Below are 72,089 nucleotides of genomic sequence, written 5' to 3'. Positions count from 1 at the left end.
CCATACAAGCCTTTGCGTAACCTGCATAAAATCTGGGTGTGCATCACTCTCATAACCTTGTGGCTGCATCATGTAAACTTCTTCTTGGAAATCACCATGCAAGAACGCATTCTTTACATCCATCTGATGTAAAGACCAACCCTTTTCTACAGCCATAGCAATGACAGCTCTCAAGGAGGTTTCCATTCTTGAAACTGGGGTGAATGTCTCTTCATAGTCAATGCCATAAGTCTGCACGTAGCCTTTGGCCACCAATCTTGCCTTATACCTACTCGCTCAACTATCATCATTACTTTATATACCCACTTACATCCAATTGCCTTCTTTTCCTTAGGCAAAGGCACTAACTCCCATGTTGCATTTGTATCCAATGCTACCATCTCCTCATTCATGGCATCTTTCCATTTCTTATTTCCAAGTGCTTGCTCAAAACAAGTGGGCTCCAGTCCCTGTATTGATTTAACCATGTAAGCACAATGATGGGCTATATATCCATCATATCTCAACCTGTGTGATGAACAGGATACCTAACCCTCGTAGACCTGCATACACGGATCACTACCAGGTGTCTTCAAAATAGTCCTCATTTTCCTTACACCAGGAGTAACCACAGATGGGATGCCAAGCTCCTCATCAAGGCTCTGCTCATCAGAGCTGCTAAAGTCACCATCCACATATGAGTGACCTGTTGATAGATCAAGCACAAAAGGTTGAGCTACCTTTTCCTTCCCTCTGTGTGATTCATGTGTGCCTACATCTATCCTCAACCTACCTGCTAACATTGGATCCACCGCTAGAGGACTCTCCAAGTCCACTAAGCACCTGTGATTGCTGCTCTATATGTGGTGCACCATCATACCTTCTTACATCTACATATCATGTTGCCTTCATTGTTGGTGCATACCAGCTACTCATCTCGTCAACAAAGATAACATCTCTGCTTACTCGCATCTCGCGAGTGGTAGGGTTATAACATCTATAACCTTTCTGCTCCATAGCATAACCAATAGAGATGCATTTATCTACCTTTGGATCCAACTTTTTTCTCACTTCATTTAGGAACATGTACATATGTAATACACCCAAACACTTTCAAGTGAGGACGCATCTGGTCTTATGCTTGTAAACTTCTATTTAGGTGTCATACCATGAACATGTTACCATATTATAGTAGTGATGTGTGTGAACACACTTAGGACCGCCGGGGCACTTTTTCCCTCACTAGGAGGTTTTTTCCCCCGTGCATTGTATATACGCCCATTATCTTCTAGGGCTTGTTATCTTTCATTTTGGCACTCATAATACACTACTGTGTTGTGCTCAAGCTTCCTCATCTTCTTGAAGTTGTGTGTGCATTCCTGCAACCCTAATTCCAACAATTGGTATCAGAGCAGGCTTCCTTCTCCCGGGCAGCATCACCGGCACCTGCCGCGTCATCTCCTCCGATTGCAACGAGGTTTCACGAGCGTCTGCGTCGTTTCAGAATTTTGATCTGAAGTCATTTCGCCCTCCGTTTTTGCATTCCAAGTACTGCGCAGGCAAAATCGTCCTACTGTGCAGATTTTCTGTCAAGATTAAAATCTGCAGGACAGGTGCCCATTCGTCTGTTTTGGGCTGTGCTGCATAGCACAGGTCAATTTTATACAGGTTTACCTCTTACAGACAGCATTTACATCTAGTAGTACAGTCATTGGCCATGGCTGACAACAATGATGTATTCCGCATGTTGGCTGCTGAGGATAAGTTGGATGGCACCAACTATCCATTGTGGGCATATATGATGCGACATGTATTGGTAGCAAAGGGGTTATGGAACATTGTGCAGGGTATTGATGCACGTCCTATTGTGGCTGGGAATGCTGCAAACACATCAGAAACAGGTACTGTAGATGATGGTGCAGGCACAAGTGCTGTAGCAGCTGTTCGAGAACCACCACTTTCAGCAGAGCAGATTCGTTGGGATGGTAGAGATGCGCAGGCTCATGCCTTGATTGCGCTGTCTGTCAAACGTACCATTATCCCACATATTCGCTCCTGCAGGACTTCTAAGGATGCTTGGGATGTACTTGCCACATTGTATCAGGCAAGAAATGAGGCTCGTGTTGCTTACCTCCGAAAACAGTTGGAGAATGAGCATATGAACGAAGGTGATTCTATGGATAGCTTTTTGACAAAGATCAAGGATTTCAAAGAGCAGCTCATTTCTGCAGATGAAATCCTGTCAGACAGTTCACTTGTGCAGACTGTTTTGAATGGTTTACCAGATTCTTATCAGGGTTTTGCTTCCACTCTTCGCTTGATGATGAAAGGCAATCCCAATGCCTTATCATTTGAGGAGTTAGTTTCTGTTTTGCTGCAAGAAGACCAGTCAAGGCAAAACAGGAATAATATGCGTGTCGCAGATCAAGCTTTCGTTGCTAGTCAGAGAAGCGGGAAAGGTAAAGCTGGCTTTTCTTCTAGTAAGCAGAAATCTGCAAATGCTGCGCAACCAAAGAAGGAAGACAAAGATGAGAAGAAGGGTGACAAACAGAAGACATTTTGCAAGTACTGTAAGGGAAATGATCATGTCATCAAAGCGTGTCCTAAGCTGGCTGCGAAAGAGGCTAAGAAGAAAGAGGCTGGTATGGCTGTTGCAGATGCCTCTCCTTCTAACAATGAATCTGCTAATGTTGTGCTAGATACAGAATGGGCATTCAATGCGCAGTGCAGTTATGACCCATCTTTGCATGACACATGTATGTCTGCAGTAGATTCAGATGTATGGTACTTTGACAGTGGTGCCACTAAGCATATCACCTCGCAGCGCAGTTTATTCACTTTCCTTGAGTCTGCTCCCACAGGGAATACTGTCACTTGTGCCAATAACTCCTCTTATCCCGTTGAAGGAGTTGGACAGATTGTGCTGAATGTTGCAAATGGCAACACCTTTACACTTTTTGATGCATTGTATGTGCCAGGGATCAAAAAGAATCTGCTGTCAGTCTCCGCATTTGCCAAAACAGGTTTGGTTGTAAAATTTGTGGATGACAGATGTACTGTTCATGATCTCTCTTGTGGTGACATCATTGTAGCATCTGGTTCACTATGTCGAGGGCTGTATAAGCTCAATATGGATGGCAAATGTGTAGAGGATTCAGCATGTGCTATTATGGATACGCAGGCTATTTCAAATGCAAAACTGTGGCATGCACGTTTTGGTCATCTGAATTTTGCAAGTTTGCTGCGCCTGCAGAAATCTGAAATGGTGTCTTCTTTGCCTAAGCTTGAGGCACCTGTCAAGCATGTTTGTGAGGGCTGCATATTGGGTAAAATGCAGCGTGCTTCCTTTCCCAAAGATGGATCAGTGAGAGCTGAACGCAGATTGCAGCTTGTTCACAGTGATGTTTGTGGACCCATGCAAACTCCATCATTTGGAAACTACCTTTACTTCGTGACTTTCATTGATGATTTTACCAGGCATGCATGGGTATATCCTTTGAAGGCAAAGTCCGAAGTGTTTTTGTGCTTCAAACAGTTTTTGGTTATGGCTGAAAATGTGTCAGAAAGTAAGATGGGCACCCTCCGTTCAGATCGAGGGGGGGAGTATATGTCTTCAGAATTCAATGCATTTCTGGCTGAGCGTGGGATAAAACACCAATGTACAGTGCCGTATACACCACAGCAAAATGGTGTGGCTGAGAAAAAAAACAGGTCTCTCATGGAAATGGCAAGATGTATGGTTAAGAGTCAGAGTCTACCACATGGTTTTTGGCTTGAGGCTGTCATGTGTGCCACTTATGTACTAAACAGGTGTCCCACCAAAGCATTACAGGTTGTCACTCCATATGAGGCTTGGCATGGCCGCAAGCCATCTGTTGGCCATTTACGTGTTTTTGGTTGCCTGGCATATGCATTAGTGCCTGTGCAACATCGCAGAAAATTGGATGACAAAGCTGTCAAATGTATTTTTGTTGGATATAGTGCTGAGAGCAAAGGCTATCGTTTGTATCATCCACAGACAAAGCGCATTTTGGTTAGCCGTGATGTTGTATTTGTGGAAGATGCAGTTCAGCCCTTGGTTTCATGTACTAAGGAGACAGATATCAGCTCACGTGATGTCTATGATACATTGTTGCCTCTTTTCAGTGGTGCACAGTCAAGTGCAATACCTCATGAGGCAGTTTTTCAGCCTATGCAGGTTTTAAATGATGGCACAGATCAGCCTATATCTGATGCAGATGTGCATGATGCACTTGAGGATGAGAGACAAGAGATTGAGGGCTCTAGGAATATGCCTAGATGGCTGGTGCAGACTTTGCGTGACAGCAAGTTGGATGCCCCTTTGTCTAGTCGCACTCGTTCTGGCTCTCATGGTGCCTCTTATGCGTCAGATTGTTATGCATTGGCTGTTTCTAGTATGTGCGATGAAAGTGAGCCTGTTTCATTTGATGAGGCACAAAGTTCAGAAAATTGGATGGCTGCTATGCAAGCAGAATACGATGCTATTATGAAGAATAGTACATGGTCTTTATGTGACTTGCCCCCTGGCAAGAAGGCCATTGGCACTAAGTGGGTATACAAATTGAAGCGTAAGCCTGATGGCACAGTGGATCGCCATAAGGCTAGGCTTGTTGCAAAAGGTTATGCTCAAGAGAAGGGCATTGATTTTGATGAGACTTTTGCTCCCACATGTCGTATGACCACTGTTCGTAGCATCTGTGCATTAGCAGCTCATAATGGTTGGAATGTACATCAGCTGGACATAAAGACTGCGTTCTTAAATGGAGATTTGCATGAGGAGGTGTATGTATCGCAGCCTCGTGGTTTTGTTCAAAGAGGGCAAGAAAACAAAGTGTGCAGGTTGAAAAAGGCTTTATATGGTTTAAAGCAAGCTCCACGAGCTTGGTATGAAAAGATACATGCATATTTGACTGCACATGGGTTTCAGAATAGTCCAACAGAAAGCACTTTGTATGTTAAACGTGTGGATGGTGTACATCTAATCATTGCTCTCTATGTCGATGACATGTTGCCCACAGGACCAAATGAGAGTCATATTGCTGATTTTAAGGCTGATTTGAATGCCTCTTTTGAGATGTCAGATTTGGGGCATTTGCATCATTATTTGGGGATACAATTTAAGCAGTGTGATGGAGGTATTGCTTTGTGTCAGACAAAGTATATTGAAACATTGTTGCGGAGATTTGGCCTTGAAGACTGCAAGCCTATTGCTACTCCAATGGAGACAGGTTTGAAGTTGAGTCTTCATGATGCTGGAGATCACTTTGATCTCACACTCTATCAGACAGCTGTTGGTTGCCTCATTTATGTATGCATTACGAGGCCAGACATTCAGTTTGCAGTCTCACAGGTGAGCAGATTTATGCATAGCCCAGGCATTAAGCATTGGCAGGCAGTGAAGCGTATCTTTCGCTATTTGAGTGGTACTCGGCATCTTGGGTTGTTTTATCCCAAGGGGGGATCATTGCCGCCAGATTTACATGTTTTTTCAGATTCTAACTGGGCTGGTTGTTATGACACACGCGTGTCCACGAGTGGTTTTTGCTTCATGCTTGGAAGCTCATGCATATCATGGTTGAGCAAGAAGCAGCCTACTGTGGCCACTTCTAGTTGTGAAGCTGAGTACAGGGCAGCTTTCACAGCTACGGTTGAGTGTGTGTGGCTCAGACGCCTTATGGCTGATTTGGGTGTTGGGCAGCCATCTGCCACCACCATCTTCACTGACAGTCAGAGCGCATTGGCAGTTGCGCGGAACCCAGTGTTCCATGCTCGTACGAAGCACATTGAGGTGCACTACCATTATGTCAGGGAGAGACTCTCTGCAGGAGAGATCAGTTTGGCTTATGTGCCAACACAGGATAACCTTGCAGACCTTTTCACAAAGGCTCTGCCTCGTGAGAAGTTCGAAGCTTTTCGCAAAGCTTTGGGCTTACTCCCTTTTGTGGATTCGTCCACATAGCTAGACACTTCCCTATACATGAGTGCTAGCTCTTGTTCACCGCATCACTCCAGGGGGGATTTGTTACCATATTATAGTAGTGATGTGTGTGAACACACTTAGGACCGCCGGGGCACTTTTTCCCTCACTAGGAGGTTTTTTCCCCCGTGCATTGTATATACGCCCATTATCTTCTAGGGCTTGTTATCTTTCATTTTGGCACTCATAATACACTACTGTGTTGTGCTCAAGCTTCCTCATCTTCTTGAAGTTGTGTGTGCATTCCAGCTGTAGTGGGTGTCCTATTTATAATGTACACAGTTTGGCTAGTTAAGTCCTTGACCCATTTTAGATAAGTCTCCCGTTAGATGATTTCCCTGGTGGAATTGCCCGTGCCTTTCGGGCGAGGGAAGTTTTTCCAGGTTTGGTTCTGAAGGAACCGTCGAGCTAGTCTCTTGTCTGGATGTCTGTGGGCAAGGCCCTGAGTGTGAATCCCTGCCCCATGGCGAGAGGCTGACGCTGCTTCCATGCCGGTGCCCCGGGAGGGGGAAATCGCAAAGGGGGCAGGGGTCTCACATCTGGTATCAGAGCTTTGTTGAAAGCTAAGAAGGAAAAAAGAAATTTCATCAAAAATTTAAAATAAAAAAACTCAAAAAGAGCATTTACGTATTGTGTTTTCATTCCTTAAGCTTCATTTATGAAGACTTATAATCAATGAATTTGGTTTTATAGATGGAAGTTTCATGTTTATTTGGTATTCCCGATCTCACTCAGTCTCAGGATATGACTTCTTTTGCCTTTGAGCATATCCTCTCCTCCACCTCGAACACAGACAAAGCAAGACTCGCAAATAATTTCGAGGAATTATATTTCCCAGACACCCGACTGAGAGACGGCAGCATAAGTGGCACGCATGGCAATATGTCCACGCCTCTTGCAACCCAGTGCTTAATGCTGAGGAAGAATATCTCTTTAGCCATGGTCCTGTTGAGGCTAAAGGCGGTTCGCAGTGTTATCTTGTATCACTCCACACCTCGAGATTTTAGGCTTTTTGTCATATTTATAGACTTCTTAGATGTTTTATCCCAAGTAGTAAAATAGTAGCACCTTTAGCGGTAAGGGAACAATTGTATCGCGGCATGCCAGTAACCCAGTATCGCCGTCTCATGCTTATACCACACAGAGGTTTTGATTTTATGGAGCCATGTTGCTCTATGTACATATTGCAACCTTTATATAAATAAAGAAATGTTTTGTGGAAAATTCTCAATTATATAAGTGATTTGTTTATTATATGATGAATTAAAGAAACAAGATCTGTTCCTCGGACACATGTCGTAGATCTCCAATAAGATTGATTATCTTATTTAAGCAATTATTTTCCAAACCTCTTAAGTCTTAGGATCTCGTTGACGAAATCAAATAGGAATTAAATAATGTATCATTTTTTACAGAATCATGAGGCGCGTGAACCGCGGCCGACACAGACCCTCTCACAGATGAGGAAGAGCTTGACCTCGATGTTCGCAAATCCCTTCACAAAACTCAGCGAGGTCCCTTCAAGGGTGAAGGGGAGAACTTGGGCGAGGCTGTGGAGAAGAATACTTCGATGTCACCGGATACAACAAGAGGAGAAAAATGGCTCTTGCAAGGCTGAAGATAGTGGAAACAGCTAGGGTAGCATGGAGAAACCATTGTGAGACTAACCATCTGGATAGGAACATCCAGTCATGGAATGATCTCAAGACTTACTTAAGGAAGAGATTTTGTCCCCCTGGATTTTTGGAAACCAAGATGAATGAATTCTTAGAGTTAATCTAGGAGGGGAGCAAAACTATTGAAGAGTATCATCATGCGTTTGCTCTTCTCCTCAACAAGTACTCACCCATCGCTAGACGAAAAGCAACTCATGGCCACGTTCATTGGAGAAATGAACGAACCTTTGGACACTCTGGTCAAGAATGCTAAGCTAGTTTCAATGGCTGAAGCAGTAAGGATGGCAAAGGACTTTGCCAAAGCCTTTATTGTTAAAGTCCCATGGCAAAGGACTTCGCCAAAGCCTTTATTGTTAAAGTCCCAGCTCCCTCATCCTTCAAGAGGTTCCAAACACCGGGAAGTCACCAAGGTCCCAACCAGAATCAAGAGACACGAAGTTTCAGAAATGAAGGAAGACCTTTTCCTCGAAGCTCTTTTTCAGGAACTCCGGCTCTTTCAAGAATGCAGAGAGAAGAGCTTCGAAGTGAAAACAGGTGTTTCAGTTGTCAAGGGTTTGGGCACCAGCTCAAAGATTACCCATCTCCTTCTTTGAGTTGAGATTCAAGCTCGATGTCAGCTTGTACCAGCTGCACTATGTGCTGGCATGTTGGGTAGCAGCATGTGTGAGACATAAATGACCGCGTCCAGCTGGTCATAGAGTGTGGACATTAGCTAGGGTTAGTAGTGTGTGGACACAACACATAGTGTGTGTTGTGTATTATGGATTGCATTGTGTGAGTTGGGAGATGGCTTCTCTCTATGGTTAGGGTTTTCTCCTGTGTGTGTGTCTCCTCTCCCTCTACCTGTTTTTCATCATGGTATCAGAGCCTGGTGCTCTCTATTAGGGTTTATGAGTGAGTGAGAGAAGAGGGAGAAGAAGCTGTGAAGCTTGCCATTGATGCTGTGAAGCTTGGAGCACACCGATTTCTATCAAATTTGAGAGCTTGGCCTACAAGGTAAGGACTACTAAACACCCTTGAGCAAATTGCAAGTGATTCAAGCACAAACAAGGCAAATTAGGGTTGCCCAAAGCAAAAGAAAATTCTGGTTTTTGGCAAGCTTTCCATTGGAGCTTGAAAGCGGTGATGTATTGTGAAAATAGATTCAATCTGGCAAAGGAACATGTATGTGACAAGGATTAATCTATTGACAACTCATGTGCAAGCCCTAAATTGAATTTGGAGCCAAGATTGGTGCATTTATGTGAGAGGAAAATCACTCGTTTGAACCCTTCACAAAAACAGAGAAATGATGCTCATTGTGGATGCAATTAAAGTGTGGTTTTTGCAAAAATCACTACATTGATGGATTGGGCATCTAAATGTACCATCAATTATCATTATAATCTTCTCAAATCAACCCTACAGCAGGCGACGCAGCCAGATATGCAGAAACAGAGCAGCTTTTCACTTTTTTACTAGGTGGAGGCCAAAAATCAAGTCTTGTGGGGTTGACAAATTCCAAAATTCTCTTAGTAAACAGAGAAGGGGATCTGACAAATTTGGTATGTACGCACCTTGGTTGGTGTTGATATGCAACATTGAGCTTGTTTAGGTGTCAATGCAAGTTATCCACACTTGATTGAACCACTACATTTCAATTTGAAGCCTTGAAAAGCGCACCAAAATAGGGTACCTTGGACTGCATATGCCAGTTCATTTTGGATGCAATCAGTTTGATTTTCTATATCAAAAGTGAAGTTTGTTGAGTACTTTGGAGTATCTGGAACACTTATTAGAGTGTAGTTGAGCTGTGGAAGGCTTGTTTATAGATTTGGACGTGTGCAAAAGGTGCATTTGCATTGAGCAAATATGTCAGACAACCCAGTACAAATTGTGGGTGAAAAGTTGGATAGGAAGAACTTCCAGCATGGAAGTACAAGATCAAAAGCTTTTTGAAGGGAAAAGGTTTTTGGAACCTTGTTATTACAGGTGCGAAGCCAGAGCCGGAACTACCCCGACAACCTACACAGCAACAGGTTGTAGCTCATATAAGCAATGGTCAGAAAGAGCATACAAAGTTTTGCATTATCTGTCTATATGTATCTCAGATGCTATACTCATACATATACATGATGCTGAGAATCCCAAGGATGCATGGGATACATTGGTAAAGCAGTTTGATACAGACACTAGTGCTCGCAAGTCTCAGTTGTGCGACAATAGATTCATAATGTGAAACGAAAAGGAAGGAGCATCCATGATTATGTACAAGAGATAAAGAAGTATGCAGATGCATTGGCAACAATCAATGCCCCCATGCCTGATGATGATTTGGTAGACATTACCTTGCGTGGTCTTGGCAAGGAGTATAAGTCTTTTGATACATCCATCTCGGTTCAGAGTACAGGTTTACCGGATTTTGATGAGTTGGTTTCACTCTTGCTTGTTGAGGAAATCAAACTCAGTGACTCTTTTCATGATGCATCTACTAGCCATGATGATAATGGCAGAAATTAGGCTTCCTATTCACAAAGGGGATTTAGAGACAGGGGGAGATTTGCATCACGTGGCTGTGGTAATGGTCGTAAATGGCAGCACAGTGTGTATTATGGATTAATGGCTTTATGCATTGTGTGAGTTGGGAGATGGCTTCTCTCTATGGTTAGGGTTTGTAATATACATTAGGGTTTGCTCCTGTGTGTGTGTCTCCTCTCCCTCTCCTATTTTTAATCACTTTGGGCCAAGGAAGCCAGGGTCCCAGAGTTCAGAGGCAGACTCCTTCGTATTAGTCCAATCATGGTCCCTCGTGTGTCAAAATTAGGGCAACCCCAGAAGAGTGTCAGCTCAGCTTGTAGTCTCTATGGCAAAGTAGTCTGCGAACTCCCTCCTTGAATTGGGGAAACCAAAGAGAAAGAGTTCCACCTCAGACTGCATCAGTTAGAGCCGTCACTATAGCTGAGGAAGTGGAGGAAGAAAAAGGACAGATCTATGCCGTCATTGAGCATTAGGGGCGGGATCATCAATTCTCAGTCCTGTAGACTCTAGCAAAGTACCAAGGTACGCAATTCAAGCTTTTGATTGATTCAGGAAGTACTCATTCTTTTATTTCCCCAGGATGTCTGCGTAGGCTAGTCCTAAATCAAAAATCAAGGAAACCTATGCAAGTGGAATTGGCCAGTGGAAAGATTCTTCACACACCTTGAGACAGACCCTATTCAGTTTAATCTAGATGGGAACGTAACAAATTTCCAGTTCAGAGTCCTACCCTTGGGAATCTATGATGGAATCCTTGGAATGGATTGGTTCCATAAGAATTAGGTTGACATTCACTGTCATAATGGAACCATCTCTTTCCTTGAACTTCACGGGAATAAAGTTCAAGGAACTAGAATTTCTGGATTCCTAGTGTGACAATTAGTCAAAGCTTCTAAATTGTTAAAGGGACTCAGGAAGAGGCAAGCTGTTTATGTCGTTAATTAAGATGAATCCAGTAGACATAAAATGCAAGGCTAAAGAACCAGAGTGGTTAAGTAAGTATGCCGATGTGTTCCCAGAAGAGCTGACTAAGATGCCTCTGACTCGCGAAGTAGATCATGAGATCGAGTTAGCCAGTAGCCCAGCGTGCTTACAAAATACCAGTTCCAGAAGCCATAGAACTTAAGGAGCAATTAAGATAACTGCTAGAGCAAGGATTCGTCAGACCAATGTTTCACCTTGGGGTGTGCTTGTTCTCTTTTAAAAGAAGAAAAATGGAACGTTAAGACTCAGTATTGATTATAGAGGATTAAATCAATTAACAATTAAGAATAAGTATCCTATCCCTAGGATTGATGAACTTTTGGATCGATTAAATGGAACCCAAATGTTCACATGAAGATAGATCTCAAATCCGGGTACTACTAGATCAGAATCAAGGAACAAGACATCCCGAAGATAGCATTCAATACTCACTATGGGCATTATGAGTTCACAGTCATGCCATTTGGATTGACTAATGCCCCGGCGATGTTTAATCGTCTCATGAAGATATTCTCAGAACATACTTGGATGATTTTGTTCTTGTCTTCTTTGATGACATCTTGGTATACTCGAAGAATGCAGCTGATCATAAAGATCATGTGTGCAAGGTCCTGGAAATTCTAAGGAAGCACCAACTCTTTGCAAAAAAGAGCAAGTTTTCTTTCTCTGTTGACCAGGTGGAATACTTGGGATTCATAGTGTTTAAAGATGGGATTTCTCATGACCCCGCAATAATCCAAGCAGTCGTAGATTGGTCAGAGCCCAAGACAATGAAAGAAGTTAGAGGATTCTTGGGATTAACCGGATGGTATAGAATCTTTATACCCAGGTATGCTCAGATAGCATCCCCTTTAACTAACCTTCTCAAGAAGAGTACCCTATTTTAGTGGACTGCTATGTGTAAGAGTGCCTTTGATAAGCTGAAGACAGCCCTAGTAACCAACCTTGTCCTTAAGTTGCTAGATTTTTCTAAACCTTTTGAGGTAGTTACTGATGCCAGTGGTTTTTCCTTAGGCATTTTCCTTAGGCAGTGCTCTTGTGCAGGAAAGTCATGCAGTAGCCTATAAATCCAGAAACCTCAGAACACATGAGAGAAATTATGATGTCCATGACTTGGAGTTACTCTCAGTAGTTTATGCTCTGAAGTTGTGGAGACATTATCTTTTGGGACAGAGATTCACCTTGATGAGACAGATCATCAAAGTCTAAAGTTAATCTTCACCCAAAGGGATCTCAACATGCGTCAAAGAAGATGGATGCAGACCCTGCCGGAATTCGATTTTGAAATTAAGTATCGACTAAGGAAAGAAAATGTGATAGCTGATGCGCTCAGTAGAAAAGCCTCCTTGCTTGTAATAATAACATTGGTGTCAAATCCATTAATCAGTGAAGCAAGGGAGAGAATCATGCAGGACAAATCTTTTGCCCCTATTGCTACCCTTCTGATGTAGGAAAGTAAGACTCCTCAAGAAATGAGTCGAGTTCTTGGGTATAAATTGGATGAAGAATGCATGTATTATAATAATCGGCTATGCATTCCCAATGATGAGGGACTAAAGGGTAAGATTCTGAGAGAAGCCCATGATAGCCTGATAGCTAGACATCCAGGGTTCATAAAAACCTACATGTCTATGAAGAAAAGCTTCTTCTATAGCTAGGACTCAAAAAGGATGTACTTGATCATGTGCAGCAATGCTTAATGTGTCAGAGAGTCAAGGCAGAGAGAGTCAAGATGCCAAGAAAGCTACAGCCCCTAGACATTCCACAGATGAAGTGGGAATGTATCAGTATGGATTTTGTCACTGGACTACCTTCAGTGCAATCAGGTTACAACTCTATTTTTGTGGTAGTTGACAGACTAACCAAAGTTACCTATCTAATTCCAATGAAAGAAACCTATACTATAGTGGATGTTACCAGAGTTTTCCTCAAGGAGATCTTCAAATTACATGGCTTACCCACAGGAGGATAGTAAGTGACAGAGACCCTAAGTTCACATCAAGATTCTGGACTGCATTCTTTGAAGCAGTAGGAACTTTCTTGGATCTTAGTACAGCCTATTACCCCGAGACATATGGCCAGACTAAAAGAGTGAATCAGGTAATAGAAGATATCCCTCGGTCATGCTGTGGTGGCAGGGAACCCAAGAAGTGGTTAAGCCATTTGCACCTGGTTGAGTTTGCTTACAATGCTTCTTATCATCGAAGCATCGAGATGAGCCCTTTCAAAGCTCTGTATAGACAAGATTGCCTTACACCATTGACTTGGTCCAACCCATTGATCAAGGTCGAGATGTCCGAACAGATGCTTGATGACATGGATCACCAAATGCAATCAATCCGTAAAGATATTAAGGCTGCCCAGGATAGGTAAAAGGAGTATGCTGATAAAAAGAGATCAGAGAGAGTATTTAAAGAATCAGATATGGTCTTCATTATTCGAGTATGACCCAAAAGAAGTTCCTTATCTTTAGGGAAGTACAAGAAGCTCTCTCCCAGATATTGTGGACCGTATGCTGTTATAAAGAAAGTAGGAGATTTAGCTTATAAACTTCTTTTGCCTCCCCATCTCAAGGTACATAATGTATTCCATGTCAATTTACTTAAAAAGTATGTACCCAGCCCGAGTCACGTGCTTGATGATGAGCAATTGTTTTGTGCCTCCCCATCTCAAGGTACATAATGTATTCCATGTCAATTTACTTAAGAAGTATGTACCCAGCCCGAGTCACGTGCTTGATGATGAACAATTGATTTCTCCAACTCAAGGCCAGATGGTACTCCAACCTGAAGAAATCCTTGACGTTCGGGAGAAGGTTCTCAGGAGCAGAGTTCTCAGAGAATTTTTGGTCAAGTGGAAGTTCTTCCCTTTAGAAGATGCCACTTGGGAGAAAGAAGAAGAGTTGGAAAAAGATTACCCCCACTTTGTGAGATGAGGACATCTCGCGTTTTTCAAGTGGGAGAGGATGTAAGATTCCTCCTCAGCCTGAATAATGAATAAGCTTTTACCTCAATCCCCTGTTTCAGAATGCAAGAAAATATTGTTTTCCCTTGTTTTGGCCTAGAGAGAAGAAATATTCTAGAGAGAGATAATTCAATATTGAGATATTTTTGGATATAAAAATTCTCCTAATATCTAAGATATATTTTCCTGAAATAGAAGTTCAAAATAAATTCTCCAATGTGCATTAGGAATTAATTTAATATGTGTATTAAAGGCCTTAGCCTAAGGGTCCACATTTCAAAAAATTTTGGATTATGGTCTAATTAAGGTTCTAATGGGCCAATAGGATTAATCCAAGTGTTGGGATGAGATAAATCCAAAGAATAAAAGAAAATACCAAAAAATGAGTAAATGCTCACATAAGATGAAGAGTTGATTGAGTACAAGGTTTATTAGTTAAAAATTAAGGTATATTAGTAAAAAAATGAGATATTTAGGAGAAATGATGAATTTTTTACACCTCGGTAAGGAGGGGGAGCCCCATCAAGTAGGCACCTTTTTCTTCATCATTGCTTGGGTTTTTTAATTAAAAAAATGTGATATTTTAATCTCTCCTCTCTCATAGAGCAAACTGGATCAAAAAGGGAGTCAAACTGGTCCAAATCTTGTCCAAATTGAGTCAAATTGAAGCTGGAAAGCTCTAGAACCAAGTTCGACTTGGTTAGTGGCCTCCCTCACCTATAAATAGACCCTCATTCCTTTGTATTTTCATCTTTGAGCTATACCATACGAGTATTACCCTAAAAATTAGCATATTTCTATAATCCCTTAATTTGCCTCTTCTTCTCTTGGGAGCTTGGAGCTTCTCTCTTCTCCAACAACTCTTGAATATTGCTCTTCTCCTCTTGGTGGGCAAAGCATTGCTTTGGGGCTTCACTTCAAAGTAAAGAATCAAGCCAATTTTAGAGGTAATCTTAATTTTTATGGTTTTTTTTTCAATTATCTCAATGACTTTCTTCTTCTCAAGCCCTCTAAAACTTGAGAAGCTTTAAAGGTAATGATTCTTTCTTCAAATCAAGCTTTCCAAGGATTCATAATGTTTAATAGAATTATGTTAATCTTTTTGCTTAATTATAATGTTTTCTTTAAGAAAATCTCCCTCTTAATAAGATTAATCATCTTTATGGCTAGATCCTTAGTTAAAGGATGTTTTTCAATGATAATCTCTTGTTTCAATCTAAACTCTAGGCTTAATGAGCTAGAGAATGAGAATTGATATTTTCATGATTTTAAATTAGTAAAAATAATTTTTAAATCTTTTTAAACTGATTATGAGTAGAAAAATTTATTTTAACTCATTCTAAATGGGAAGAGGATTATACCAACAATTTTGGAAATGAGGAATGTTTAATTTAGTAAATAATCAAGGAGAATAATCATAATTATGCTTATAATTATGGTTATAATTATGATAAGTATACATAGTTTAATTTTAAGCTTAAAAGAAGAGTTTCTATCATATTTTCATTTTCAATTTTCTATTCATATTTTCATTTTCAATTTTCTATTTTATGATAAGTATACATAGTTTAATTTTAAGCTTAAAAGAAGAGTTTCTATCATATTTTCATTTTCAATTTTATATTCATATTTTCATTTTCAATTATGATAAGTATACATAGTTTAATTTTAAGCTTAAAAGAAGAGTTTCTATCATATTTTCATTTTTAATTTTCTATCATATTTTCATTTTCAATTTTCTATCATAGAAAATTGATAGAAAATTAAAAATGAAAATATGATAGAAAATTAGAGTTTCTATCATATTTTCATTTTTAATTTTCTATCATATTTTCATTTTCAATTTTCTATATCATATTTTCATTTTTAATTTTCTATCATATTTTCATTTTCAATTTTCTATCATATAGAAAATTGAAAATGAAAATATGATAGAAAATTAAAAATGAAAATATGATAGAAACTCTTCTTTTAAGCTTAAAATTAAACTATGTATACTTATCATAATTATAGCCATAATTATAAACATAATTATGATTATTTCTCTTAATTAAACTAAATTAAACATTCTTCATTTCCAAAATTGTTGGTATAATCTGGCTTTATGTGTTGAGATATCGAGCTCATCTAGTGAGGCAATGGACAGTGATGACCCGCTTGAGGGATAGGCCCCACACTTACACCACTGGCATGGTTGGTGAGATCATGGGTGATATGCGGCCAGTAAGATGACAGGCTGTGTGAACCATTCTAGAGACTGGCATAGTTATAGCGCCAGCTCATTTAGTTGGGTTCACACTATAGAGAACCCTAGTATGTATTTGGTTGAGTACCTTTTCATTAAGTGTACTCTTATCTTTGTATATGGTGTGTTGTGAGTGTTGAGTGAAGGTGAAGAAGATTTTCAGCCTCTCACCTTGTGTGTTCTCTTTTAGGGTTTTGTGAGTGTGTGTGTGTGCTTGCAAGAGCTCAAGCTCTCTTCTCCCCTGTATCTTTTCATGGTATCAGAGCCTGGTTCATGCTAAGGGCTGATCTGCAAGCAAGAGAAGCACAGGAAGCGGTACGAGGGTAAGAGCTTCATCTACTCTTCCCTATTTGTGTTGGTGACTACACCCTTGTCAGGAGCTCTACGGGAGACACTGGCAAATGATCTCTGATTGAGGAGCTTTCTTCATGGGGTAAAGCTATAGGGCAACTATATGGTCCTATCGGACAAAAAATTTCGGACTGAAAACACGTTTCGGGCGCGTTAGAACCTCCGTTTTTCAGAAAGCAGGTGATTTCAAGCACTGCAGGTAAGTCATCGATTATGTGCAGAACTCTGTTATAAGAACTGCAGGAAGACAGATTGGTTGTGCAAACATTGTGTGCGCTATAAGGAGGTCAACAGTTGCCATTGGGTGTATGTATGCACATTGAGGTCACTGGTTGTGACATTTGAGTGTAGTACAGTACCGCTGCAGAAAATACAACAGTTTGAGTGTAGTATCGCTCTACAGAAAATACAGCAGTTTGTGTAGGACAAACCAGAGTGCTATTTGTGGTAAATTTGTGTGTCTGACAAGATGTCAAATGATGGCATAAACCAGATTGTTGCTGAGAAGCTTGATAAGAACAACTTCCATGCTTGGAGCTTCAGGTTGACAAATTTCCTTATGGGAAAGGGTTACTGGGACTATATAGAAGGTGAGCATGAAGAGGCACCGGAGATACCGGAGATCAATCCGACTGCTGCAGATGTGAAAGAGTTCAAGGATTGGAACCAAGGAGCCAGAAAAGTTATGTATTGGCTCTCTATCAGTATACAGGACACCATGATTGGGCACATACAGGATGTCAAGTCTCCCAAGGAGGTGTGGGACACCTTGGTAAAACTCTATGAAATGAATACCAAGGTGCGAAACATACAGTTGAAGAATGAACTTCATACTATGGAGAAAAAGAGTATGTCTGTGAATGACTATGCATTAAAGATCAAGGGTATTGTGGAATCCCTTGCATCTATTGGCATTTCAGTAGATGATGATGATAAGGTGGAAGTCTGTCTACGTGGTCTCGGGCCACAATACAAGGCGTTCAAGACGTCTATTCAGACTCGGGAAAACATTCCCAATTTCACAGATTTGGTGTCTATGCTGATTATAGAAGAGAAGAGCTTGGGTGAAGACCAATAGCCTTCGCAAAACAAAAACAAAACAAAAACAGTTCAGAGCAACAGGCCTTCTACACAAGTTCAGGAAGAGGACGAGGTAGAGGAGGCCGTGGACGCGGCCAAGGAAGTGGTGGAACATGTAATCAGAATTATGGATAGCAACAACAACAACAACATTCCCAGAATTCACAACAACAACAACAACACGCATGTGGAAGAGGCCAATTCAGAGGCAGGGGGAGTCAAAGAGGTCGTGGAAATCAAAAAAGGCAGTTAATGATACACGTGGATGCTTTTATTGTGGTAAGCTTGGACATATGCAAGTAGATTGTTATAAGAAGCAAGCTGACATGCAAAATGGAAAATTGCAGCAAAACAACTATGCATCCTCGAGCAGAAACAATGAGGATAATGAAAGGTTGTTTGTTATGCAGCATGTCGTTAATGCCATGTCTGAAAATGTTGAAGCAGCACATAAAGATGATGTATGGTACATTGATTCAGGTGCTTCGAACCACATGACAAGTCATGGAGAGTGGTTCAAGGAGATGAAAAACCTTGAAAGACCAGGTTTTGTGGAAACAGGGGATGACACTGCTCATCCAATTGCTCATGTTGGAGATGTGCCATTGTCTATGCAGGATGGCAAAGTGAAGGACCTTGCAGATGTACTTCATGTTCCAAACATAACAAAGAATCTGGTTTTAGTTGGCCAGATGATTGAGCAGGGTTTTGCAGGTTCGGTTTAACCCTGATGGTTGTTATGTTGAAGACTTTAAAGACAAGTGCAGGTTGGTTGCAAAAGGCAACAGAGTGGGCAGAATGTTTACAAATTGAATGTAAACAAGCCTGAAGTGAGTGCTGCGATATTTGCGAATGATTCAGGAATTGTTGCAGACACAGACATTTAGCATAAAAGAATTGGACATATGAATGTGCAAAGAATGAATTCTATGCAGACTAAAGGAATTGTGACAGGGCTGCCAAAGTTTAAAGTTGAAGGTATGCGGAAAATATGTGAAGCATGCCAATTTGGAAAGCAAACAAAGCATGTATTTCCACATAACAGAAATGTGAGCAGAAATACACTAGATGTTGTGCATTCAGAGACCATGTATAGGAGAGGCTGCACATGACATTTATTGATGACCACACAAGGCAAGTGTGGGTATACTTCATGAGAAGGAGAAGAGTGAGGTATTCACTCATTTTCAGAATTTCAGAGTTATGGTTGAAAAGCAAACAGGGAAATATGTAAAAGTGCCTAAGGTCAGATGGAGGGGGAGAGTACTTCTCCAATGAGTTCTCTGAATTTTTGAAGAAGAATGGTATTCGGAGACAGTTTACATGCAGATACACTCCGTAGCAAAATGGAGTTGCTCAGCAGAAAAACAGGCACATTGCTGAGATTGCACGAGCATTGATGGGAGAGAAGAATATGCCGCATAGCTATTGGGCTGAGGCTGTTTCTACAGCAGCTTACATCATGAACAGGACTCCAACTACAGCCATACATGATGTAACTCCAGAGGAGAAGTTTATTGGCAAAAAACCTGATTCGTCTCATCTGAAAGTCTTTGGATACATTGCATATGTGCATGTGCCAGATGAACTGAGAACTAAGTGATAGAATTCGTGGTGCTTATGCTAGATCAAAAAGATGTGGAGGAGAGAGACTCAAAATACAAGAAAAGATCTTGCTTATTAAGTTGCTCAAAATACAACTAAGCTTGATGCTCATACAAATGCCTTTGGCATGTGCCTTTAAACAGGCTTGCTAGTGGCGCCTAAGGTTAGGTGGCTCCCTTACCATTCACACCCACACACTTTCTACACCCTTGTTCACTAAGGCTCCAAGGCCTATATCTTAATACCCCCCCTCAATACCAGCCATAAAAAAATGAGCTTGGAATGGGTGGTATTGAACATATGAAAGAAAAAAAACTTGCCTTATAACATTAGGCTCATAAGAATGTTCATGGTGGTGTGGTTATCTAGGACGTACAACTATGTTCCTAGAGCCTTAGAGGCTAATACAATGATGCCATCTAAGTCTTTATTTGATGTCGATGAAGATGTACACTTTAATGATGGGGCACCCCACTCTTTGTGCTTGCTTGACCTCTTGTAGTTGACATTCTTTGGACATACATGACATTGCTTCCACATGCTTTCCACGACTATTCTCACACAATGATCAACACAAGGTTGCCACCCTTGCTTAAGTGGTTTGCATATAGGTGTTCCTTCAACATGCGTGATGCTTCTCTGCATACCATACCTCCTCCATGGGCAATGAGGGAATTCCTTAGAGTAATGGTTATGAGGTAGATTTATATGGGAAAGGGAAAGGGAGGGTCTTACCACTTGCCTTATAGATTGGTCAAGGGCAGTGTCTACTCCATGATTACAACAAGAGCTTTTGTGCATGTTGGGGTTACATGATACCCATTCGGGTTTGAAAGTATAAGCTTAATGAAAGTGAGTAAGTGGTTGAGGTAAATGCTCAAACCACAATAAGGCACACCATTCTTGGCTCAAGAAGGTGAGGGCATGGCTCATAATGTTGCCTATGCCTCTTACAAATACAATGCCAAGAAATGTTTATCAAAAACATGACCATCAACAAGGTAGAGCACTTAGGGATGCGATGCTCAACCTTAAAACTCATCTTAGAAGATGAAAATGTTGAGTATGCAGCGGAATAACATGCCTTGGGCTTGGGAAATGAGAGCATATGGCTTATGACATGCCTATGCCTCTTACAAACAAGAGCCTCAAGGAGGGTGATACACAAAAACATTAAAGATCAGCACTTAGTGTACATGTGCCCAACTTTAAACCACTCAAGGCACTGAGTTTGATGATAAAAAACCTGAAAACTTCAACCTCTTTGGCTTATGGGATGAAGACAATGGCTTATGGTTGCACCATTTCTCCTTGAAAGTTTGCCAAGGTAAGCATAGAAGCAGGTTGATGATGAAGACTTATAATGTGGCGCTTATGGTGTGTATTGGATTACTGCAGAGACAGTATAGCTTGGACATGTTGTCCAAGTATGGTATGATAGGTTGTAAGCCTATCTCAGTGCCATTGGATCATAATGGCAAGTTGAGTGCAGATTCAGGAGAGATTTTGGAGGATCCTACTATGTATAGGCCCATAGTAGGAAGCTTGATCTACATGATGATCACCAGGCCAGATTTGAGCTATGCTCTTGGGTTGGTGAGTCAGTTTATGCAGGTTCCTCTCAGAAACCGCATTTGGATGCATTGAGATGCATACTGAGGTATGTGTGAGGTCTACTTTGCATTGTGGACTATTTTATGAAACTGGGACAGAGATATGTCTACATGGGTACACATATGCTGATTGGGCTAGTAGTACCTCAGATAGAAGATCTACTAGTGGCTTCATGTTTTCTTTGGGGAGTGCTGCTGTGACTTGGAGCAGCAAGAAGCAGCCTACGGTTTCTCTATTCCAGTACAGAGGCCGAGTATAGAGGTGCTGCTATGGTAGCATGCGAGGTAGCTTGGTTGAGAAAGCTACTTGCAGATTTGGGTCTAGACAAGTTGTCATTTTTTGTGACAACATTAGCAGTATACAGTTGGCCAGGAACTCAATTTTTCATACTCGCGCAAAGCATATAGATGTCCACTACCATTTTGTCACAGAGAGGGTTTTTGGCAGGAGACGTTGACCTTGTTTATGTCAGCACACAGGATCAGGTCGCTTATATCTTCACCAAAGCATTGGGTACAGAGAAGCTCTGCAGATTCAGGGCTTTGCTTGTTGGTGTACATGAGATGGAGTTGAGCTCGAGGGGGAGTGTTGAGATATTGAGCTCATCTAGTGAGGCGGTGGACACTGATGACCCGCCTGGGGGATAGGCCCCACACTTACACCACTAGCATGGTTCGTGAGATCATGGGTGATATGCAGCCAGTGGGATGACAGGCTGTGTGATATCCATTCTAGAGACTGGCATAGTTATAGCGTCAGCTCATTTAGTTGGATTCACACTATAGAGAATCCTAGTATGTATTTGGTTGAGTATCTTTTCATTGTATGTACTCTTATCTTTGTATATGGTGTGTTGAGTGTTGAGTGAAGGTGAAGAAGATTTTCAGCCTCTCACCTTGTGTGTTCTCTTTTAGGGTTTTGTGAGTATGTGTGTGCTTGCAAGAGCTCAAGCTCTCTTCTCCCCTGCATCTTTTCATTATGCTTGTAAACATCTGTTGAGGCATTATATCATGAATAGCTCCAGTAAGGATCTTGTTTATAATGTACATAGCAGTTGCTACTGCTTTTGTCCCAAAATAATGTGGCATATTCTTTTCATACATCAAGGCACACACCACTTATGTGTCTATTTTTTCTTTCTGCAACACTATTCTCTTGTTGTTGCAAAGTATACTTGTATGTAAAGTATCTCTTGATTCCTCACTTTCTCAAGAAATCCCTGAAGTCATTGGAGAAATACTTGCCCCCATCATCTGATCTCAGGTATTTTATTTGTATAGTATTTTCCTTCTCAACCAAGACTTTAAATCTTTGAAATTGAGTAAACATCTCACTTTTCTCCTTCATGAAATTGACCCACAATTTTCTAGTATGATCATCAATGAATTTAACATAATACATACAACTTACAATTGATGTAGTCTTGGTAAGTCTCCATACAATTGAATGTATAATATCTAATGGCCTTGCATTGACATGCTGTTTATGTGGGAAATTATGTTTGGCCTACTTACCAAGTTGGTATGCTTCATGTACTTTATGCATGCTATCAACCTTAAACTTTGGCAAACCTACAACAATATTTTGGACCTACACTACTATATATTCACATGACCAATGTGCTTGTGCCATATGTCAATATCTACAACAATGACACATATTCCATGCACAAACATGGCTACCTTTACCTCAGGCATGTTCACATCTAAAGTAAATATCCTGCCATTTATATTACCCTTTGCAACTAAGAGACATTGTTTTTTGAAGGATTAAACCTCACTTTGCAGACCTTGCTCAACCATCTATCCACCAACAGTTCTTTGTAATATTTGGAACATGAAGTACATTTACCAAGCAATTTATTTTTCAATCTTACATAGATAATGGCACTTTACCATACATAATGCGATATGTAGTATCATCACATGTTTCTCCATAATCTCGTTTTTTTATTTTGTACATGTGCGCTAGAATCCATATACCATATATCTTTAGATTCTATTACATCTCCTATTGTGGAATTGAGTATATGTTGCATCACAAATAGTTGCTCACTTCTGTTATCACCACCTTATTTATTAGATGATGCATAGTTACCTTGCTGAAACTTTCCACTTTTAATGTCATTATACTTTTTAAAGAAATCTTTTGCCATGTGCCCTAGTTTGCCATAATAATAGCACTCTATGCTTTGTGCATTCTGATTTCTTTGTTAAATCTTCCACTTGTATATGATTGTTGTTGTTGCTGCTGCTATCTAACGAATGATTAGACTATTGTTCTCCATAATTCTAGTTTCCATGTCGGCCACCATCTTGGCCTAAACCACAACCTTTACCTCTGCCTCTACCTAAATTGGAGTAGAAGGCCTATTCTAATGTGTTATTTCTTTGTGAAGAAGAGTCGTCACCCAGAGACTTTCGTTCTATGATCAACATAGACACTAAGTCCTAAAAGTTAGAAACATTCTCTCTGACTATTACAATGGAGGTCTTCAATAGCTTGTACTCTTTGCCAAGCCCATTTAGATAGACGTTCCCTAATCATCATCTTACACAGATATATTGATAGACCCAAGGGATTCAATAGTGCCCTTGATCTTTAAGGCATACTCATTTATAGTAGACATGCTTTTCTTCTCCGTAGTATGCAACTCTTGTTTTAGCTACAGTTTTCTTGCCTTTGGGTCTTGAACATCTGCACTAGGTAGGGAAGCCCTCTTCGGAGAACTTCTAAATCTAAGTGTGAGTGTCCTCCTTTGCCATTGGGGTCCGGGGATGGAGAAAGTCTTACTAATTACTAAGAGCAATGGCAGTGTCTAGTCTCCTTTACAAGAGAATGTGCCAAAAAAACTACTTAGATAGGAGAGGTTTAACAAGGCCTAATGAGGATGAGTGAGTAATAGGCTGATTTGAAAAAATCAGCAACTCAACCTTCTTGGCTCAAGAGATGGAGACAATGGCTTATAGATATGCCAAAGCCCCTTAAAAGCACGCCAATGTCTAGCATAGAGAGAGTTAATGGTGATGAGGCTCAAGAACAGGATTACTGGCTCGTAGCACACCTTCAATGCGGATGGAAGACTCGCCTTAGTGTCAAAAGACAGTCTCTCTCTGATGTTGATGGGAGGGCTGCAATAGGCACCACCTAGCCACCATCGAGGGCTGCCTCCTACTACTGTTGATGACTGATGTCGAGGCTACTACTGCTGTCGAGGGCTGTCGCTTACAGATCTTTGAGTAGAACATTCACCACCTCAACCAAGGGCTCCTCACCGTTCCAATTTGCTTACCTTGATATACCGGCCTTCAATGTTGCAGGTCACCGCTTACGCTTGCTTGATATACTGGTCAATGTTGTAGGTCACTGCTTTCGCTTCGAGCTTGTGCCAGGAAGGAAGCTCAGAGGTTCAGGCAGAACAGAAGTTCTCCACCGCTTGGCTTCACTTGCACACCTGCTTCAGTTTGCGTTTAGATCCTATTTTTTTAGATCCATGTATTAATGCCTAATCTCAACCAATGATTAGCGCTTAGGGTTAAGATTGCGCCCATCTCTTAGATCTGCTCCTCTTAATCATGACAGTTGGCTGCACACACGTAGCGCAGGAAAGCAGAAGATAGCAACCAAAAGACAATCACCTGGCTTTGATACCATGCTAGGAAACTCACTAAAATGAGATCGTGCTCAAGGTCGAGTGGCGGATAAGAACATAGGGTGATGAAGGCTCACAACCCCACAAGGCACTAGGAGACAAGCTCAAATATACAAGAAAAGATAGCTTGTTTATTAGTTGCTCAAGAATACAACTATGCCCTTAGGTAGGCATGTCACCTAGGGTTAGGGTTTGCATCCCTAGGGTGACTTCACACACACACACACTACCTACACCCTTGTTCACATGCCAAGTTTATTTTCTAACACAATATATAGTACTATATAGTGGTATAGTGTAGCTCTACATTGTTATACATAGTAGTACATAGTGGTATAGTGTTACTATATAGTGCTATATATTGTGATAAAGTGCTGCTACTTAGTGCTATTGTGGTATGGTGTTGTTATACACGGTGTTGTCAGTCTGAATGCTAGTTACATCTAAAGCATTGCTATAGTACTAAATCGTAGTAGTAAGTGGCTATCCATTACAAGGAATAACTCAGTTTGATATGTGGTAGCCAATGGCTTATGGTTGGCATATAGCATCAATAACTCAATCCCTGATATGTGGCAGCCAATGTCTTATTGTTGGCATATAGCATGAATATACTACAAAAGCTAAGGCCTATATAGCATCTAATGGCATATACTAAGTACAAAAAAGAGAACACTGCATTACCTGCAGTTTATCAAGATAATGCATGGGGTTTACTATGTGTTTCTTTACTCCAATTCATTGACAATAAACATCCTTCTTGTTGGGTGACACACATCTCTGCTCTATCTAGAATCTGCAATCGTATCCCTCATATTAGTTGATCACTAGAACTATGCTCGACATCCTGCATCCTAAAATCTGCAACCAGATCCCTCATATCAATGGTCAAAATGTCATTATGTTGCTGATGTTTGCACATATCCAAAGCTAGATCACTAGAACTATGCTCGCCATCATGCATCATACTCTTATCTACATATAGATTTCTCTTATGTATGTTTAATATTTCAGAAACCTTATGTATATTGAGGCCTTCCATTTCCTCCATTGCATTTACCACCATGTTTAAACTACTTCGTTTGATAAAGACTTCATTGTTTGATATTAGATTCTTCACTATTTGAGGACTGAAACTATAGAGAACTGTGAATCATGATCCCCAATATATGGTGCAATATGAGGATTGTTGAAAACATGGGACAATACTCCATTCATACTCTCTCTATCAAAACATGTTGTCTTTGTGAAAATTATTTTTACAATATTGCTTGTAGCCTTCTTAATCTTTACATCATCAACATAGGAATCCTCAGTTCTCATCTAAAGTTCCTACTCTCTTCTTCTCTTCCTATGTTCCTACTTTCATCTTCTCTCATAGTCCCTTATGATCTCCAATTAGGGGATGTGGAGGCATCTGGAGGTATCCCCAGGTTATGCATCACTCTCTAAATGTCTATCTAGTATCCACCAATAACAACAGGGAAGCCTTCCATTATAGTAAGGAATACAAAAAATAGTAGAGGGAAAGTCTAGAGACCAAAACAACAAGGCACCAAACAAAGAAACAAAGACCAAGATGTCGAGTAAACCATTCAAAGTGAAGACACTACGTGCACATGTTTTGTAGAAGTAACTGAATTGAATTCTTTAATGTTAAAGAATTTAACTTATTAGCATTTCTACAAATTGATAAGTGGCATTGAAGTTGCTATATATCACAACTATCCAAGATAGTGCTTTTTGGTCCACCTTATCATGCTTGAAGCTCCACCCCCTTGGGGGTTTCCCTCAAAAATAGGTGAATTTATCACATGAGTTTACTATATTTTTTGAATCGCTTTTTTGGGATAAATTTAATGAAAAGCTTACATAAGGGGATTTTAAATACTTTTTTTAAAAAAAGTTATAACTTTGTATAAAAAAGGGATATCGTTTTAAATGCCCAAATTTGCATGTAAGGGATTTTCAATATACCCCTTGATTGCACATGACATAAAAGTTTTATGTGATGCTTCCACTCAATAATCACAATACAATTCAAGAAAATAGATTTTTTCACAAATTTTTGAGGCAGAAAGAGAACAATTCTGTACGTAATCAAGAAATCTTATAATAATCTGATATGAAGCACTCTTGGAGGAAAGAGCTCCCAACCACCCCCAAGCTATCTCACTTGCATTCTCACTCTCATGAAAATCTCGCACACGCACTCTCACTTGCACCGTCAATCTCTTCTTCGATTTTTTGTGTATTCCTCTTCTTTTCATCAAAAGCCAAAAGTAGCCCTTCTGGAGCTTTATCAATCCACATGCCATATTTTTGGCAATGTTGCCCTTTTTTGTAAAAAGCGTGTTCGGGAAGCTTTCTTCATACGCGGTCATTATTCCCATGAGATTACGTTTTTTTAACACTCGAAAAACAACCCTTTTCCATGGTGTGCCATTTGTGCCTCGGTGATCCAATGAGGATGCTCAATAGCTCATCTCGAACATTCCATCCTCCTCTTCGACTTTGTATCTCTTTGTCCGGGACTAAATCTTTATTCTTGACCTCCGTTTATTAGGACCTACAATGTCTCGACAAGAAAATCTAGGCACATTTTTAGCCACTCAAAGACCACTTTGGAGTCACCAAACAGATGTGAAATAATGTGAATCACCATGTATGTGTTGGCTATGATTTTGTTCAATTTTAGCTTTTTAATGATATATCACTTATGTGATTATGAGAAAAAATCAAGTTGAAACTTTGGCCATCAAATTAAAAATTATGAGAAAAAATCAAGTTAAAACTTTGCCCACTCCATTGTATAAAGTTAAAAATTATGCTCTTTTATACAATGGAGTGGGCAAATGTTAAGGCTTTCATTCTATTTTCCAGAATGCTAGTTTATAAAGTTTATAAACTAAGTCATGGGAAGGTTTTTCAATTGCTTAAGAAGAAGTCTTGAGCTAGTTTGTTCGATATATTTATGGCATTTGTTCATACAAAAGAACTTCTTGGAGGGAGACAAGGAGTGATTGTATTGCACAAGTCTGCTTTTCTCTTTGAATTCATGCTATTATCACGCAATTGTATTATCAGAGTGTGGGTTCTCCTTTTGAAGTACCACTTTTAAATTTTTGTTGTCTCTTGGATTTATCCTAGTGATAGCAAAAGGGAGGTACAAAGGTTTAAATCTACCCATTCCCATAGTGGAAAGTGATGGCATGTAATTTTAGTACCATGAAAGAAAGGGACTTCTAGATTAGCCTAATTAGCTTGGATTAGAAAAATCTTGAGAGATTATCACTAAGGAGTATGCAAAGTAAAGTGTAATGAGTATCAAAAAGATGTCAAAAAGGTGTCAAAAGGTATAATACTCCTAGAGCACATGCCTTTATAGTCCCAAGGTAATCCCACATGTAAATGACCCTGAGCCCTTGTGCCTAGGCCCACATGTGTATCCTAAGAACACTATTACAAACCATTTCCTCCTAACATGATTTCGTCCTCGAAATCGAAGGGTGGTTATGCAAAAAACAAATACAAAGGCTATATACAATGAACCAAATACATGACCAAGTGTCACCATCGCAGAGCACCAATACCAACACATGAATCTCATGACTTCTAGGATCAAATGGAAAAGATAAAAGACTCCTTTCGATGATGAGGCTAGTCAAGTTTAGGGTTAAATGGAAAAGATACGAATGTCGCCTCGAAGATGAAGTAATCCATACAATCACATCCGCCTAGATAAAAGAGAAACCCAAGCCATGTAGACTCCAAAGGAATGGCCCTTGAACCACCTAGATCGAATGGAAAATGTGAAGAGCCAATGTCAACAATGACATGGTTGGTCAACCCTCTTGGGTCAAATGGATAGATATGGTGCACATCCTGTGCACATCACAGACCTCCGATGTCGATATAGTAGCTCTTGGGTCATAAGGAAAACTCGTAAGTCTATCCTCATGACCATAATGTAAATATGACATCCATGGAATCCACCGAATGTAACCATCACACATGGTCAGAATGAAAAATGGTCCTAGCACAAAAGAATCATTGTGTAGGCCAAGACATAAAGAGAATGTGGGGGAGAGAGAGAGAGCTTGAGTTCCTTCAAGCAAACACACACACACAAAAGAGAGTGCAAGACACGAGAGAGATGGATGGCTGAATTTTCTTCTATCTTCTTCTCTTCTCTACAACCATATAACTAAAAGATAAGAGTACATACATAAAGGGAAAATACCATTAGGAAAAATTTGGACTCAAATTGGGCCCTTTAAGGTTTTTTACGCATTCTCTCTCTACAAAAATGGGCTCATGGTGAAATTGTGGCAAATCAACTCAGAAGTGAGTTGAGTTTGGACATTGGAATCTACTCTTTGAAACCTTTCCAATGATATATAGCACGATGGGAAATTTTGCATATTCAAGAAGTCCCCAAATTTGGTGATGACATGGCATGTTACAGTCCCCAAATTTGGTGATGACATGGCATGTAACATGCCATGTCATCACCAAATTTGGGGACTTCTTGAATATGCAAAATTTCCCATCGTGCTATATGTCTCGAAGAGTAGATTCAAAATGTCCAAACTCCACTCACTTTTGAGTTGATTTGAAAAACTTTCACCATGAGCCCATTTTTATAGAGAGAGAATGTGTACAAATCCTTAAAGGGACCAATTTGAGTCCAAATTTTTCCTAATTTCTCCTACAACAACATACAAACTGGTCGGTCCATAGTGTGAACCTGACTATATGAGCACACATACTTTTAGTTTCAAAAAACTTGTCATTTTGTTTGTGAAGATGCTTGTTTCTATTTGTAGTTCAAATTGTTTGCTGAAGTTTGGCATTTTTTAAATTTTAATTGGCATGTGATGGAGTTTTATTCATGGGTTATAAATTCATCAAGCTTCTTTGGAGATTGCATATGCATGTAGGCCTAGTATCTTGATATCTCTTAAAGTTTTTTGGTGTATTCATTGAATGCCTAGCTATAGAAGCAGCATCAAAACCATGAAAGTTGTTTTGCTAGAGTCACAAATTTGGTTAAGGTTGAAAAGGCTCATTTTTTTGCTAAGTTTTGGAAACAGAGCTTTGTAGGTGGTGTCTATGTTATCTTTTTATTAGAAAAATAGTTAGTTTGTTGAGACAGAGAAACCATCAAGTAATGCTATAAAATTTTACTTCAACAAATTAGCCTTTTTTAAAACAAAATTACAACTCTTTGTTACAAATAGGTTCACATGTTCGAAAAAGTGACCATTTTCTAAGTTATTGTGAAATTTTGGATGAGCCCTTGCAAATGACAACTCATGACTCATGCTAATTTTTTATGACTCGGTATTTATCATTGAGCTAGCAAAAGAGAGTGCTCATGCTCATATTCCCAAGGAAGCAAGAAGAGTTATTGACATCATTTTTGTGGGGGTTGAATTACAAAGAGGAATGCGATCGGAACATGAACATGGCCATCCAAAGATAGATCCTCACAAAAAAATCTCAAGGGATACTTAGAGCTGGCATCTACCACGAGAACTGAGCCTCCTGAGAAGATAATGGAAATGACATAAAGCTAATTAGAGATATAATACCAAAGATTCTCAAAACAGACCCTACTCCACCAAGGAAATGAGAGACAAAAATGGAGAAAATAAACTAGACCAAAACGTACATCTGATGATTGTGGTGTTTCTCATAGTATCACATGTAACACTTAGTCCAACCCCACTCTTGCACATGCCATATGTACGAAAATAACAGAATCACTCATGAGCCATACACATGACACAATGACTTCTTCAACATCCCCAATGGTCATGAAGGGTAGTGCGCTAACAACACACACACAAACACATGTGTGTGTGTGTGTGTGTGTATGTGTGTATACATGCATACATACACACACACACACACACTCATGCATGCATGCATGTATGCATACATACATACATACATGTTGTGCTCTTGTCCATTAGATTATAAGGAAAAAAAGAAGAAGAAGAGAAAATGACACCTTTGAGATAGGTAACTCGACGTGAGACATGCAACTCAAGTTGTGCGACAATTGAGTAAGAGATAAGCAATTCTTACCATTCTTTATTTTTCTTTGTTGTTATTTTCTATTCTGTTGTTCTTTTTTATTACACAATGATAAGTTAAACATAACCACTTATTTTTCAAGAGGAATTAAATGCACTTCATGCACAAAAAGGAGCTATTCCAGTGTCATTTTTTTAAATTATACCCTAACCTACACAAAGTCCAAGGCCTAATAATGAATATTCATCATCATAGGGAATTCTTCTCTAACTACTTTCTTCCATTGTTTCTATGGCACTTAATGATTTACTTGACTTTTTGATTATAAGACTTAGTCATAATATTAGCACACAAGATTATAAGATTTAGTCGTAATGTTAGCATCATAGGGAATTTAACCTGTTTAGGCAAACCAATACAAACCTACATCAAGGCTCTGATAATGCTAAACAAAGTGTTTGCAGCCACATCATTAGGTGTCCATTTTCCCAAAATCCAGTCTCCCAATATCCCTGAATCCCTAGGCAATGTTCAATCCACTTGTTGGTTTTATAACTAAAATATATGAAAAATGATTCCTTAAAATAATGGCTACTTAAAATCTCAGCCAATTTTTCTTAATTCTGGTTGATAAAAATACACTAGAAATGCCTTTTTTTAAGCACTACTCCACAATTGTGTCGGTGACAAACTGGTAAAAGAGCCAGACTCTTGAACAAGGGACTCAAGTTCGATTCCCAATTCTTGCATAGGGACACCTTTCTGCTTCGTGTAGGTTGGGACCCTCCGTGTTGCCCTTGCCCTAGTAGAGCATGGAGGGGACAATAGGATCTCTATCCAAAAACCTTATAAAACGATGCACAATACAACTCGAATGTCTCAAATTTTATCCCATCAAATGTTAATCACATTAGTTAACACAATTAATAGGCCAAATTAATCCCAAAATGACAACACTTGACATAGGTGTACAAACACTACCAAGCACTAGCAAAATACATTACTTGAAAAGATGCAGGGGAGAAGAGAGCTTGAGCTCTTACAAGCACACACACACTCACACAAAACCCTAGAAGAGAACACACATAATAGAGTATATACAAGCGGTCCATAATGTGAACACACTAAGAGGAGTGGGTAGGTGTGACTAGTCGGCGTAGTCCAGCTGTAGAATCTCTGGCGAAGATATGTCGGTGCCAGCTACCAAACCGGCCAGTGATGTAAATGTCGAACGGTCAAGCAGGCGCCTCATGAGTGTTAGCTCATGTTCAGCTTGACATCTCAACACTCCCCTTCAAATTCAACTCTAGCTCATGAACTCCACGCATATCTCGAAATATGTGAAGATGTTAGCGACCTGATACTCTATGCTGACGTAGGCCAAGTCAATGTCGCCTGCCAAGACTCTGTCCCTGATGAAGTGGTAATGTACCTCAATGTGTTTTGTCTACGCATGGAAAAATGGATTCCTAGCCAATTGTAATACTGCTAAGATTGTCACAGTATATGACAACCTTTCTCTCCACATGCTTGCGTAACCAAGCTATCTCACACGCTACCACCACAGCTCCTCTATACACTCGACAAGGCAACTGTGGGTGGCTTCTTGCTACTCCATGTCACAGCAGCACTCCCAAATGAAAACATAAATCCGCTAGTAGATCTCCTGTCTGAGATGCTACCTGCCCAACCTGCATCTGTGTACCCATATAGCTCCAATGGTACACCTGCCGCATAAAACAATACATAATTCCCCTCAATTCACGTGTAGCAGGATTATAGCATCTGTATCCCTTCTTTTGCTCAAGGGAATACCCAATAAACACACATTTTTTTGCCTTTGGATCCAGCTTAGTACGCAAACTCATCTAGCACATGCACATATGCAATACATCCAAAAACTTTCAAGTGAGACAAATCAGGTTTCCTGCTAGTAAACTTCTCCTCTGGCGTTACATCATATATGGCTACAATAGGAGTCCTATTCATAATATAAACTGTTGTAGACACAGCTTCAACCCAATAGCTATGCGGCATATTCTTCTCTGCCATCAATGCCCATGCTATCTCTGCAATGTGCCTTGTTTTCCACTCAGCAACTCCATTTTGTTGTGGAGTGTATTTACATGTAAATTATCTCTTAATGCCATTCTTTCACAAGAATTCAGAGAACTCATTGGAGAAGTATTCTCCCCCTCCACTTGACCTTAAGCACTTCACATGCTTTCCTGTCTGTTTTTCAGCCATCCCTCTAAAATTCTGAAAATGAGTGAACACTTCACTCTTCTCCTTCGTGAAATACACCCACACTTTCCTCGTGTGGTCATCAATGAATGTTACATAGTACTTGCAGCCACCCATAGACATAGTCTTCATAGGACCTCATACATCTGAATGCACAGCATCTAATACATTCCTGCTCACATTTCTGTCATGTGGAAATACATGCTTTGTTTGCTTTCCAATTTGACATGCTTCATATACTTTCTTCATACCTTCAACTTTAAACTTAGGCAGCCCTGTCACAATTTCTTTAGTCTGCATAGACTTCATTCTTTGCACATTTATATGCCTAATTCTCTTATGCCAAATGTCTATATCTGCAACAACTCCTGAACCATTTGTAAACATTGCAGCACTCACTTTAGGCATATTTATATTCAATGTAAACATTCTGCCCACTCTGTTGCCTTTTGCAACCAACTTGCACTTATCTTTCAAGTCTTCTACATAACAGCCATTAGGGTTAAATCAGACCTACAAACCTTGCTCAATCATCTGGCCAACAGAAACCATATTCTTTGTAATGTTTGGAACATGAAGTACATCTACAAGGTACTTCACCTTACCATCCTGTATAGACAATGGCACATCTCCAACATGGGCAATTGGATGAGCAGTGTCATCCCCTGTTTCAACAAAACCTGGTCTTTCAAAACTCTTCATTTCCTTAAACCACTCACCACCCATGACTTGTCATATGGTTCGAAGCACCTGAATCAACATAATATACATCATCCTTACATGCTGCTGTATCATTTCCAGACACAACATTAACCGCATGTTGCATAACAAACAACCTATCATTATCCTCATTATTTCTACTAGAGGATGCATAGTTGTTTTGCTGTACTTTTCCATTTCGCATGTCACTCTATTTCTTATAGCAATTTGCCTGCACATGTCTAGGATTACAACAATAAAAACAACCTCATGTATCATTATGTTGCCTTTGCCAATTACAACGACCTCTTTGACTCCCCTTGCCTCTAAACTAGCCTCTTCCACCTATGTGTTGACTCCCCTAGCCTCTTCCACCTACCTATGTGTTGTTGCGAATCCTGGGACTGTTAAGCTGTTGTGCTGACCATAATTCTGATTACCTATTCGGCCACCACCTTGGCCACGTCCACGCCCTCTACCTCGTACTCTACCTGCACTTATGTAGAAGGCCTACTGCTTTAAACTCTTTTTGTCACCCAAACTGTCACAACCAGTGATCTCAATTTGCATACATACACCCAATGACAACTTCAAGACCTCTTTGCAATACACACAGTGTTTGCATAACCAATCGCCTTTCCTGTAGTTCCAAAACAGAGTTCTGTAGAGAATCAAAACTTACTTGCATTGCCCCGTGAATGCCTGTGAACTGAAAAACGAAGGTCTAGACGCACCTAAAACGCGTTTTCGGCCCGAAAAATATCATCCAACAAACAGTATAGTTACTTTGTAGCTTTGTTCCCGTGAAGAAAGCTCCTCAATCGGAGTTCGTTTGTCGGTGTCTCCCGAAGAGGTCCCGACAAGGGTGTAGTAGCCAACACAAAGGAGGAAGAGTAGATGAAGCTCTTACTCTCGCACCGCTTCTTGTGCTTCTCTTGCTTGCCACTCAGCCCTTAGCATGAACCAAGCTTTGATACCATGAAAAGATATTATGTGCTAACATTATGATTGATCTTATAATCTTGTGTGCTAACATTATAACTAACATTGTGTGCTATGTGCTAACATTATGATTAATCTTATAATCTTGTGTGCTAACATTACGATTGAATTTTCCAATCTTGTGTGATAACATTACGACTAAATCTTACAATCTTGTGTGCTAATATGACTAAGTCTTATAGTCAAAAAGTCAAGTAAATCATTAAGCGCCATAGAGACAAAGGAAGAAAGTAGTTAGAGAATCTAAAACTAGAAGATGATATCTCAAGGAGAAGCAAGTGGGCCACACTTTTGCAGCATTTATAGAGAACCTTGTTGGGACAAGGCTTACAATTAAAATATGGTCCAAGAAGGGTGATGTGCTAGAAAAGTAAACTCCTAGAGGATATACTACTGAAGCCATGATGGAAGCCTGCATTCAGCTGGGATACCATACTTCTTGGGGGCAGTCTAGGTGTGTAATGGAGGAAGACAGATGGAACTTGCTATGTAAACTTTTGAATGAAGACAAGTAAGGTGTATGATTAGGTAGTAGAGCACTCAGGTAGGTCTTTTATGTTATCTAGATTTGGATGTAAAAAATTGATTTGAAGTAATATATATATACTATTGGTCCTAAAAAAAATGACATATAGTAGAGATTTTGGAAACAAAAATTAGATAGATTTAAGAGTTGTCCTTATTTGGATTGGCTAATTTTTTATTTTTTTTTGAGCTTGAGTCGTGGTCTTGTGTAGTGATTTTTTTTTTCCCGGTGTGAAAGTGGAGATGCCACTTTAAGGCAGTATTGTGTAGTGACCGGACATGGGGTGCCGATGTCGGAAACGGGTCGCGTGCAATGCATCGTTTAAATGTTCAAATCACTCGGGCAATGTTGATTTCCAAATCATTTTGACGCCCTGAAACAGCACGTCCCTGGTTCCAGGTTCTGCTGCAGCAAGGCATCACAAACCCTAACTTACTGTTATACCTGCGAACTCCTACCCTCCCCTGTACCCTACCTGCAGAACCAACCTGTAAACCCTCACTTTCTTCCGTACCTGTGAAACCCTGCCTGTCTCTGCTGAAGCTCAACAGTCTGCACAGCAGAGATCTATGGATGCAGCGTACACAGAAAATGCATCAGCAGCGGGAGAAGGAGCGCCGAGCCCTTTCTTGCAATGGCGAATTGAGTTCTCGCGCAAGTTCCAGCATTACTTGGACAAGTCGACTCCGCATGCGCCTGCGCGATGGCTAGGGTCATGCGTTGCGGCCATCATCTACTGCCTTCGGGTCTACTATCTGCAGGGCTTCTACATCGTCACATACGGGCTCGGGATCTACCTTCTCAACCTGCTCATCGGATTCCTCTCCCCGCAAGTAGATCCGGAGAGCGAAGGGCCTACCCTGCCCTCCAAAGGCTCCGACGAATACAAGCCTTTCATTCGTCGCCTTCCCGAATTCAAGTTTTGGTAAGTCTTGCTCTCCTACTCTCATGCTCTTTTAATCTTCTCTACGATGTAGGAATAGGGTGTGCAGGTTAAGTCACTATTATGTTTCTGTGTAGGCTAGGTCTTCATTGTCTTTCTGTGTTGGTTTGGTTAGAATTTTCCTTCTCTGTAGGCTATCATTTTTCTGTCTGGTTTGTCTTGTTTCTTTTAGGTTTGGTCACCACTATTTTTCTGTCCTAGTTGGCTTTTCGCTGTTTGTATTAGGTTACGATTTTGTGTTGTTTATGTCATGTTTTGCTGTGTGTTTATGTCACCATTTTTCACTATGTAGGTTTCAGATGTGCTTAAGTCATTTTCAGTTTTCGTCTAACTGTGTAGGCCAGACCAGCGTTTATGTTGTAAGTGTTGAGCAATGTAGACGCTACTCTATTCAGGTCTAGAAAACTACTACTATTTAGCATTTATTTTTTCTTTGTTGATACTGTTGCTTTCCATGTCTTTTGCTTTGGTGGACATTCACTCAGAATTTGCAGGCATTGCAGGCTTCATGCCAGTGGACTCCTTAGTTTCTGGCAGCATACAGCCGGAATTCTTCTTTATTGCTGTCATATAGAGCATGTTTGTGAGATCCCTCCAAGATTCAACCTAATACATAGGCACAAACAAGGTTAGAGAAACCAAATAAAAGGGCTGCAGGCAAGCTAACCACCCAACTGCTGGTTCACATCTGCAAACCACCCCTGAGCCAGGGGCCAAGGTTCCACTCCCACAGGCCAAGCGAGTCAACCCTGGGGTCCCATACCACTAGAGCTTGTCCCAAGGGACATTTGGAATGACCGCCTGTGATCTGCCACGTCCATGGCAGGAGTAAGCCTCTTGGTCCAGGCCTTGCTAACAAAACCCAAAAAAACACCTACTTCTTGTAGATTCAAGACGCAGATATGGTGATCGAGAGATACTTGGCTTAGGCAACCTTGATAAAACACGACGACACGCAAATCTTGCTTTTTCTCGCCTCCGTGATTAGGCTAGTTCTGATACCAACTGTGAGATCCCTCCAAGATTCAACCTAATACATAGTTAGAGAAACCAAATAAAAGGGGTGCAAGCAAGCTCACCACCCAACTGTAGGTTCGTGTGTGCAAACCAACACCGAGCTAAGGGCCAAGGTTCCACACAGGCCAAGCTAGGTTTACTATTGTGACCCAATAGCTTTTGCCAATGTTAAACACTCTTTCACTGTCTATCTTCACATGTTTTCAGAAGATCTCTTGCTATGTTACTTTGGCTATGGGCAATCCTCTCGAACTTACATTACATGCTTTCACATTGTGCTGACCCTAGAGCATGTAGCTTTGGATACTCTCTCTTTGTCTTTCTCTGTTTTGCCCTAGCAGGGGGGGCGCTACATATTCTACAATCAAAACTCCCATTGGCTTCAGCTGTGCAGAGTTTTTTTGGCAATCAAGGAATACCAGTTTTGGGTTCCTTCTTCTCTTGCCTTGCTACTTGAACGCTGGCATTGAATGTCTGACATTTGCTTTGGTCTATCGGAATCTAGAGTGATCACACTAAATGCAACATACCAAACATGACGTATTATGTGGAAAATTGGTCATAGTAACGTGGGGCTACAACTTGCAAAACATTTCTTGTAACAACTGATAGTACACAAGCATACTTAGTCTACAAAGATGTTAGCTTCTAATGCTCAACTCATTACTAGTTGAGAGGTTTATCTCGGCTCGTATATATAGAACACTTGTGCTTATGTGCATAAGAGATAAGAGAAGAGCAAAGAGGAATCACACATAAGAGCAAAGGCACCTGCCCCCGAGTCCCAGACAAGGGAAGGACTCCAAAGCTTTGACATGCTAGGTGTTTAACACCGGGAAGCCTTCAAGTATGTAGATCCTCTTGCTAGGAGATAGCAGGTACCATGTACCCACACTAGGGCATTCCAAATGAGAACCAAGAATCCCCAAATCATTGTCAATGTGATGATTCAACCTGTCAGGATGGATCTCAGCCTGTGACCAGCACATTGTTCGTACAACAAGGTGATGTGTCACGTGGTAGATGGCTGCATAGAGGTACAACAGAAGGGTACAGAGCTAGCCGAACAGCAAGTGTGGTGCCGGAGAGGGGTGTGGCTACTGGCTCCAAGGCGCCTAGGCTGAGAGTATATCTTGATACAGAGTTCTACACCCACTATTGGGCACTGATGACGTTAGTGGGGATGTCGTAGTGCCTAGTCCATACTATGCATAATGGAGTTGATAGTTATATAGTCTTGTGGGTTGACTACCATGAGTATATAACATGCACGTTCCTAAAAGGTGAATTTGGGCATGTTCTTGGATTCATCTAGGTATATAATTCAACCGTTTTAGTGGACATGCAGATTTCACATTGTGAATTTTTCGTTGGAGTTGCGGCCAGTTGATATTGTGCTTATTCTTTCTATCTTTAGTGGTGCATTTGTCCTATCAACTACTTATTTGTTGTACTAATTCTTTCTATTTGCCACTTCCCTTAGTGTTAGGCTTCATTATCGTTGAGTCTGCCTTGCATCTCCGGAGGTTTGACAGAAACTCAGCACGAAGGCCTTTGTGTGAATATATGCTCTTTTTTTTTTGTGTGTGTGTGTGTGTGTGTGTGGAATGCGTGTGTGAGAGCATATCTTGATACAGAGTTCTACACCCACTATTGGGCATCGATGACGTTAGTGGGGATGGCATATCTGGTCCATACTATGCACAATGGAGTTGATAGTCATATAGTCTTGTGGTTTGACTACCACGAGTATATAACATGCACGTTCCTAAAAGGTGAATTTGGGCATGTTCTTGGATTTATCTATGTATATAATTCAGCCGTATTAGCAGACATACAGATTTCACATTGTGAATTTTTCGTCCAAGTTGTGGCCAATTGATATTGTGCTCATTCTTTCTATCTTTAGTGGTGCATTTGCCCTATCAACCATAGTAACATGGGACGGGGACGGCATATGGAATATGCAATTTATTGACTACAAAGCACACTAAATAAAATAACATTTATGTTTTTACACTTTGAACATTCAAGGCATCACTTTAAATGTGCAATACGTGGTGCAAACACCGAACAGGCACTAATAAGACTTAAGTACACCGACAAAGTTCAAACCCGAGGTGTCCCCAGCCCTCGCAGGAACGAATCGCCGACTCGGGACGGCGTTTCCCCGTCCCGACCCTCCGTCCCCTCCGTCCCCTGTTACTATGCTATCAACTACTTATTTGCTGTACTAATTCTTTCTATTTGCTACTTCCCTTAGTGCTAGGCTTCATTATGGCCGAGCCTACCCTACATCTCCGGAGGTTTGACATAAACTCAGTACGAAGGCCTTTGTGTGAATATATGCTCCTATGTGTGTGTGTGTGTGTGTGTGTGTGTGTGTGTGGAGTGCGTGTGAGAGCATATCTTGATACAGAGTTCTACACCCACTATTGGACACTGATGATGTTAGTGGGGATATCTTGATTCTTAGTATATAGCCGATACTATGCATAATGGAGTTGATAGTTATATAGCCTTGTGGGTTGACTACCATGAGTATATAACATGCACGTTCCTAAAAGGTGAATTTGGACATGTTCTTGGATTCATCTAGGTATATAAGTCGGCCGTATTAGCGGACATGCAGATTTCACATTGTGAATTTTTCGTCTGAGTTGCGGCCAGTTGATATTGTGCTTATTCTTTCTATCTTTAGCGGTGCATTTGCCCTATCAATTACTTATTTGTTGTACTAATTCTTTCTATTTGCTACTTCCCTTAGTGCTAGGCTTCATTTTGGCTGAGTCTGCCCTTCATCTCCGGAGGTTTGACAGAAACTCAGTACGAAGGTCTTTGTGTGAATATATGCTCTTATGTGTGTGTGTGTGTGTGTGTGTGGAGTGCGTGTGTGAGAGCATATACACCCACTATTGGGCACTGATGACGTTAGTGGGAATGTCGTAATATCTAGTTCATACCATGCATAATGGAGTTGATAGTTATATAGTCTTGTGGGTTGACTACTACGAGTATATAACATGCACGTTCCTAAAAGGTGAATTTGGGCATGTTCTTGGATTTATCTAGGTATATAATTCAGCCGTATTAGCGGACATGCAAATTTCACATTGTGAATTTTTCGTTCGAGTTGCGGCCAGTTGATATTGTGCTTATTCTTTCTATGTTTAGCGGTGCATTTGCTCTATCAACTACTTATTTGTTATACTAATTCTTTCTATTTGCTACTTCCCTTAGTGCTATGCTTCATTATGGCCGAGTCTGCCCTGCATCTCCGGAGGTTTGACAGAAACTCAATATGAAGGTCTTTGTGTGAATATATGCTCTTATGTGTGTGTGTGTGGAGTGCGTGTGTGAGAGCATATCTTGATACAGAGTTTTACACCCACTATTGGGCACTGATGACGTTAGTGGGGATGTCGTAGTATCTAGTCTATACTATGCATAATGGAGTTGATAGTTATATAGTCTTGTGGGTGTCATGACCACCACGAGTATATAACATGCACGTTCCTAAAAGGTGAATTTTGGCATGTTCTTGGATTCATCTAGGTATATAATTCAGCTGTATTAGCAGACATGCAGATTTCACATTGTGAATTATTCGTCCGAGTTGCGGCCAATTGGGATTATGCTTATTCTTTCTATCTTTAGCGGTGCATTTGCCCTATCAACTACTTATTTGCTGTACTAATTCTTTCTATTTGCTACTTCCCTTAGTGCTAGGCTTCATTATGGCGGAGTTTGCCTTGCATCTTCGGAGGTTTGATAGAAACACAGTACGAAGGCCTTCGTGTGAATATATGCTCGTGTGTGTGCGCCCGCGCGCGCGCGCGTGTGTGTGTGGAGTGCATGTGAGAGCATATCTTGATACAGAGTTCTACACACATTATTGGGCACTGATGACGTTAGTGGGGATGTTGTAGTATATAGCCCATACTATGCATAATGGAGTTGATAGTTATATAGTCTTGTGGGTTGACTACCACGAGTATATAACATGCACGTTCCTAAAAGGTGAATTTGGGTATGTTCCTGGATTCATCTAGCTATATAATTCAGCCGCTATTAGCAGACAATTAGTGGACATGCAGATTTCACATTGTGAATTTTTCGTCCGAGTTGTGGCCAGTTGATGTTGTGCTTATTCTTTCTATCTTTAGCGGTGCATTTGTCCTATCAACTACTTATTTGCTGTACTAATTCTTCTTATTTGCTACTTCCCTTAGTGCTAGGCTTCATTATGGTTGAGTTTGTCCTCTAGCTCCGGAGGTTTGACAGAAACTCAGTACGAAGGTCTTTGTGTGAATATATGCTCTTATGTGTGTGTGTGTGTTTGTGTGTGTGTGTGAGAGAGCATATCTTGATACAGAGTTCTACATCCGCTATTGGGCACTGATGACGTTAGTGGGGATGTCGTGGTATCTAGTCCATACTATTGTGGGTTGACTACCATGAGTATATAACATGCACGTTCCTAAAAGGTGAATTTGGGCATGTTCTTGGATTCATCTAGGTATATAATTCAGCCATATTAGTGGACATGCAGATTTCACATTGTGAATTTTTCGTTCGAGTTGCGGCCAGTTGATATTGTGCTTATTCTTTCTATGTTTAGCGGTGCATTTGCCCTATTAACTACTTATTTGCTGTACTAATTCTTTCTATTTGCTACTTCCCTTAGTGCTAGGCTTCATTATGGCTGAGTTTGTCCTGCATCTCCGGAGGTTTGATAGAAACTTAGTACGAAGGCCTTTGTGTGAATATATGCTCTTATGTGTGTGTGTGGAGTGCGTGTGTGAGAGCATATCTTGATACAAGAGTTCTACACCCACTATTGGGCACTGATGACGTTAGTGGGGATGTAGTATCTAGATTCTAGTCCATACTATGCATAATGGAGTTGATAGTTATATAGTCTTGTGAGAATTTTGGCATGTTTTGTATTCATCTAGGTATATAATTCAGCCGTATTAGTGGACATGTAGATTTCACATTGTGAATTTTTCTTCCGAGTTGCGGCCAGTTGATATTGTGCTTATTTTTTCTATCTTTAGCGGTGCATTTACCCTATCAACTATTTATTTGTTGAACTAATTCTTTCTATTTGCTACTTCCCTTAGTGCTAGGCTTCATTATGGCCGAGTCTGCCCTGCATCTCCGGAGGTTTGACAGAAACTCAGTATGAATGCCTTTGTGTGAATATATGCTCTTATGTGTGTGTGTGTGTGTGTGTGTGGAGTGCGTGTGAGTGCATATCTTGATACAGAGTTATACACCCACTATTGGGCACTGATGACGTTAGTGGGGATGTCATAGTATATAGCCCATACTATGCATAATGGAGTTGATAGTTGTATAGTCTTGTGGGTTGACTACCATGAGTATATAACATGCACGTTCCTAAAAGGTGAATTTGGACATGTTCTTGGATTCATCTAGGTATATAATTCAGCCGTATTAGGGAACATGCAGATTTCACATTGTGAATTTTTCGTCTGAGTTGCGGCTAGTTGATATTGTGCTTATTCTTTCTATCTTTAGTGGTGCATTTACCCTATCAACTACTTATTTGTTGTACTAATTTTTTCTATTTGCTACTTCCCTTAGTGCTAGTCTGAGTCTGCCTTGCATCTCCGGAGGTTTGACAGAACCTCAGTACGAAGGCCTTTGTGTGAATATATGCTCTTATGTGTGTGTGTGTGTATGGAGTGCTTGTGTGAGAGCGTATCTTGATATAGAGTTCTACACCCACTATTGGGCATTGATGACGTTAGTGGGGATGTCGTAGTATCTATTCCATATCTTGGATTCATCTAGGTATATATAGGATAGGCTTAGAAGTGGGTGGACAGATCATACTTAGTGCAACAAGGCTTCCATGCATGCAACATCGGTAACTTTGTAGTTGGAGTAGGTGGCCATGCATGGTAGGTGGGAGCCACATGGTAGAAGATGCCCACCACCATCACACTTTGGTATAAATGCCTAAAACTCTTCACACTTCGTCAAAAGAGGGCGCCCACCTGTTAGGAGTGCCCAAGTGCCCATAATGCTTCTTTGGCCGATGCCCAACCTTATGAAGTGTCCACACTAGATTAAGTGTGTGAACACATTGTGGTTATAACTTCATTTCTTGAGATTTTGGCTGTCCCAAAGAGTTTTTGGGCATTATATTTGAACTTGCAAAACACCACCATTTGGCAACAGACAAAGGGCGCTCTCATGTGCCGGGCACCCCCATCATTGCTGGGCTTTACATCATCACACAAAAACATCTCAGCAGGCAACACACAAAAACAAGTCAAACCTCGAGCAAAATCCACTACTCAAGCATGCGAACATGAGTAGTGTTTTAAGTCTTAATCTTATTATTGGTTAAGTGATTCCCTAGGAAATATAAACTTGTTATGATACCTATGTATTAGCATCGTACTTCACCATTCCTTCTTCAATTCAACGTGATCAGCTTTTAGTCAAGGTTAAAACTTCATAGATAATTTTACGAATCATAAAATTGCTATAAAAACTTTCTTTTTGGACGGTGGTTTCAGTTTACTTGTCTTCACCTTAAATTTGGTTGTAACAAACGATGGTGATAGCCTCTAAAGAGGTTTGTAATTTTGCAGCTGTTGACACGATGAGCCCCACACCTCCTGCATGAAAACCTCAACAAAGTAGCTACTGCTTTTCTAACTCGCTCAGGGTTAACTGTGTTGGAGGAGAATGACTCAAACACAAGAGCCTTAGCCAAGGAAGTGCAGAGGAGATAGAGAAGAGTGAGAGTGAGAGAGAGAGAGAGAACTCACACAATGCTCAAGAATATCTTGAATGTCTTATTGAGGCTCAAGGGAGACCTCGTATTTATAGTAATACAAGGGTATGGGCGGGCGCCCAACTTATGGGGTGCCCGGCGGACCAAATACAAAGAATGCCTTTACAAGGCCCAAATGAGGGCCAAATGTACAAGTAAATATATGGCCGCGAAGCTCTCGACAAGAGCTACGCGATGATCAAGGTCTGGAGGCGAAACTGGGACTTTATACCCAACAACCTCCCACTTAAAGGGCCAGTGAAGCTCCTCTAAGCTATGTAACTCCCACCCGCTGTAGACACATATCAAGCTGTGCTTTTGGCAAACTTTTGGTGAGAGCATCTGCAGGGTTCTCATGAGTGCCAATCTTGACCAAACTGATCAAGCCATCATCTAGCACCTGTCTGATGAAGTGATACCGTACATCAATGTGTTTGGTACGAGCATGAAACATGGCATTCTTAGCCAGGTATATGGCACTCTGGCTATCACAACCAAGGACCGGAGCCCTCTCTGGCAATCCAAACTCTGTGACAAGGCGTGCTAACCAAATGGCCTCCTTAGAAGCCTCTGTGACGGAGATGTACTCGGCCTCAGTAGTAGAAAGTGCTACTATCCTCTGGAGTCTAGAGCACCAAGAAACAGCACCACCTGCAAGAGTATAGATGTACCCATTAGTAGACTTGCGGGTATCAGAATCACCTGCCATGTCTGAATCACAATAACCCTGCACCTCAAGTGGACCTTTACCATACATAAGGCATTTCTTCTGTGTCCCCTTCAAGTACCTCAAAATAGACTTTATAGCATCCCAATGTGCTTTGCCCGGGTTGGACATAAAACGACTGACTACTCCCACTGAATGAGCAATGTCTGGCCGTGTAGCAACCATAGCATACATAAGAGATCCACAAGCAGAAGCATAAGGGATCCCACGCATAGTATTGGCTGCATCATCATCTTTGGCTGCATCATCATCTTTTGGGCAATCATCCTTGGATAGTTTAACATAGGGCTGCAATGGAGCACCCAAAGGCTTAGAATCAGCCATGTTAAATCTATCAAGGACTTTCTGGATATACTTCTCCTGTGAGAGGAAAAGCAACTTCTGTGCTCTGTCCCGTCTAATCCGAAGACCCAAAATATGTTCAGCTGAACCCAAGTCCTTCATAGCAAAAGCTGACTTCAGCTGGTCCTTAAGAGCTTCCAAAATGCTCTTATTCTTCCCTGCAAGAAGCATGTCATCAACATACAGCACAAGTATCACTGGGCTGCCATCTGCATCAGTTTTAGTATACAAGCAATGATCTGCATGGCTACGATTAAACTTTTGGTTAAGCATGAAAGCATCAAACTTTTTGTACCACTGCCTCGGGGCTTGTTTCAGCCCATAGAGACTGCGCTTCAGCTTACAAACCAGATGTTCTTTGCCAGGAATGACAAAGCCTTCAGGCTGCTTCATATACAGCTCTTCATCTAAATCACCATGTAAGAAAGCTGTCTTTACATCCATCTGATACAGTTCTAAATCCAAAACAGCAGTGAGAGCAAACAAAACACGAAGGGTGGTCATTTTGACCACAGGAGAGAAGACCTCCTGAAAATCAATCCCTTCCTTCTGAGCATAGCCCTTAGCAACAAGGCGGGCTTTATACTTAGGCTGGCCGTCAACTGTCTTGACTTTGTACACCCACTTGTTAGGAATAGCCTTCCTTCCTTTGGGCAACTCAACCAAGTCCCAAGTGTCATTTGCATGTAGAGACTTAATCTCCTCCTGCATAGCATGCTCCCACTTGTTTCGGAGTTCACAAGACTTAGCCTCTTTGAAAGTAAGAGGCTCACCCTCATCTGTAAGCAAAACATGTTGCAAAGAGGGATCAAAACGCTGAGGTTCCCTCCGAAAGCGAGTAGACCTCCGTACCCAATGATCATTGGCTGGTTGGGGGTCAATATCGGGAGGAATCATAATTTCAGCATCAAAAGACTGCGGGTTTTCACGAACAGCCTGATTTTCAGCATATAGGGGTTGCTGCCCTACACCTCCAGGAGCATGAAGCGGCTGTCCAACCTCTTCTGGCTCAAATATCACGGACTCATTATCTTCAGCCCTTTGTGAAGCATCCTGGGGCTCATTTTCAGCATCAATGGGTGGCTGCCCTTGCTGAAATTTGACCTTTTTCTGATCACCATGAGAGGCACAAACATTACGGAGCAGCTTTGCCTCATAAAATACAACATCCCGGCTGCGAACCACTTTGTTGGTTGATGGCAACCACACACGGTAGCCCATCTCACCTTCATCACCGTAGCCAACGAAGGTGCCCTTCTCGGACTTAGCATCAAGCTTGTTCCGGTCTTCCTTGCGGATATGCACATATGCATCACAACCAAAGATGCGTAAGTGGGCATATGAGGACGGTTTGCCAGACCAAACCTCCTCAGGGATTCCACCTTTCAAAGCTGTGTGTGGAGATCGATTGCAAACATGAACTGCAGTTTTCAAGGCTTCTCCCCAAAAATCCTGAGAGAGATTAGCTGTGGACAGCATGCATCGAATTCTTTCACACAGTGTACGATTATACCTTTCAGCCACACCATTTGAAGAGGGGCTATAGGGGGGTGTAAGTTCCCTCTTAATGCCATTATCATCACAAAATTTCTGAAATTTAGTACTAAAAAACTCACCCCCATTGTCAGTGCGTAAGCATTTAATCTTCACTCCTGTTTGAGTATGAACAAATGCATAAAACTTTTGAAATGCAGCAAAAGCATCATCCTTAGATTTCAACAAAGTGATCCATACTTTTCGTGAGTGATCATCCACAAAAGACACAAAGTACTTTGAACCACCTTTAGATTTAATGGGCATGCTGCACACATCAGAGTGGACCAAGTCCAACTTTTCAGCCTTGCGAGAGGCACGAGAGGAGTAAGAACTCCTATTCTGTTTCCCATACAAGCAATCATTACAAAAATCAAGCTTGCTTCCTTTTGCATCAAATTTGTTCAAAGAGGACAAAATGGAGAGACCCTTTTGGCTCATGTGGCCAAGTCTCTTATGCCAAAGCTCCATGTGGGAGCGTACCTCTGCAAAAGCAATAAACTTACCAGACAAAGCCTGACCATGAAGGCTATATAATGTTCCTTTCTTGCATCCTTTTGAAATCAGCCTTGTGCCTTTGGTCAATTTCCATGTGCCATTTCCAAATATGGCCGTGTATCCCAAGGCATCAAGCTGGCCCACAGACAGGAGACTGGTTTTCAAACCAGGCACATACCTCACATTTGGCAGCACAAACTCACTACCATCCTGCAAAGTCAAATTCACGGTGCCCATACCTTCAATATTGCAAGCATGATCATTCCCCAAGAACACCTTTCCTCGGGAGCCTGCAGTGAAAGTTGCAAAACACTCCTTGATAGGAGTTACATGAAAAGAGGCACCCGTGTCAATAATCCAAGTCTGTGAAAGCATATCAGATTCATACATCAAGGCATGAATAGCATCTGGTTCTGTGACATGCAAGTTATGAACATCAAGTGCATTAGCAGAAAAAACACATAGCACATCATCTGAGTCAGACAGTTCCTCTATGACAACACCAGAGGCCACATTGGCCTTGCTCTTGTCCTTTTCGAACTCTTCTGCTTTGCTGGAATTACTCTCTTTTTCCTTCTTTTTGTCATTTGAATGACTGGATTTCTTCTTCCGGTCTTGCTCCATCTTGTAAAACTTGCAATCTGGCTTCTTGTGGCCTTTACGACCACACTGGTAGCATGTAACATCAGATTGCTGGCCCTTGCTCTTGCTTCTACCCTTTGAATTGGTAGTAGTATTTCCCCGCTTGGTCGTCCTCCCTCGTGAGACATTTGCAGAACCGCTAGTCTCTGAGGTCTTCCTCCGGATATCTTCATTGAGAATAGCACCCCTGACTCCATCAAAAGTTAGGTTGGGATTTGTCCCAAGTGACACCACAAGTGTTTCCCAAGAGTCAGGCAAAGTAGTGAGCAAAAAGATAGCTTTCAACTTATCATCAAAAGCAGGCAATCCAGAATCCTGCATCTGATTAAGCACCCCTGTGAAAGTAGTAATATGCTCTACTGCATTCTTAGAATCATCAAGTTGCATATTCATGAGTTTCCTGATGAGATGTACCTGGTTCACTGGCGTGGTGATCTCATAGGTGCTTCTCAGCTTCTCCCAAACGGCATAGGCTGTTGTCAGCCCTTTGAGGTCTACAAGAACCTCATCAGCAACAGCCATCTGGAGATAGGCAACGGCCTTTCTGTTCAGGATTCCCCATTCATCATCTGTCATAGCAGCGGGTTTGAACTGCTCAAGTGCAGTATCACATTCCCGCAGATAGAGGATATTCTGAATCCTCACCTTCCAAAGATCAAACCCAGTGCCTGCAAACTTCTTAATCTCTAGTAGACCCTTAAGATCACTTGTAGACGCCATGACTTATCAAACTGACACTTCAGAAAGTAAGTAATAGCAAGATGTTATGTACCAGATATGGGTTGACTTGTAGGATGCTCGTAGATTGATGAAACAACTTCAAGTGAAGGTGACGTCGGAAGAGAATCACCAGATGTCGATGTAAACTCGCCGAGGGGCAGAAAGTTGCTGTCTTTGGTGTTGCTCGAAGATCCCGTCTGCTGGAGGGCCGTGAGGCAAAGACGGCTGCTGCTAGTGGCCGTGGGACTGCTGGCTGCAGCCCGGACTGCTGCTGGTGGTCGTGGGGCTGCTGGCTGCAGCCCTAGCTGCTGCTGGTAGTCGTGGGGCTGCTGGCAGCAGCGTTGGCTGCTGCTGGTAGTCGTGGGGCTGCTGGCTGCAGCCCTAGCTGCTGCTGATGGCAACCGTACAGCAGGCACAGAACAAGACCACAGAAAACGCTGCTGTTTACAGCAGCGCAGCACCAAAAACGCAGCACAGAAACGCAGCAATGGAGTGCAAAAAAAACGCAGCACAAGGGGCAGCAAGGGATAGAAGAAACGCAGCACAAGGGGGCAGCAGAGGGAGAGAAAAAACGCAGCACAAGGGGGCAGCAGAGGGAGAGAATAAAAAAAAAACGCAGCACTCTAGAAAGAAAAACGCACCATCTTGATGATAAAAAGGGAGGTGTTTGACGATCCCGTAGTCAAGTGGTGGAAGACACCTCTAACTCCATAGCTTCTGCATACAGCTTCCCTCCATAGCTCTGATACCAGTTGTTGGAGGAGAATGACTCAAACACAAGAGCCTTAGCCAAGGAAGTGCAGAGGAGATAGAGAAGAGTGAGAGTGAGAGAGAGAGAGAGAACTCACACAATGCTCAAGAATATCTTGAATGTCTTATTGAGGCTCAAGGGAGACCTCGTATTTATAGTAATACAAGGGTATGGGCGGGCGCCCAACTTATGGGGCGCCCGGCGGACCAAATACAAAGAATGCCTTTACAAGGCCCAAATGAGGGCCAAATGTACAAGTAAATATATGGCCGCGAAGCTCTCGACAAGAGCTACGCGATGATCAAGGTCTGGAGGCGAAACTGGGACTTTATACCCAACAAACTGAAGGGAAAGCAATTCTTTTGTTGGCTTGTGTTTCAGGTATGCCTTGACAAAAGCTTTTTGCGTGGCGTTTGTGATGACATTCTTTTCAATATTTGATGTGCCGGTCTTCTGGCCTATTCTGCTGCTCTACTGGATAGTGCTTTTTGTTCTCACCATGAAACGGCAGATACGGCACATGATCAAGTTTAAATACGTGCCTTTCAATATTGGCAAACAGGTGAGAGCATGTTTAAAAGTCTATGCTCTCCTCTACTTAAGCTATGTGGGAAGGCTGCAGGTGTGGATTTCATCTCCTTAATTATTTATTTCTACTATTTACAATTCTGTGTGTTTTTAAATGGGCCTCTGCAGCGCTACACTGGGAAGAAGTCTGCATCCAACAAGGCAAGCACTTCGAGGGATTGAATGGTGAAGCTCTCATGATAACTTCAAAAGCTGAAGAACAGTCTTCCAGTATTTTGAACTCCAATGGTTAGTGGCCACTTATTGGGTGAGGCCCTGCCAATTGTTTTTGTCCTATACATCTGGGCATTTGGAAGTTCTAAAGCTGATTTAAAGAACAACTTACTGCAAGAAATTTATTTTTTTAAACCAACAGTTCAAAGAAGTAGATAGGTTAAATTATCGCCACCATTTTTTTGAGAAGGGGTCAAAGCCTCATTGGAGAATGTTCTGCTGCTTCTGTGTAATCTGGTATAAAACACACGGGTTAGCTGTACTCTCTCTATGTTCTCCACTGTAGTATGAGGTGATAATTTCAAACCTGTCTGTGTGTGAGTGTGGGCATGGGCTGTGTCAGTTTATGCTTTAAGTAATTGTCATGTAAGAGATCAGCTACTATAGTTATGCATAAGCTAGCACTAGATCCATGCTTTAACTTTGACAGCTTTTCTTTCAGAGATTGATATGCAATCTTTGTAAACCTCACATTTGTACTACAGGGGGGGTTTGTTAGATATTTAGTTGTAATAAATTGTGAGGCCATGTATTTATGCCATGGGAACTTTTGTTCCATAGGGTTTTTCTCCATGGCCATCTAGGTGTGAACAGGCACCTTAGGGTTAGCTAGACCTCATTCACAGTTTAGGGTTGTTGCTTATTTCTACTTTCTCTTTGTACTTGTAAAGAGCTTCATGTCTCTCTTCTTTGAGCTTGCCAATCTCTCTTATACACTACACCCCTGTGTTTTTATCTTTTGAGCATAGTGTGTGTGTGTGTCTAGCTTCATATTCTATGTGAGCCAACATCGTTTAATTTTAATGGACTTTTTAGTAGCCTTTGCTAGACAACTCAATGATGTTGAATGCAATTATGAGAGAGAGGTGTTTAGCCATGGTGTACGCTATAGACATATAGACATTATGAGTGAGATGGGTTAGCCATGGTGTACGCTATAGAGACATATAAACATTATCTTTTGGACTCGTAAGTTTATTTTCAAGCATTGCTTTATTTGGTGAATAAGCCTTGCACCACGGGGAGGAATATCACCAAATTGTTGCTCATTCTTCTAGAATTTACTTTCACCATCACCGTGTAAAAAGGATCTATGCATATCTATGCGGATCATTTTTCTAAAATTTGAAATAGATAATCCCTAGAAGTGGAAGATGATTTTACTAATGTCTATTGGTTGCTCTTTCTTCTAGAATTTAATTTCATCGTCATGCAAAGAGGATTTGTGCATGTTTATGTAGATCACCTTTCTAAAATTCCAAGTAGATAACTCCATAGGAGTGGAAGATAATTTTCCTAACATCCATTGTTCTACATTAACCATGTACAAGAATGGAGTGAAGACATTCCCTAGTTCTTGGCCTACGGATTTTCAATTGATTGTCCCATCAGAAGATGATTTTATCGCCGTCCTTGAGCAAGCCTATTCTGGCATAGACAGAGGACATTTTGCTAGGGACACACAAGGTTTCTCCAAGCGGAGTGAAGATGTTCCACTTCTTGGCCCAATTGATTTCCAATGGATTGACCCATCATATAGGAAGGTGGCCCCATCTTAATTTTCATAGCGAGAATGCTTTTACAAGAAGGGTCAAGACAACATCATGAGGAAATGTGTTCATGAAGATGATTTTATTGATGTCCTTGAGGAAGCATAGGTGGAAGATACTTTGCCCAGGGACCCATAAGGTTTCTCTAAGCATTGGACTATGGTGGCCTACTCTTTAGAAATGCAACGAAATTTGCCAAAAGCATTTAAATGAATGCCAAAGGTTCACTGTGGTCCAAGAGAAGGACTGTTTTCCTCTAACCATTTGAAAAATAACCAGTTGAAAAATAGGGCTTAGACTTTGTAAGTCCCATTAGCCCAGCCACTAAGGGAACCTAGGCACACGTTTGCTATCTCTGAAATACTGCAATAGTATAGTTCTTTATCTTAGTATAGGAAATACTATCCTCCATTAGGATTCCAAACATCATTGGAGAAAAGTTGTCTCTTTGATTCACATTCTAACTGCCTATTTGTGCCTCTATGCACTAAGCGCTTATGATGTATTATCTTTTGTAACTAGATATGCGATTTGATGATAGATGGAATTATAGTATATCAAGACATGATCTTTATTTTTGTTCTGCTCTGTTTGTTTATTTTTAATTTATGAATGCTTCATAATATGTTTTGTTGGTGAATCCGCTCACATTTGGGAATCTTGCTCTACAAATCGAGTGTTCAATCATGTCTTCGGTTTTTTTAAATTTCTATAAAATTATGTGGTCCGCCTGCATGGATTTCGCGTGGGTAAATCTCCTTCCTCAATCCATTTGGCACGACATTCTTTCAACGAGTATTAACTCTTGTTGCTCCATTCTGGATTATTCTATTTTGTCATGCTGTGGTTCTCATCTATTTTTTGTTGTTCCTCATGTTGCCATGTTTTGGGTCTCCTTGTGATTGGCTAGCATTCTCCTCTTTCCATTCATTTCTTCCTTTGTTGTATGGGTTTCCCATTACACTTCTCTTTTCATTCATTTCTTCCTTTGTTGTGTGGGTTTCCAATTACACTTTCTTCTTTTTCCCAGACAAAGGCATCAAATCTTCTTCTTTTTGAACGAGTATGGCAACGATTGTTTTTAAGTTCCCTCTACCAAATGACGGACCAAGAACAACATTATGAGGCTCGGCAAGAACACCATCACCTTATTGAACTGCAGACACACCTTGGTGATGCCTCTTACCTGACATATCGAGAACCACGTTATGAGGCTCATCTATTTTGGGGCTCATTGATCGGGCATCCACATGACTAATTTCAAAAATATATGGTTGGCCGATGGCATGCCACCAAATGTCCATGCTGCTCAAAAGCATGATGCTTTTTTTGGGACCTTGGATGGGAAGGCAACAAACTAGCATGCACCATATGGGCCCACCAACCACTTCCCCACTTATGTGCTCCCCTGCGATGCTTTCCTCCATTGCTTCTGGAAGGATAAAATGTTTTCTCAATTGCTAGAAAGTCCCTAGAGCTTGAAGCAAAAAGATTTATGGTGGAAGATTATATGCATTAAAATTTTGGACTCTTTGGGTCTGGGTGGACCATGCGGATTGACCCATAAGAGACTATGATGGGATGTTAGGAGAATGATTTGTTAGAGGTCTTTGGAAGAGTTTAAAATCGGCAGTCGCCTGAATGGATATAGCAATTAGTGGTTTTGATGGGTTGCTTGAAGGTCATAATAAAGTTTGACAGTGAATTAGTCTAAGAAACATAAGAAAAAGAAAGACACCAACTCCTCCGATTCAGACCAAGAGGATGATAGTTCAGACAAAGACTCGGATTGGATGAGGACCAGGTGTTCTGACCGGGTGTCTAGTGTATGAAGTGTTCCACTCAAGGTTATGCAAAGGAAGAGTGTAAGTTTTCATTATATTGTGCTATCTGCCAAACAACCACTCATGCAACAAAGGTCTATTGATATAGTACACGTAATAACTAGGCCCACGAGCTCTGAAGCTTTCTCCACCAGTGGTATTAGTTCAGCAAGTGGTGCCCATACCAGCTCTGCATCGCGGATTACAACCTTGACACCCTTTTGGGCATGGTAGGGGTGTGCAAGGAGACCCATTTCTATGTTATAGATCAATGGGGCATCACAAATAGAATATCTGGTATGGCAATGCCATCAACAAGAGCTCTAATAAACTGCAAGAGAGGGGCCTCTTTTTCCCAAGAGTCAACATGGTACATATTGAGTCACTTCAGGTGGAAGAGTAACCACCACATGCTATTCTTATAGTCACCCAGTCAAAAGGACTCGTTAGGGGAATTGGGAGGTCACTTTTGGGCGGCGTAAGAAAGTCCAAAAGTCGTATAAATTTAGATATATTCTTTGTATCAATCACTATAAGACAATCATTCTCTAAAGTACAATTTTTTGTACCAATTATCTACTTTGTATTTTTTACATAATATCTAAGTCTCATTTCAAAAAGTCAAAAGGACTCATTAGCGAAACTGGGAGGTCACTTTTGGACCGTGTAAGAAAGTCCAAAAGTCGTATAAATTTAGATATATTCTTCGTATCAATCACTATAAGACAATTATTCTCTAAAGTATAATTTTTTGTGCCAATTATCTACTTTGTATTTTCTACATAATATCTAAGTCTCATTTCAAAAAGTAGAAACGTAAAAGCTACGGTGAGCAAAGCACAAATTTTTGTGCCAATCATCTTCTTTGTATTTTCTACATAGTATCTAAGTCTCATTAAAAAAAATAGAAACATAGAAACTTTGGTGAGGAATAGAAGAAATTTATATAATTATCATATAAAGATTGATATAAAGATTGATAGAGAATACGAGCCACTTGAGAAATGAAACAAGGTAAGTACTTTGAGTCCATTAGAGGCAAACCAATATAAGAATGCAAGGAAAGAACATGGACCTCAAGATAGATGGAAGGATTTATCCAAAGGATCCTATTACAAATTCTACACCTCCATTCTCAAATTTCACAAGTCTTCTTTGATTTACAAGTGATGGAATAAATAGTCTCCATGGATATATGTTGCATCTTCATGCAAAAAATGAAGTCCTAAAGTTTGAGAAACATCTCAAAATATCAGAATTCCACAGATTAATGGTAGAGAATGAGAAGCTTATACAAAACCTGAGGTCAAACACAAAAACAATTACCACTTTAGAAAAGAACCCTATTGAAGAAAGGAGAAAGAATATTGTACTTGGTGTTCCTTTAAGAAAGAAGAAACTCAATAATACTCAATTAGTGGTGGAAGCCTTAATGGTAGAGAATGAGAAGCTTATACAAAACCTGAGGTCAAACACAAAAACAATTACCACATTAGAAAAGAACCCTATTGAAGAAAGGAGAAAGAATACTGTACTTGGTGTTTCTTTAAGAAAGAAGAAACTCAATAATACTCAATTAGTGGTGGAAGCCTTAAAGAAAGAATTTAAGCAGTCAGGTATTCTTCGGTACTTGCTATTTGATATTTTTTCTTTAGATTTATTTGCAGTCTCTTTAAATAAACTATAATCTTTATTATAGGGGAATACTTCATCTAGATAAAGAAAACATTGATCCATGCACAACTATTGATGGACATAGTAAGCTTATTGATGCTTCGATTATGTAGAATGTGTGTGAGAAAAAAACAATACAAAAAACTTAAGAACAAATTCATCGAAGAGTTTTACAAAGAAATACTATAGACACAATATGTAATTCAAGCAACACTTAATACTTAATAATGTGGGTATAAGCTGTGAATAATATTCTTAAGTTTACATAATTACAAGGCAAGCTAAGAGACAACAATATCAAAGCAAATATTCTACCTAAACCTACATTTGTAAGACAAGAACATCATACAATAAACAGTGAACTGATGCAATATCTTGGAGAGCCATATCATATAGAGGATATCTACCATGGAAAGAAGAAAGAACTTATTTTCAATAAATCCAATAATATATTCTTCGATATTGTGGCAATTCAGACTTTAATGGTTAAATATTTTGATATTAGATCAAACAAATGGTAAAAAACTTCATATAGATGGGATAGGAGAATTCAGTGTGGAGTGGCACATGGCAGGAGATTCGAAGATGCCCAAATTCATTTACCATGTATCTAAAGGAGGTAATGCAAAATATCTATGCTTACATTGTATAGAATCTTCTAAAGTCATGGACATGAATTATTGGAATAAGGCTCTTGTTAGACACCTCAAGATCTTGACTTTAAGCAAGTGCTTAACATTCCTCTTCAAAGGGTCCACATGTTCATCCCACATGAATTATTGGAATAAGGCTCTTGTTAGACACCTCAAGGATCCTGACTTTAAGCAAGTGCTTAACATTCCTCTTCAAAGGGTCCACATGTTCATCCTACATGCTCTATGTAGAATCATAGAGAAGCTTGTGTTTCTCTATATAGGATTTGCATGGAAGTTGAAACCAATGAGAGAAGGGGTGAAAGCTATCAAAATGATAGAGAAAATACTATCTGATATGGGACTTCATGGTGGAAATGTGTATATAGAGACATACACAAAAAAGTCTACCAATGGAAAAGATGTTCCAATCAAACCGTCAATTGCTGGAGTAAAAGCCAAAAGGTTCCTATTATTTTATGGTGAGGAACAAAAGAGAAAAGCAAAGAGGCCATCGAACAGACCAAAACCCAAGTCGACAATCATATATGAATTATGGAAGAATCTTCATAATGTAGTGAAGGATGAGGAAAAGCTAGAAATAATAAAGCAAATATTTAGAAAGAATTAGACAAGATATTTGGATATTGTGACAAAAAGAAATGGAATAAGCAAGACTTTCAAGAATTTAAAAACTATTTAGAATCTTTCAAGTCATCTATGGACATCAACATTGGCACTCATTACATGCTAATATCATTTCTATTATACTTTATTTCTTCCTTGTAAATCACATTTTTCTATAACTCTTCTTTTTGTGTTTTCCTAGCATATCATAGACAACCATCTTCCTTGCTTTCTCGATGAGTATGGAAGTCCATCCATTTGGTCCACACAAGCTAGGGAGAAGTCTCATTGCATTTTTTAGACATGCAAGCCATGGAGGAGGAAGGAATAGACCAAATAGTTTACTTGAAGTTTTCCAATGGTTCTATAGAAGAATTTTCTTTAACTTGAAAAAAAGATAGCAATACAAGTCATCACATGTAACAAGAACATTTTTCTTCTTCAAAAATAGAGGAGACAAGAATTACCAAGTTCCAATGTGAGCTGCAAAACCTATCTTTCATTAGACAACAGTGTGATCTCTTGACTTATGACAACGAGTATATGAAGAAATTTAACTTACCTTTCATTATAAATTTATGACAACGAGTATATGAAGAAATTTAACTTACCTTTCATTATAAGCCAAGAGAAAAAATACTGTTATATCAAAGTCCACTCTTGAAAACCAATTTAGGATGTCCAGGAAGATCTTATCCTTATGGTACAAAAAATTGGAGATGATAGGGTCAAGAATAATTTTAATTTAAAGATCTTTTGTTACATATCTTTTGGAAGGCCACTCACGATCATATTGAACACCATATACATATATAAGTCACAAGGAAATACAAAGAATATTAATATACATATAACATAACAATAAAGTAAGAACTTACCTAAGAAGAGTAATCATAATCGTGTTATTCATTTCTCTCCTTGGGTTCTGGAAGATGTCAATTTCTTCTTCATGTAGACTAAATTTCTGTAGTTCACTATGCAAACTACCCTCATAGTAAATTTAGGTCTAAGTTGTAGTAGCAAGAGAAGCATTGTTTGCATGACCTACTTTCTCACAAAACATTTACTTTCGATCGCTCTGCTATTTTTGTTATGCCTTTTTTTTTGTTTGCCATGGTCTGTATTTTCTTCCCCTTCTTTGCCTCACCCAATCGAGTTTATCTTTCATCAATTTCTTCTTCTATCTTAACTTTGCCTTTAGGATTTCGAGCAGGGGGACTTCTAAGATTTCATGCATTTTCCAATTTTTAATGTATACAGGTTCTAGTGTTGGATCTCTATGATATCTAATGTATATAGGATCTAGTGTTGGATCTTTGCGATATCTAATGTGGCACAAAGAATGCGTATCCTTGTCCATCATAGTAACTCTATGTCATGGGCTCCAAAGATAAAGTTTTCTTGAAAAAAATTAATGAGCGAGTCTTCCACAACTTCATGCAAGCACAACAAGGCCAATGATCACCACTTCATTCCTATGTTGTATTGCTTGCAAATTTGCTATGTAAAGGAAGCTTCAACATAGCCATATTTGTGCATTTCTAGGCTCTTCTGATTTCCCTGAATGTATAAGTATGTTGCTTGAATCTTCAATTCCTTCTTGAATTAAGGCTATCCATTGATTTCTCCTTTCCTAAAGACTTTCCTTTCCTAGGTGTCTTCGGTACCTTGCTTGTGGATGCCATCTTCTGATAGGTCCCCATTAATTTTTCTTGTAGTGCTCTTGGTACGTGCCATCTCTAGACAACTAACACATGAAATAGAATCAAATGTAATATAATGCGATAAATTGGATAGACATAAGATGCATCAACCATATCACGTTGTAATGAAACAACACATGGAAAATAATCACCAACCCTACATATGAATTATGGGATAATATGAAAGAAATGAAACTATTTAACATCACATTGGATTATTTAAGATCAATTATAGGAGGCAACAATTATTGGAGAATTTTGTTTCTCCTAAAAAGCTAGTGGAAGTCGGTTTGCAGACAATGACTACCTGTGGGTCTATTGAGCTGATGCTATTACAATTGTCCAAAGGTTATAGTGAAGATTAAACCACATAGTGCTAGGGGCATTATTGGATGGAAGTTAAGGAGTAAATACTTTGTTTGAAGCAATGGCCAAAACCCTTTAGAGTATAGGTATTTAGCCTGCACAATTTGCAGTAAAAATGGCAGATTAGTGTCGTGCGAAGCTTGTAAGGAAAACAAATAAATGTGGTAGGAAGTGACTTTTTGGTGGTATTCATAGTGCTTAAAATGGAATAGATTGCTAGATCATATCCCATGTTACTGGGTAGACCATGGCTTTGACCATCAAGATTAAATAGAATTAGGAAATATATCAAATCACAATCTAGAAGGGAAAGAAGAAAATCAAAGTGTTTGTAGTTGCCAAGAGTAATTTGGATCCATCTACCTATCATTTGTATGCTAAAGGTCTTGACTAGTTAGACGGCATGGAGAAAGACAAAGAAGAGAACATACTCAAAGACAATCTGCATTTGATGTCCCTGATTAATATAGATGTGAGTTGCCTCATCTCCCAGTATGAATTAGTAGTACTATTGATAGTCTAGCTAGAAGATCCGGATGAAACTAACTGAATTTGAGGAAAATAAAGCTTTGCCATGGATCTAGTAATATGGGGCATAGACCATAAGATGGACACATTTAGCTAATATGGTGAGAGAGTCGTGTTTGGATCAAGAAAATATATATGCACTCAACTTAGCCATTAAATTGGTTGGTTGGTTAACATTGGGGAGATGTAAGTACCCATGTTGTTGTCATGGTTATTAATATAGTTACCTAAGGACATTACCTCAACATCCTTAAGAAAATAGTGCCTCGTGATAATACCAGTGGTGTCAATGCTTCTCTCTAGGCGAAGAAGGCTAGAGGTATTTTCAAAGGTGGTGCACTTAGGGTGCTTTTGGCGGCCATCATCCAGCTCCAGTTTGGCGGCTCTGCTGATATGGTGACAAAGTATCTACACCCACAACTAATGTGCAAACAAGGGACATAATTGCCAAGATAAAGGAACAACATATCAAAGAAATTAAACTCGTCAGGCTACATACAAAGTATCTACACCCACAACTGATGTGCAAACAAGGGCAAGGCTATTTTAGAAGCAAGCACTGAAGACATAATTGCCAAGATGAAGGAACAACATATCAAAGAAATTAAACTCATCAGGATATGGGCAACTATGTACTCCCAAAGAGTACAAAAATTAAAAGATGAGAATCTAGATTTAAAAGTCTCCAAGATGAAGGACCAACATATCTACACCCCCACAATCAATGTGAAAACAAGGGCAAGGCTATTTTAGAAGCAAGCACTGAAGACATAATTGCCAAGATGAAGGAAAAACATATCAAAGAAATTAAACTCATCAGGCAATTGTGTACTCCCAAAAAGTATAAAATTAAAAGATGAGAATCTAGATTTAAAAGTCTCCAACCAATAGTTGGAGAAAAGCTAGGTAGAAATGATGAAGCAATAAGACTTAGATGGTCAAAAAATTGACCAACTCACCAAGAAGAAAGTGGGATCCTAATCCTCAACATAGTTGTATAAGCTAGACGAGTATAAAGAAGAGATTAATTGAATGCCTGAGGAGCATAAAGAGAATGCTTATTTGCTCTCAACATGGTTAGAGGCTACATATCAAACTGATTGAGAAGCATAAAAGCAAGATCAAAGCGCGAGATGGAGAGATGCACTTTATTTATTTAATATGCCAAGGATATTTTGATAGAGCATCAACTTCACTCTCCACCCAACTCGCGATAGGTGTAGCCGGTTGTTTCCTTGCACAATGCTTTGGTTCCACCACAATCTCCTCACTGTGCACCAGAGCTTATGGTTGTGGTGCCATTACTTGATTATATCTTGACTCTATCGCCAAGGAACCAATAATATCTGGTAGCCTAAAGTATATTTTGATACCCCTGAGTCGGAATTTTGTTTCCCATCAATTTATTTATATTTTCTTTTTCTGATAATTACTACCATAGTATATTTCTTTACCTTAGTATAGGAATATTATTCTCTGTTAGGATTTCAAACATTATCGGAGCAGTAGTGTCTCTTTGATTCACATTCTAAATGCCTATTTGTACCTCTATGCCTAAGCACTTATGATGGATTGTCTTTTGTAAAATTGGATATGGAATCTAATGATAGATGGAATTACACTACCAAGGTATATGATGTTCTTTCTTTTTGTTATGTTTATATGTTTGTTTGTTAACTTATGAATGCTTCATAATGTATTGATAAATCTACCAATAACTTTACCTTAGTCGCCAACCAATTAAAGAATTTCTTGTGGTACATAGAAAGTTAACACCTTACAACCTACAACAAGTGAATGGCCAAGATGAGAGCACAAACAATACTTTGTACACCATTTTCACCAAGATGGTAGAGGCATCACACCTTTCTTTTGTATGAACAAGGCTCACAGAATTTATTTTTATGAAATAGGCCTAACTTTGGCATAACATTTTATGAAATAGGCCTATGACAAGGTTGGTGTGCAATTAATGAGAAATAATTACACTTTAATATCCAATAACTAGATAATTCTATAATAATTATACTTTAATACCCAATAATTATAAAGGATAAGGATTTTTCTTGTTATAGTAGTTGGTATAGATTGTATGACAGGAAAATCCTTAAAGGACATGAGTAGGTATGCCTTTACAAGTCTTCAAGGCAGTAATAAACAATTCAACTAGGAAATTTGTCAATAACATTATGAAAGATATAGAAGTACAAAGTTTTTGACATACTAGTAAAAAGTATTAGGGAGAAAATAGAACCATGTGTTTAATTATAGGAAATTTAGGCATTACCATGAAGATATGTCACGATAGGGTTAAACTCATGTGAAAGACAAAGGGAAAAAAACGAGCCCATGAAACCATGACAAAACAAGAATCGGGTAGAGAATACACTAGTGTGAAAAGGGAAAATACATTCCAATGGCTAGACCATTGTTAAAATCTAATTTTGTTGTATCATTAATGTCGACTTGTGGTGGTGATGCTTAAAGAGTAGATGAAAAATGACTTCTTTAGATTATTAACAACCTAATAGATCAAACCAACATTCGACCTATAGTAGGAAAAGAAATTTTTACAAGCAAAGAACTCAAGAGTAGCTTTCACATTATATAAATAGAGGTTGAGAAACCTCATGCTTAATAATCGACATGACTGAAAAGAATGTTTGGCACTTTCCATTATTGTAAAGTGAGGAGAAGGAGGGAAATCTTGCTTTTGAAATTTGGATTTTCCATTGATGTGGAGTGAGGAGGAGGGAAGTAGCTTTTGAATGCTCAGATTGAAGTTAGACATGACAAAATACGGCATAAAGGAATTCATATTCTCACGAGTGTATTAAGCGATAGCTTGCACCATGACACTGAAACAAATTACAAATTACAAATTACCAAAATAAGTACTCATTATAGCATTATAGTATTGTTAAACGCTTTATAGCATTACAATATTGTCAAAATAAGTACATATAATAGTATTATAGTATTGTGGCTAGTGTAACCTTTGGGGCTTGCATCTCTCAAGCTCTTTAACTTCTTGCTTTAAGATGGAAGATTGAGCTTTCTACTTATTGGGATAGCCTTGAATGTTCCCTTGGATGTTGCCCTTATCATCTTGATTTAGAGCCTTGTGATGGCATAAAGGCGGACTTTATGAGTAATACCTCCTTGCTCTCCTTGTATACTCAACATGTTAAGGCTCATTGAAGTGGTCACTGCTGATGCTTCTAGCATTGGGCCAATGTCACTCTATTGGGATAATCATTATAAGCATGGTCAAATCCACACTTGACACTTCACAATATGGTGTGCAATTTTGCATCGAAAGCATTACATCAATGGCCTATGTACCATATTGTTTAGGTCTCATCATTAAGGTCTCTCGCTATTTCTTGCACCATGGCTTTAAAGAGAGAGGCATGATCTATGGCGGCAGGAGTATGTTTGTCAATATGGATCACACTGCTCTACTGTTGAAATGGGTCTTGCTACTTATAAGACTCATAGCTCTGTTGTCATTGAGTTTTTATCTCTATAGGTAGTTTCATCGCTCGTGTACTATTGTACTAGTGCGGTTCTTGGAGGAACCGATTGTTGAGGTGGTAATATGGCAACTATGGCAGTGTGCCAAAGTCCACTTTACAGGCTTAGGCTCTTGGTACCAATAATAAGTTGTATTGTGGTGAGCTGGTTGAGGAGTAATTTGGTGGGGCTAGTAGGGCTAATGACTTCCTTGGGTGTGGAGAGCATATGTCATGGCGTTGGAGTCCACTCTACTAGGTTTCCTCTTGGTACCAATAATAAGTTATATTGTGGTTCTTGTGGGCAATGAGTAAAAAGGTATTGATGTCTAGGCCTTAACAATCCATGCTTATATGTTTTCGAGCGTATGTTTCTGAGCGACAAATTGTGCACACCAAACTATGTCTCTCCATATGAAAACGTGGGTGTCAGCATTGAGGAACTATGTCTATGGGGCTTACTCTTGGGACTGACCTATTTGGAAACAAGTGTGGGTGTTCAACTTGAGGAACTGTGGCTATGGGGCTTGCCCTTGTTGGGGTTGGCCTATTTGGTTGAGTAGATTTTTTGCTAACTCATCCATGCTTATGTCCCCTTGACTAGGACTCTTGATGGTCCTGGTTGGTGGGCACGTACTTGAGGTTTTGGATGCTGCATTCCTTGTCTCTTGGTTCTAGTGGATAACTTCTACATTCCATCTTGAAGATTATATACTAGGTTTACCACCTCACATAACACTCATCAAAGCTGTAGTGTCTATACACCTGCTAACTAATGTAGTGTCTATACACCTGCTACTACTGGTAGAGATAGTCGTGAAGCGTCTTGCTTTTAAAATAATTATAAATCAGTCAATAAGCTAAGCAATGAATCATCCAATATTTTATGGGGATTAATCTCATATGGATTGGTTCAAGCAATGTAGTCTTGCATTATAGATCTATGTAATGGGGCTCCACTCGGTGAGAATTGCACAACAAAGATGTGTCCCAAAACCTCATAGCTAGCCTTTTTAAGTTGTTTTAGTGCCCTAAACTAGTGTTTTACTTTGCCTCTTCAAGGTAAAATTTGAATGAAAAAAACTTAGGGGGACCCACAATCCTACCATGGCTTTCTAAAGTTGATAAAAAATTTCCAAGTATTGAATGGGAACTTTTCTAGGTATTGTGAATGGGATCTCCAATTCCATCGAATTTGGTTAGCATCCTTGAGATGTGGATCGTTATTGTTTTACCCAAATTTGAGCCTCTAGATGCTATGTTTGTGGAAACCCCCTTCTCATTTCAAATTCCATCTTAAGCATGTAATCTACATACTCTGGGTGGAATGTAAGGAAATATTACATAAAACACTCTATCTCAGGGGTTTGGCATTTCTTGCCCCACTATGGGTTGCAAAGTTGATTGGGAGAAAAGGACAACATGCTTGTCCTCTAGAGGATCCAAATACTCAAGTAGCCAAAGTTTGAAAGGCAGGATTATGAGATGGAAGATTATGTCTATGACCACATCATTTTATCAGCCTAAATGAGGAGAATACTATTGACATAGACTTAACATACACACAAGCTCAATCTTGCTGTTGCTCACTCAACTCCACATTCCACTCATCCATGCATCCAAACAAGAAGAAAGCTTAGCTATTGCATACACAAGATCAAAGCATTCTTCATTCTCAAATACTCATTTCCCTAGCATGCACAAAAGCCTTGAAACTATCAACCATGAAACATACACACTAGAGAATAGACATGAGAAGAGAGACAAATATCAACTCATTGCATTGAATTAACAAAAAATAGAACTTACAACAATGTAGATGGGGAGAGAGAAGAGCTTGCACCTCTATGGGAAAAGAGGGAGAGCTAGTCTCAAGAGAGCTCAAACATGAGTTTGCCCAATGTGTCCCTAAGCTCTCAAATGAGCCACTTTTTATACAAAAACTCTAAAACTCCCAAAAGTTCCCATGTGGGATTATTGTCAAGCCCACTCCCACACTCATCTACAACTTGGAACTCTTTACAAGAGCCCTAAGTGTCTTTTTGTTGCATCCTTACATTGATCTTCACTCGTCACACAACAATTATCAAGTTCACCTTTTCAGCCTAATGCGTTAACATCTCATTGAACGTGCAACGAATAAAGGCTTCTCAGTAGGTAAAGATTATTCGTAAATTTATAGGTGATGGGCTTGGTCTCTAACGAGAAAGCTCTTCAATCGGCGCAGCAGGCGATGGCCCCTTCTGGCACCGATCTGCTGGAAATATTGGTGACAAATCCACATGCCTACATCCACACTGAAAGCCTCGATTGCCTGGATGACTCTAACGGGGTGTTCTACCCATCGTGGGGGCTGACATTTGGCAGCAGCTGCATGATGGACGACTCATCAGAGAACATGTTTTTCGAGTCTTCTGCAAGACACATCCTGGTCTCAACCTCGCTGTGCACCAAAACTGCCTTGTCTTGGTACCCGCCAACACTTAGGATGAAACACAGGTACAAGATTAGATTAAACTTCAAGTGACATTAGTTTAGTGTATCAGGAGCCTCTAGTCTTATAGCCAATCTATGAGGCATAATCCTTAATGAATAAGGCATTATCTTTAATGAAGTCAAGAGGATGTGTATGTGAGCGATCTCATGTTTAATCTTTAATAATAAGGCATAAGCTTAAACGAAGACAGGAGGACTCATAAGCATGTGTGTTTTTTGGGGTGGGGAGGCTATGTGGTATTATGTGTGTTAAGTGTGTGTGTTGGCGTATGCATCCATTCTGGCAGATGTGTAGATGTACATATGTGTTTCATATGGTGCGATTTCGTATGTGTGCACGTATGAGTATGTGTCCATTTTGGCATATGTGTGTGTATGTGTCGTTGATGTACTTATACGTGTATGCGCGTGGTTGTATGTGCATGTGTCTACTCTAGCGTATGCGTGTGTATATGCATGTAGCTATTCTAGTGTATGCATGCGTGCGTGCTGTGTGTGTGTGTGTGGTGTCTAGGTTTGCAAGTGTCCATTTGATGGGTATTATTGAGGTCAAGTTTGAAACTCCCTGTAGATGGTATTTTGTTTGTAAAGGAAGATCAGTAAGAGTTTTTTCAGGTCACAGTTCTTGAGTGCCAACAGTTTTTCAGTGACGCTTGCTTTTTTGCAGCAATGGGTGAAGGACGAGTCATACAACTTGCGAGTAAGAGATAACTATGGGCACCCTGCCTCCAGCCTAATGTATGGATAAGTCACCTACTTTCTTTGAAATCAATTATGGCCCACTATATCTGGGGGATAACTTCAGATGGTTCTACTGTATCTACCTTACTCCTCACTGATTTCTGCTCCCTAGCTTCCATTAGCATGCTACTCACCTGAGCAACTACAAATAAGCCAGTGAAGCCTTGAGACCTTCATAATTAGTCTACACAGTCATATAAATTGACCCAGTTGGCACCTACCACACATGGCCACTGATGAGGGCTCCAGAGCTATTTAGAGAGTCATAGTCCCACCCATTCATACTCCAGACATCTCCCTTACTGACATATTGTTTAGCTTCCGTAAGCATACAACCTACCCGTCTTAGCAATTCCAAATGAGCCAGGATCCATGCTCCATGCCCAATGTTGCATGCACATGGATTTTGATAGTGGGCTGTCATTTAGATGATCTTATGCACAGCATGTTCTCGCCTGCTGTATTGTACGCTTGCTAGCAATTGCTTTCATTTGTTTTGATTGTACCTGTTTTACTTCTGCTTGATATGTGGCAGCTGTATTTGATGGATTACAATGTCAATATAAGAGATGATGATATCATGTGGATAGAGAGCCAAGACTTTGGAGAGGGTTTTAAAACACTTCGTTGTGCTAGTAATACTCTCTTGAACTTGACAGTTTCTGGACAAGGTGAGACCTTGGAACTTGACACTTGGCACAAAGCAGATCATCAGCTCTGGAAGCTGTTCCTCCTCTGATTGCACCTGCCTTTTAGAACTTTTATTTTAATGTGCATAATGCTTTATTGTGCTTATTCTTTCTATCTTTGGCGGTGCATTTGCCCTATCAACTACTTATTTGCTATACTAATTCTTTCTATTTGCTACTCCTCTTAGTGCTAGGCTTCATTATGGTTGAGTTTGCCTTGCATCTCCCCGGAGGTTTGACAGAAACTCAGTATGAAGGCCTTTGTATGAATATATGCTCGTGTGTGTGTGTGTGTGTGTGGAGTGCGTGGGTGAGAGCATATCTTGATACAGAGTTCTACACCCACTATTGGGCACTGATGACATTAGTGGGGATGTTGTAGTATCTAGTCCATACTATGCATAATGTAGTTGATAGTTATATAGTCTTGTGGGTTGACTGTTAACAATCTAGAAATGGGATTGATCATGGTGAAGGACATAGATTAAGCAACATAATTAAGGTGGATTAAACCACACTAAAAACTCCATGAGAGAGAGAGAGAGATGGCACACTCAACAATAGCTCTATTGCATATCTCAAGTGAACCATACAATGATATAGGCTTTCTAGCCTTATCCCACTTTACACATCATCATCCATGTGGCAACTCCTTTTCCACTCCTTTGGTCACAACACTCACACACCATTCAATATTACATGTGGCATCCCTATCTTGCCACAATATCTTGCACCTCTAGGGTGCTTTCCCACATACACAACACCATGATTACATCTCTCAATACCCCCTCTTAATCGAGGTGTTCCACAACTCACCCATCATCCATCACCCATATCAATGTAGCATTGCACAACCGCAATCACTACCTTTCAACACTCCCCCTCAATGATACATTGGAGTGTCCATCAACCAAACATGTGTGCGCGTGTCTACCATCTTAGACACCTAGTCCATTTTGAGCCGACTCGCTCACAGCGGAACCACTGAATCCGATTTGAATATGGAAGTTCGGGTGGGAACCAACCCATGCGCATGCACCTCACACGTGCATCACTCATGCACACATCACAACAACTACCATTTCGAGCTTCTAGGTGAGCTCGGGCATGGTTACCCTCATACCAATGGGTGAATACAAAAATTTCTCGTTTTGAGCACACAGACTCGAGCACGGTTGCCCTCATATACATGGGTGAAACAAATACAATGCCTTTTGGCCACAACCGGGCAACGGACCCTCATGAAAAATCACATCCATAGGTTCATTTTGAAAAGCTGATAAAGCCAATACTTGGCCAATATTCTAAGACAATACATTCTATTGTGAGTGGATCAAAGTCACAAAACGCCCTGTTCAAGCATATGAACAGGTTCTTGGTGTGTGTAATCAAGTACAAAGTATATGTTTCTTAAAAAAACATGTGAACAAGGGATTTATCAAAATAGACCTTTTGACGTTTGAAAGGTTGTAGACCTTTCCACAAAATTAAAAAAAAAACAATTTGTTATTGGCTGCACCCGTGGGCATTTTCTCTGAACCTGCACATGGTGTAGGTGGCGTTGAACGCCCTCTTTATTGCGCCTGGCGGGCAGCTCAACTAGGGACCCACTTGCTCTGTAACTATAGGCTTCATTTTCTCCACGATGCACTCCACAAGTTCTATGGCGACCTTGCAATCTGCAGGTTTTCCTGATAGTCTTCTTTTTCATCATGATGATGCGCTAGCTTTTCTCAAATCTTCCATCGCAAGCTTGATTTAGCTTCTTTCTCATTCGCCTCTCTGTAGCTTTTTCATGCTACCTTTCTCTTTGTCGGCGGCTATAGTTGTTCACGGTGTGCTTCTTCATTTTCTATTACTCACCTCACTGCGCCTGTGCTTGGCCTCTGCTGAGGCTTTCATTGTTGGAGCTTCATGCTGCGTTGTTTCTGTGTTGACTCTTGAGGATATGGGCTACTATCTATGTAGCAGCTCCTCTCTTATACGCTGCAATGAGGTTGTTGTGCTACCGTTGCTTTCTTTTTCTGTCATTTTTGTCTTGGTTGCTAGCAACCAAATGCATTGCCTAGTGCCTGGTGCTGCCTCCTTTAAAAGGACCATCAATGTGGCCACTACGAGCTTTTGATTAAGCTCCAATATGCATGCTTTGCTTGCTGCAAGCGTCTACTTCAAGGATGCTTTTACATCATGCAGCTCTCGCAAGTGACTCATTGATGTGTCTTCATTGATGTGCTCACCATCATTGGGCACTTCCATAAGCTATTCCCTTTTGTGTGCTCCTAAATTGCATGCCTTTCTCTGTAGCATGCAAGTGCATCCTTCTTTTTTCAGTCTCTTTGCCTCTTCTAAACCTTTCTCATTGAGGTTTCTCCCATAGCCATCAACATGGCCTTTTATGAGCTCCAATATGAACTCTATATATAGCATGCTCTTCCATGTGCATGCCAACACCTTCTCTTCACAAGTTTCCCACATGAAAGTGCATAACCAAAACATGAATGCTCCAATAGCATCCACAACCAGTTCATTTTCATGAGCAAATTCCATAAGCAATGACCTTCAAGCATGCTCCATTATGAGCTTACAAATCAGCCCATCACAGCTTGCCATCACTTGACAAGCATGCACCTCCACCACTCTTTGCTTGCAAGCAAAGAACCTTGGGATTCTTCCATCAAGCAACCCTTATCAAAAAATGAGCATTCTCCTATGCTCAAACACAACACTTTGAGGCAAAACTTCACAACAAGACCAACCTTCTTGAGGCATAATCAGCAGCATATCTTCTCTTGGCAGCTTCTCCTTGACGATGATGAAGACTCCATAGCCTTCATAATGCTGAAATCTCCATTTTCAGCTTCCTTGATGTGATGAGCAGGTTCTTCATGTTGCAAAACTCCATTTGCAACTCTCTTGGGCAGCTTCCATGCAACCTCCTTATTGCAAATCTCCTCTCAAATCCTCACAAATGCAAATGCAAATGATAATATGAGTGTGCATAATTTTTTTCTCATAATAATTGAAAATAATGCTTAATCAAAGAAACTCACAACCAAGCTAATATACATAATAAACACCATGACCAAGAGCCCATTTGGCTCTGATACCATGTTAACAATCTAGAAATGGGATTGATCATGGTGAAGGACATAGATTAAGCAACATAATTAAGGTGGATTAAACCACACTAAAAACTCCATGAGAGAGAGAGAGAGAGATGGCACACTCAACAATAGCTCTATTGCATATCTCAAGTGAACCATACAATGATATAGGCTTTCTAGCCTTATCCCACTTTACACATCATCATCCATGTGGCAACTCCTTTTCCACTCCTTTGGTCACAACACTCACACACCATTCAATATTACATGTGGCATCCCTATCTTGCCACAATATCTTGTACCTCTAGGGTGCTTTCCCACATACACAACACCACGATTACATCTCTTAATATTGACTACCATGAGTATATAACATGCACGTTTTCCTAAAAGGTGAATTTGGGCATGTTCCTGGATTCATCTAGGTATATATATAATGCTTTAATATGTATAAGATCTTAGTAGCCTTGGGTTCATCTAAAGCGTCCGGACTCTATCGAAACGCAGTGAGCAACTTATGTTTGGGTAACATAAGTATTGCTTAGCTTATTAAGACTCTCTCTTTATCCCCCTCCTCCCCCCCTTGTATGTTTTAGACTTATTAAACCATAACTTGCTAGGTCTCTTGTTTTAGTAGTTACTCTTATCAGTTGAACTTCAGATTACGTCCTTGTATTCTTTGCAATACTTTTCCTAGTGGTTTCATTGTTTGTGTTCCTTTGTTGTTAAATAAGTTCAATTACTTTCACAACTTGTAAGGTTGGATATATTCTGTTAAGGTTGGTATGTGGGATTGAATCCTTCAGTAAACTTGTCCCGTGATATTTGTGATATGTAGTTTCTGAGTTTTTTAACGCCTGAGGGTGGTCACACCAAACTTCTGCCCAGCATTGAGCTGATCTATGGTCGCTTTCTACGTGATAGATGATAACTTCTTCTTTGAATATACTGAATGACTCGATGTTCCCGTTGAATGATGACTTTATGGTTATATATATTGTTGGGGTAGGTGTTGGTCAATCCCAAATGCTGTGGGTGAGCTTTGAATAAGAAAATGTTGATAATAATGTGTTAAATGTTGCGCTTACTTTATTTCTTGTTCCATGCTTGATGTGACTTCATGATTTTGTATAAATATTTTTTTGAAAATTCATGTCGTAGGAAATGTGTAGAATGCTTTATTAGGACATCTAACGTGTTTTGATAAAATTTTGTGTTACAAGAATTGTGTTGGTTTTGGGTGAGTTTTGATTGTGTTAGAGAAAGAATTAGGAGAAGTTTTGTATGAGTTTTTATATTGCGTACATAGAATAACTTTGCTCGAGTGAATTTTTTTTGATTTGCATTAGTTTACATCTGTTTGGTGATCCCAAAGTGGTCTTTGAGTGGTTATGTGTTAAAAATGTGTCTAGGTTTTTGTGTATCTCATGGGAATGATGATCGCGTGTGTGAAGAAGGCTTTTGAAACATGCTTTTTTTTAAAAAGAGTTACATCGTCAAAAATATGTCACACGCGATTCGAGAAAGCTCAAGAAAGGATACTTTTGGCTTTTGATAAAAAGAAGAGGAATACACATAAAAAAACCAAAGAAGAAGATTGTGAGTGCAAGTGAATGTGTGTGTGAGTGAGTGCGAGTGTGATAGCTCGGGGGGTGGTTCGAGCTCTTTCCTCTAAGAGTGCTTCATATCAGATTATTGTAAGAACTTTTTTTTGATTATATTAGAGTTTTTTTTTGCCTAAAAAATTTGTGTAAATTTTATTTTCTTGAATTATATTGTGATATTTGAGTTGAAGCCTCACAAAGGTATCAAAGCAATTGCATCCTGGATCGATCTTGAAAGATGGTCTGTAATAACACAGTTCAAGTCGAGCAGGCTCAACTTGTTGAACGATTTATCGCAGAGTTAAACAAAGCTAAGGAAAAGCAATAGTCGATTCTTTAAATTAGAATAATGAGGGCAACTCGGGTGTTCTGGGTATTTATGTAGACATTCCTCCTCATGTTAATCGTGAAACAGAAATTGTGGATCATGCTTGAAAGATGGCCGATAATAACACAATTCAGTAAAGGTTGTCTTAGCATGCTCAACTTATTGAACGATTGATCATAGAATTTAACAAAGCTAAAGGAAAAGCACTAGCTGGTCCTTCAAATCAAAACAAGGGCGATTTGGGTGTTGCAGGGATCTATGTAGACATTCCTCTTGATGTTAATCGTGAATCAGAAATTTGAAAAAGAGTTAAAGTACATGAAGATGGAATTTTACATCAAGAGGATTTAAAAAAAAAAATTAAAATTATATGAAAAAAAAGATGGAATTTTACAATTTCAAGTAGGTCCAGAGAGAAAACACGATCTTTTTGTTGATGAGTACAAGGAGAAGTTATTTCATTTGCAAAGTATGTCCTCCTCTACATGGCGAAGGGGGCGAACACGAGATTTCTTAGATGTATCTAAAGCCGAGAATTTTGAAAGGATAGAAGCATACAATCAATGAAAGGTTATAAAATCAAGGTCAATTTTGATTGGCCGTTGTTCTTGAGGTTTTCAAAACGCGTATTTCATGTAGATTTGAATTTTCTAACGATTTCAAGTTTCAAGGAGAACGTAATATGCAACAAAAAGATGGAAATTATGATAGTCCTATAATCAATGGGATAGATAGAA

General features: G+C 40.1%; 1 protein-coding gene across 1 annotated transcript; it reads left to right on the top strand.

Moving 5' to 3' along the window:
- The first annotated feature begins 35,526 nt into the window (after nt 1–35,526).
- On the top strand, nt 35,527–50,278 carry LOC147634935 (protein RER1A-like). Its single transcript, XM_086804194.1, has 3 exons — nt 35,527–36,106; nt 49,553–49,733; nt 49,868–50,278. Exons 1-3 carry the CDS (start codon nt 35,751–35,753, stop codon nt 49,919–49,921), a joined length of 591 nt encoding a protein of 196 aa, XP_086660320.1. The 5' UTR covers nt 35,527–35,750; the 3' UTR covers nt 49,922–50,278.
- Nucleotides 50,279–72,089: the final 21,811 nt, after the last annotated feature.

Source organism: Cibotium barometz, chromosome 10 (genome assembly GCF_041138505.1).
Source record: "Cibotium barometz isolate CiBa-2024 chromosome 10, ASM4113850v1, whole genome shotgun sequence".
In the NCBI taxonomy this organism is placed as follows: domain Eukaryota; kingdom Viridiplantae; phylum Streptophyta; class Polypodiopsida; order Cyatheales; family Cibotiaceae; genus Cibotium; species Cibotium barometz.
Note: the sequence above shows the minus strand (reverse complement) of the source record. Positions and strands in the feature narration are given on the sequence as shown.

Bases quoted from the DNA above. Each gene is read 5' to 3' on its own strand.
- LOC147634935 (XM_086804194.1), top strand. From the start codon at position 35,751: ATGGATGCAGCGTACACAGAAAATGCATCAGCAGCGGGAGAAGGAGCG. The intron at 36,107-49,552 runs GTAAGTCTTGCT...CTTGTGTTTCAG, and splicing joins CTTCCCGAATTCAAGTTTTG to GTATGCCTTGACAAAAGCTT. The intron at 49,734-49,867 runs GTGAGAGCATGT...GGGCCTCTGCAG, and splicing joins CTTTCAATATTGGCAAACAG to CGCTACACTGGGAAGAAGTC.